The 51,854-nt window shown below is 38.6% G+C and overlaps 2 protein-coding genes and 1 non-coding gene across 11 annotated transcripts; 1 reads left to right on the top strand and 2 right to left on the bottom strand.

Annotated features, from left to right (window-relative positions):
* Positions 1 to 365: 365 nt before the first annotated feature.
* Positions 366 to 14,988, top strand: LOC102155332 (vascular non-inflammatory molecule 3-like). Its single transcript, XM_038525478.1, is given in 10 exon segments — positions 366 to 394; positions 8,033 to 8,222; positions 8,337 to 8,464; positions 11,185 to 11,311; positions 11,313 to 11,387; positions 13,913 to 14,026; positions 14,028 to 14,096; positions 14,099 to 14,123; positions 14,126 to 14,206; positions 14,945 to 14,988. Coding segments are annotated over 10 exon segments (882 nt in total).
* A 6,357-nt stretch (positions 14,989 to 21,345) lies between these two features.
* On the bottom strand, positions 21,346 to 51,244 carry LOC119875957 (pantetheinase). Of its 9 annotated transcripts, XM_038526034.1 has the most exons (11): positions 51,075 to 51,235; positions 50,604 to 50,658; positions 46,964 to 47,146; positions 46,641 to 46,778; positions 43,068 to 43,316; positions 41,409 to 41,539; positions 31,916 to 32,108; positions 30,942 to 31,233; positions 30,140 to 30,501; positions 24,099 to 24,269; positions 21,346 to 23,147 (listed from the first exon to the last, which is right to left on the bottom strand). In XM_038526034.1, exons 2-11 carry the CDS (start codon positions 50,637 to 50,639, stop codon positions 22,965 to 22,967), a joined length of 1,938 nt encoding a protein of 645 aa, XP_038381962.1. In that variant the 5' UTR covers positions 50,640 to 50,658; positions 51,075 to 51,235; the 3' UTR covers positions 21,346 to 22,964. The 9 variants fall into 9 exon arrangements, with proteins under 9 accessions (XP_038381962.1, XP_038381963.1, XP_038381964.1 ...); XM_038526035.1 differs by lacking the exon at positions 46,641 to 46,778 and having other exon boundaries at positions 51,075 to 51,236; XM_038526036.1 differs by lacking the exon at positions 46,964 to 47,146.
* Positions 38,977 to 39,080, bottom strand: LOC119876023. Its single transcript, XR_005354846.1, has one exon. It is a non-coding gene; the product is annotated as a U6 spliceosomal RNA (small nuclear RNA).
* Positions 51,245 to 51,854: the final 610 nt, after the last annotated feature.

Raw genomic sequence — 51,854 nt, 5'->3', positions numbered from 1 at the left:
CATAAAAATACACTGTGTTTCTTATTTCTATATAAGAAATTGTGAGCTTAATCCAGGTAAATAAGCACTGCTCTAATTTCACACATTTTTCACTGCTGGATGGTGTGCAGTTATATGCATGTACTAGTTATTAAGCTATTGTCGCTCAGCTCCAAACCCACCTTTCTACATTATTCGTGATGGTGTGCTAGGTAGGACTAGGCAAACCTATTTCTTTTTTGCCACCTGGCTCCCTCTTAGACTCTGATGATAGGGGGCCTAGAGTTATACAGAAGGTTGGAAGGGGGGAGGGCAAGACTTTCTGTTCATTTACCTAATCGGAATTATCCCATCCACCTGGCAGCTGTAGTTTGCTCAGGTAGGAGATGCTTCTAATTTTCAGTTCTTTCCCATTCTTAAAGACCCAGGGTCATTGCCTTTCTTCAAAAACTCCCATCACCAGCCATTGCCTCCTCCAGAGATTTGAGTCCTACAGCTCCCTGGAGGCCCTCCTCTCAGGACCTAGCTCCTCAGCTCCAGCTAGAGGGCACACCCTCCTTCAGGGTCGGAGCCTCATCTCCACAGGCTCCTCTGGGAAGCTTCTAGCACCTAGCACCCCCTCTTCCCTCTGTTTACCAACACCAGGAGTGATAGCTGCTTTCTGCAGTTGCCCTCTTTGTTAGCCAACAGTTCCTTCCATGTCCTTCATTCATCAAATATCTCTTTAACCAAATCCCTCTTTTAAATTATCTTGAAATAATTGATGTGGATTCTGTTTTCCTGGTTGCATCTCATCTGGTATATTGGTGAAGACAATATTTGTGTGTCCTCTCTCCTCTTGATGAATATGGTGAGCATGGCCAGGCTGGCTGCCCTGAAATCCTGGGTAAACTCCATGATGTAGTCCTAAACAAAATGTGGAGAGGTGGGAGGCATGGTGGTCCCAGGCATGCTGTCAGGGCCTCTCCTAACCACTAACAGCAGAAAAGCAAAAGGTCCATTGTCTGACTTCCTCTGACCTGCCATATTCTTTACTTCACAAGGATTGTGGGAACCATGAACTTTGGATGCACATCTGTCACAATACAGGCTTTGTGCCCACACGTAAGCAGGTGTCTATATGATTTCTCACTACAGGGCTGAACAAAGAAGCAACATTAGCTGACTTGGAGTCATCATTTTCAACTGTCTTTGTCCCTGGACCTGTTTCTGTGGTTTAGCCTGTTCAACAGATGATTAGGATTTCTAATTTTTGATTATTTATTTATTACAATTATTATTACTATTAATTCCTATTATAAATAAAGGGTGTTTCTCTGAACATCCTTGAAGATGTCTTTCTGATCTTAAGTCAAAGAATTTCTTGGATGTCTACTAGATGTCAGGCAGGCCTTGTGCAGGATGGTGATAAGGAAGAACATGAAAGTTCTGCTTCTTAAGGATCACAGTCTAGAAGAGGAGACAGAGCATCACTATCATCACCATTATTCATAACCATAGTAATCAAATTTGAACACTTAGAAAATGTCTCACACTGTGCTAAGCATTTTCAAGCATCTCATTTAACAGTATAATAAAAGTCATAGAATGATAATGCTGTGATAAGTATAAGGGCCAGGAGTGGGTCCATTTTACCTTGGAAGACAACAAAGATCTCAAAGGTCAGCTGGGGCAAACCAGTCAGGGCATTCTAGGTAGACTTTGTCATGTGTGCAAAGACACGGAAGAATGGCATGCTATAAAGAGTCCAGTAGATAAGGGCAGGGGAGAAGGAAAGCAGGAAGAGGAAGGAGAAACAATAAAAATAGGAGGTGAGGGCCAGATCATTGAAGCACAAAGGATGTCTAGACTTTATCCTGAAACTAACAGAAGGATGCATTGAAGGAGTTTAGAGTAGAATATTACCATGAATTAAATAGTTTTTTAAAATAACTTTAAAAAATAACTTTAGTGTTTTGGAGGATGGAGCAGATGGGAGTGGAAAGGGAAATTCCAAATGCAGAGTGGCCATATAGGAGACAGTACTCTTGAGGATAGTGGTGGCAGAAATGCCCCCGAGGACATGCTTGAGCAACCCTAAGGAGACCAGTACAACTGGAGCCACATGAACATGGGGGAAATTACTAGGAATTGATGTTAGAAGTAACGGGAGGCTGGATCATAGTGAGACTTGCAGGCATTTCAACAACATGGCTTTTTACTCATTGAAAGGTATGCCATTGAAGGATTTTGAGCAAAGGAGTGACACAGTTAGTTTTATATTTTAATAGGATCCTTCTGATTGCTGTTGGGCAAAAGTAGAAATAGTGGTACCAAAGCCAAGTAGGAGGGAATTGGGGTAATTCAGGCCAGAGATGATGGTGGCTTGGCCTGGGATTGCAGTAGCAAAAGATCTTCTGATTGAAAGTATGTAGAGGGAGAGACAAAGGAAGAAGTAGGATAACTCCAAGGGCTTTGGCCTGAAAAACTAGAGGACTAAAAGCCATTAATTGAGATCTGAAAGACTGCAGAAGTGTTGGGAGGGGAAGGTTAAAAGCTCAGTTTTGTTTATGTTGATCTGATATGTCTTTATTGAGCCGAATGCAGGTTTTGAGGAGACCTTGTTGGACACAGGCATCTGGAGTTCAGGGAAGAGGTCTGAGCTACAAACATAAAGCTGTGAGTCACTACCATAGAGATGGTACTTACGGCCACGAAATGGATGAGATCACCCAGGCAGTGAGTGCAGCTTGGAACAAAAGATTTCCAAAAATTGAGATCCGGGATACAGTAATGTTAAGAGGTCAGAGATGATAAGAAGGAGCCCATAAAAAAAGAAAGAAAGAAAGAAAGAAAGAAAGAAAGAAAGAAAGAAAGAAAGAAAGAAAGAAAGAAAGAAAGAAAGAAAGAAAGAAAGAAAGAAAGAAAGAAAGAAAGAAAGAAAGAAAGAAAGAAAGAAATCCAAAATAAACAAGTACAGAAACCAGGAAGGAGGAAGGAGAAAAACAAGGAGATTGCAGGGGAAGAAAACAATTGAGAATGAGGTACAGCTGTGCCAACATGTCAAGGAAGACAAGATTGAAAATTAACCAGTGGATTTAGTCAGGTGGATATCAACAGTGCTCTTGATAAGAGTGAAATCGTGGGGGCAAAATCTTGATGGGAAGGAAGGAATTAAAACAGAGAATGTACATAACCCTATAAAAGGAGTTTTGTAAAATGGAGCAGAGAAATGGAGCAGGAACTGCAAGGGGGTGTCAGATCAAGACAATTTCTTTTTAAGATAGGAGATATAATACGATATTTGTGTGCTGATGATAATAATCCAAAAGACAAAAATTTATGGAGTAAGGGAGCAGAATCCTTACAGCAATGTCTTTGGGATCCAGGGTACAAGGGTAGAGAGGGACATGGCAGTCATTTAAAGAGAGAGGAGGGGAAGCAGAATTGATAGGCACGGATGCTGGCAAGTGGGTTGATGCTGCTGGAAGCTCGCAAAAGTCTCTTTCTAGTTGAATAAACAGCCCTGGAGTTCAGGAGAGAAGTTTGAGCTAAAGATAGAGACATGTAGTTATCAGTTCATAGCAGGTAGCTGAAAGGTTTGAAGCAGAGAATACATCTGTGAGGGGGGAGAAACAGTACAATAAGGAATGAAAATACCATATCTTATCAACAATACGGCTACTGACATAAGTACATTTAAAAGTTCAGAGAAGAGAAGAGCAAGAAAGACTGGAAAGATTTGAGGTAAAGGGACAGGATTTATTGAGAAATCATTCCAGGATCAGAGCAGTAGTGAGTATATTAAAGTATAGTAATCTGAGTAGTCTAAGCTAAGAACAGGAGAACGAAAATGGGAGAAAGTGGAAGAAAGCTCTGATTGCCTTGATTTGATATATATATGGGAAGCATTTTAGTCAATGAGAGCAATGGTTAAGGGAACTTTAATGGTTTACAGTATTGACTGAAGGTTAAGGTGTTAGGAGTGGAATCAGGAGACTGATGGAGAGCCTATAAAAGGAGTTCTTGGCCAGAGTCAGGACCTTGATAACACAAATGGAGAGGAGGATTAACAATGGATATTGGAAATAAAGACTTGGGGAGGGCCAACAAATTCTTAGAGATTTTATTCTAGAGTGCTTTCCTCTTTAAAAAATGGGAATATGTCTTGCATATTTTAAAGCAGAATTATATTTAATACAAAACTCTCCTTAACCTCACAGTAATTTCAAACTGTCATTCAGATCATGTACAAATACCTTGCTTAAATAACTTACACCCACAATCCTTATTCCTTAGACACATATGAGGCAAAGGCATTACTAATCACATTTGGTAACACTTAATCCAGGTCTCTGTGGATTTCAACATAATAAAAACTTGGTACATTTCCTGGAATTGGTAACTGGGAGAGTAGAGGAGAATTTCCATATTTTCTTTTGATTCTATTCACACAGTCAGGTGAACCAAGACAAGATTGAGAATTTCAACCTGAAATACGAAAATAGTTTCCTTCTTCTCATTACTAAACGATCTAGCAGTTTTACAATTTCTATGTCACCCTCAGATAATTTTTTCTGAAATTAATTTGTATCTGAAGGACATTATTTCAGGACATAAGGCCACATGGCCAGCAACGGTGGGGGGTAGAGGGGTGGCTGGGAGAAGGAAGGAATATTCAGATATAGAAAACGTTTATTGGAATAGAAGGGTTTGGGATCCCTGGGTGGCACAGCGGTTTGGCGCCTGCCTTTGGCCCAGGGCGCAATCCTGGAGATCCGGGATCGAATCCCACATCAGGCTCCCGGTGCATGGAGCCTGCTTCTCTCTCTGCCTCTCTCTCTCTCTCTCTTGCTCTCTCTCTGTGACTATCATAAATGAATAAAAAATTAAAAAAAAAAAGAAGGGTTTTAAATTCTAGAACCAAACCAACCAAACCGAAGATATAAATCTCCGATTTCCAAACCTTCTGGTTTCCCTATGTCAGGTGAGGATCAGAAAGGATCCCAAATAAGAGGGCACTAGTATTAATGACTCTAGAATGAGAGAGGTAAACCTTAAAAGAAACTCTATGTTTTAAATGAACTCACATTCAAACAAGGGGGTCTATTCCAAATCTAGGCCAGGAAATTGAATTTAACAAATCAGAAAACATTTACAGAGCTTAGCATGGTACAAAACTCTACAAAAGCAGCAGAGAGAATCATAACATGACCCCTATTCTTAAGGAATTTATGAGGATGATGCATCAGAATAATATAAGAATTAAGAGAGAATTTAGAACTCTCCTTGAATTAACCAATAGTCTGGAGGCAAGAAGCAAGAATCAGAGTTGGATTTACCCTTCTGAACTGTAGAAGATAAATGAAGTAAACCTCATCTCAACACAAGAGTTTTCCAAAAATCTGCAATGTGCAAACATGGATTTTTGGGTAGAAGACCTCATTCAAGATTCATCCATGTATTTGAGCTCCCTCACCAGTCACTTATGTGCTGGCATGATGAGGTTTAGCAGTCAGCAAGACACTTTCTTACCCTTCAGGGGTCACAACCTTGGGATGCATTATATCTAGATAATTATTTGACATGGATGCTCTGAAAAGATACATCAAAATTAGTTTTTAGCATATTTAAGAAGACAAGACATACATATACAAAACAAAATATCAATATTAAATTTATTTATTTATTTTTAAAGATTTTATTTATGTATTCATGAGAGACACAGAGAGAGGCAGAGACACAGGCAGAGGGAGAAGCAGGCTCCCTTTGGGGAGCCGATGTGGGACTTGATCCTGTGACCCCAGGATCACGACTTGAGCCAAAGGCAGAAACTCAACCACTGGGCCACCCAGGCATCACTCAGTATTACATTTAAATTAAAGGTCAGAACAATAGTAAACAGTGACAGACATTCACCAGGACAAGAAAAATATGCTCTGAGACTTTAGAAATATTAGGACTGGGGATGGTTTGAGAGACTTCTGCATGGGTTTGGAACTTAGATGGTGGGCAAGGACATTTCAGGGAGAAATAGACATAGAATCATCTAAGTAGAATAGTGCATAGTTCAGGGAATGATTTGACATCACTGAATGAAGAGTTCATATAATCAAGTTGTAGAAATATATCCAGGTTATAGAACTTGAACAATGCCAGCTTTTCCCAAATTTCAGCTAATCCTGTCATTATGCCATTATTTTCATGATTTTTGCATTAACTATACACCATCTATTACTTAGTATTCTTTTGAGATTGATGGACATTTTTCATGTTGCCTCATCCTAACCTCTACTTGTCTATGGGTTTATGAGTCATAAATTTTCTTTTAAAAAATATTTTATTTATTTGAGAGAGAGGGAGAGAGCATGAGGAGGGGGGAGCAGAAGGAGAAGCAGACTCCCAGTGAGCAGGAACCAGAAGCAGGAGTGGTTCCCAGGATCCTGAGATTATGACCTGAGCTGAAGGCAGAGACTTAACTAACTGAGCCACTGAGGTGCCCTCTTTTTATTGTTTTTTAAAGATTTGATTTATGAATCATAAATTTTCTAATAAACATGGTAGTCTGTAGCTATTTTTAAAATATATTTTATTTTATTTATTATTTTAGAGAGAGAGATTGAGAGAGAAACAGAGAATGAGCAGGGGGAGGAGCAGAGCAGACCCTGTGCTGAGCATGAGCCCAACAAGGCTGGATCTCATGAGGCTGGGATCCTGACCTAAACCGAAATCAAGAGTTGGAAGCCTAACTGCCTGAGCCACCCAGGTGCCCCAATCTGTAACTATCAAAAGTATTTATCAGTATATCTTGCAAAATCAACTTGCTTATCCCTCATGAAGCAAAGACCATATCTGTAGAATTACTGTTTTAAAGAATAGAAAAACACTGACTCCTTTGGAGTCTAAGTGACATAACAAAAGCTAAGACTTCAGAGAAAATTTCTCTGATGGCTATGGATGGAATGAACAACTTTGGGCATTGTGGCAGGTAGGGAGATGAATTAAAAGGCAGAATCTGGCTTAGCATAATAAATGAGAACAGGAAGAGATGTTTAAAAGAAACTTTATAATACATTAGATGTGGGAGAAAAGCAGAGGACCATGTCAGAGACTCGAGTTAAATAAATGACAACTCTATCTATATCTTTAAAATGTTTAGTTTTTTAGAGGCACAAGGAAACCATCTCCTAAAAATGAGATTTTGGATGATGTATTAATACAAGAATTTAGGGAAGAGGACTTCACTTAAAAAATGGGCAGATTTTATAAAGATGAAGAAACTGTATGACCCAAAGCCTAGCTTCTTGGTTTTTAGCACATGAACCCTACAGCATCAGTCAAGTGCTGGACAGGCCCAGAGACTCAACTCAGTGGACACTCATTATTACTGACCATGTTAAAATCTGTGTTTTACAAAATGTTCAGAAAAGGTTCCCACATTTCAGACTATTTGACAGTCTTTGCAAGAGAGACCAGCAACTGTGGTTCCTGCTGAAATCCTTTATAATACAAAAGTTGAGGGCCACTGGTCATCAACAAGTGAACTCAATAATAAGCATGTATATTTATTCTCCCTCAGCATTTTGTGAACTCTGTTAAAGCTGGAGCTCACCTGACACTCTGTTCTGTTTCTGTTGCAGCCACATAAATAAGTTCACAACAAATCAATGTTATGATGGCTGCCTTCTAGAAGAGTTGAGTATTGGCTCTATTAATGGAAACATCGAATTACCAGGAAAATAGATTTTATTTAGAAAAAGAGCCCAAGAGATTTTTGGATTGGGGTGGACTCATATGATCAGTTCATTAATTTCACTTTTAGTGTTGAATAAACCTCTGAACCAGCGTCAACAACAGCATTGCATACCTGAGTCAATCTAATTATGTACTTTTGGCTGTTCATTTTCTTGCACAACATCCTTTCTAAATGTGTTGTGTAATGTATTTGTGAGAAAATATAAATAGGTGGTAGCAAGCAGGGCCTTATCATAACAGTTTTTCCAGGGATACCAGATACAAGACTGAATTTATCGAAGATCACTAAATTTTAGTGGTGATTATGTTGTATTTTCCAAAATGTGACAATATTTGCCCTCTTTGTTCTGAGTGTCAGTGCCCTGGACACTTTTATTGCTGCAGTATATGAACATGCTATTATATTATCAAAGAGAACAGAAACACCAGTCCCAAAAGAAGAAGCTTTGCTCCTGGTGAATAAGAGCATAGGTGTTTTGGAGAAAGCAGTTAAACTGGCTGCCGGGCAGGTATTGAGCTTCCTTATGCTGGCTGGGATACTGTAAAGGAAATTTGAAACTTGGAAAGAATGTGGGTATTTAGAATTTATGAAAAACTTTTTTGCACCCATTTATTTTGAACAGGGCACACATATCATTGTTACCCCAGAAGATGGAATTTATGGCTGGGTCTTCACAACGGAGACCATTTGCCCCTATCTGGAAGATATCCCAGACCCTGACGCAAACTGGATTTCATGTAGAGATCCACAGAGTTAATGTTATTACCCTTTGATTTCTCTTTTTTCTTTTTTTTAGATTTATTTATTTGTTTGTTTGTTTGTTTGTTTGCTTATTTATTTATTCATGAGAGACACAGAGAGAGAGAGAGAGATGCAGAGACACAGAGGGAGAATAGGCTCCATGCAGGGAGCCTGACGTGGACTTGATCCCAGGTCTCCAGGACCTGGCCCTGGGCTGAAGGCAACGCTAAACTGCTGAGCCACCCAGGCTGCCCTACCCTTTGATTTCTGAACAAAAAACTGTGATACTGTAAAATACAAATAGCAAATCCATTAAACTTGCCTAGTATTCTTGCTGGCAACCAATCTACTGTTCTGGACTCACAAGCCTCTAATGCCTCATAACATGTACCATCTGGCATGACTTGAGCTGATGATGCTTGGTTGGTTATTTATCGTAGTTTTCATTAATGAATGGTATGTGTATATATAGTTTTTATAATAAATATGCTTAATTGGGTTTTAACGAAGCGAAAAAGTTGTAATATCTGGTACCTCTGTTCCCACATAAAGGAAGCCCACTCGTGAATACCTACCTCCTTTGTAGGAATAGTAAAAAGATAAATGAACTTCTGTTTCCAAAGAGCTTTGACTATCATTTGCATTGTGATCATTATGGTGAATGGAAATTGTGTGGGATTTGAAAGTGTTATTTCTGAGAGCACAGCCTACTACCTCCTAGCTGAGTATCATGTGGCAGATAACCTATACACTTGACATCTCTGTTTCTTAATCCATAATACAGAGATAATAAAATTTACTGTCCTACTTTCTTTACACAGTAGGTAAGAATTTCAAGTGAAGTAATACACGTAGAATCTAAACACTGTTGTGCTATCACTATTACTTTTTAAAACTGAATCTGAACTTCTTTGTTTTCTTGTCTGAGAAATTTAAGTAATAATTAGCTGTAGTTCAATCATAGCTTTCTTAGGGGAAAGTCTGGATAAAACTTAGGAAAGGTTTATGAAGTTATTTTAGGTGTATTTACTTTTTAAAATAGTTTATATGTAGTTCCTTTAAAAGGCAAAATCTATGCATTAAAAAGTAATTTAAATTTTGCTAATTTAAAACTTACATGCATCTGTTCAGAACTATATTGCACAAAAAAAGGGAATACCTTTAATCATTTTGACATTTGAAATTGATTGGTTAGTCGAATCCAACGCTGCAACCTAGGATGTGAGTCAGTCCCACCTCAGGATTTTCACCTTAAAAACAATATTGTCTGAGTTTTGCATGGTCCATGTTTACAGTAACCACATAACTATAATTCAATGTTTACTTGATTAAGAGTTTTTTTCCAGGGCAGGAAGGACTCAAATTTGCAATAATTCAAGAGGCTGATACTAAAATTTACTCTATTTGTCTGGGCTGATAAAACTGATTTTCTTAAGGGAAATGTATCCTGAAGCCTGATAATCATCAATCTCAGATGAATTATTTTAAACCGGGAAGGTAGGTGACCAATTAAATTTTAGCTTATTGGAGTCTTGAATTTTTTCAAATGGTAAGCTTTCAGCTCTGAGTTATAAAAGGAGAAATCCAATATTTAATATAATGGCAATATTGGTTTAAAAGAAAACCAGCATTTCTTCCCTAGTAATATTTATCCCTAAAGGGGATAATAGAGGGCTACATGGTCATCCCTATGTATTTAAATACTATCATTTAGAATATAACACATCCCATATTTCCTTGGGTTTTACCCATGAAGAACTAACAAAAGACATTATAATACATTAATTATTTAGAAAAAGATAAGAGAGAGAGAGAAAGAAAAGAAAATATGTGATAGTTTTATTGAAGGTCTTAGTGAATTGAATATCAGTGTTAACAATATTGCCCTGTTTTTCCTGAGGGCAAAATATTATCACAAAGGTTTTGAAGCAATAGTCATAAATCTGTTCTTTCTAATCAAAGATTAGCTCATCAGCGGTAAAGGAGAGATGATGGAGAGAATCCAATGGCCTCTAAAAGCAGTAAATCCATCAATTTCTTGGGTTGTCTTCTTGTAGCTACAAAATCCGTATTGGCCATTATTTCTTTATTGAGCATCTATTTGGTTCGAGGAACTGTGCCTGGTACAGTATACATATTATCTCATTCAATTTATGTAGCAGGTATAACTATTTACATTTTAAATATCAGGGAAAAAAGGAGGCTTAAGGTTTCATATTGGATGTTAGCATGGCGGGAATTCAAACACAGACATTAATTTCCATTTGAGCCTTGCTAACTGAATAGAGTCTCAATACCTGGATGCACCATATTATATTTGAAATTACCAGTGATGGTGAATCTACTCCTTTGAAAATATTCTGGTTGCTAAGATTTTTATCTTTTCTGCTGTCTCTCTATAACTTTAGTCTTTGTACTGCCTTTATTATATATTCATATGTATGACTCACCACCTTCACATTAGAGCCTTTCAGATATTTGAAACCAACTATCATTCCACCTATCTCATCACCTCAATCCCTTCTTATTTCTGGGATAATGCTTGCAATGTGGATGGATTTGGCACTACTTTGAGAAAGATGAAGATTATATTGCGTGTGAAATTTAAATCTTTTCTGATTTGATTCTTAACCTAGATCTTGTGTTCTAAGTAATTGACAAATAAAGTATCATTTTGGAAGATTAGAAATCACTGAAATATAGTAAGTTTGAGGCAATGTCTATTAAACTACGTTTGGCTAGACTGTGGTGCAAAAAAGACTCCGCGGCCTGGCCAAGGACAACTCTATCTACATTGTGGTGAATATTGGGGACAAGAAGCCATGCAATGCCAGTGACCCTCAGAGTCCCCCCCCATCCCAGTAGTCATTACCAAGACAACTCTGGTGTGGTATCTGATTCTAAGGGTAGGCTGATGGCATGCTACCATAAGGTGAGAGTTTCTTCATTTGTTTGTGATAAGTATGTACACTCATTTGTTGTTATGAGTGTATTTCTTAGTTATTTCATTTTTTAAAAAAATTTGTATTTATTTGAGACAGAGAGAGACAAAATGAGCTGGGGGGAAGGATAGAGGGAGAGGGAGAAGCAGGCTCCCCACTGAGCAGGACTCGATCCCAAGACCCTGGGATCATGACATGAGCCAAAGGCAGACACGTACCTGACTGAGCCACCAGGTGCTCTTGCATTTCTTAATTATTATGTTTTAGTTGAAAAGGGGGTTTCATTTACTTTGGTCATATATAAGGATTCTGAGTTTGAATTAATCGTAACATAGAATATGGCAGAATATTGAAACAATGTGATAACAGCCTCACAAAGATTTTAAAAGTCTCTGAGAAAGAAGGTGAAATGCTATTTTATCCATGATTTAATAGCAGGGTTAATTTTTTGGCTCAATTCACTGACATTTTATTTATTTATTTATTTATTTATTTATTTATTTATTTATTTATTTAACGATTTTATTTATTTATCCATGAGAGACAGAGAGAGAGAGAGAGAGAGAGAGGCGCAGAGACACAGGCAGAGGGAGAAGCAGGGTCCTTGTGGGGAGCCAGATGTGGGACTCGATCCTAGGACCCCAGGGTCACGCCCTGAGCTGAAGGCAGGCGCTCAACCACTGAGCCACCCCGGCTGCCCCATTAACATTTTATACTAAGTTTAGTCATTCATTCTATCAAGACTTATCTTTTTTTTTTTTAAGTAAGCTCTATGCCCAACATGGGACTTGAACTCATGACCCTGAGATCAAGAATTGCATGTTTTACTAACTGAGCCAGCCACGCACTCTCCATTAGAATTGTTTTGATTGCAATGGTGGAAAACCCCAAATGAAATCTACTTAACACCTCCCCCATGGAATTTCCTTATGTATCTGAAAAACTATAAATCACAGGAAGAGTAGTTCTAGTTTCAGATGTAGTTCTATCCCTCAGAGGCTTTAAAGATGTCAGCCATTCCTCTACTTCTCTTAGATCTTGTTCCTGCTTTTACTCAGATTGTCCTTTTAGGGGTCATGTAATGCCCAACATAAAGCTCTCATTCTATAGCAGCAAGATCCAAAGGAAGAGTTCAGTTTTTACTCCTAGAAAAGCCTCATCATGCCTTGAGGCCACTTAGGCTACATGCATTCCTTGAGTTGATCACTGCAGGAGAAAGGATAAGCTACCATTCTGAGAGTAGGGTGTGGAGGAGCAAGTGATCTTCACTGAAGGGGAGGGGGGTCTTGCTAGAATACACATAGGTACACATCAAGCCTAATAAAAACCTGAGCAAGTACTCCTGAGCCCAGGCGAAGTGGAGTTTGGAAGCAATAATCCAACTGGAAAAATCATTAATGCTTACAGATTAACAAGGTTTAGTTATTACATTGTCTAAATTCACTTTAAATATACTTAATTTATATAGACCTAGCAGTATCATAGGGAGATATGGCAAAGTTAGTTTTCTTAATGTGTTATTGTTCATACCGGCAGTGCTGTTGATAAAGAATTCAGTGTGGGCAGCCTGGATGGCTCAGCGGTTTATTTTATTTTATTTTATTTTATTTTATTTATTTTATTTTATTTTATTTTATTTATTTATTTATGATAGTCACACAGAGAGAGAGAGAGAGAGAGAGAGGCAGAGACACAGGCAGAGGGAGAAGCAGGCTCCATGCACCCGGAGCCCGACATAGGATTCTATCTCGGGTCTCCAGGATCGCGCCCTGGGTCAAAGGCAGGCGCCAAACCGCTGCGCCACCCAGGGATCCCCTGGCTCAGAGGTTTAGTGCCACCTTCCACCCAGGGCATGATCCTGGAGACCCAGGATCAAGTTCTACATTGGGCTCCCTGCATGGAGCCTGCTTGTCCCTCTGCCTGTGTCTCTACTCTCTCTCTCTCTCTCTGTTTCTCATGAATAAATAAATAAAATCTTTTATTTATTTATTTATTTATTTATTTATTTATTTATTTATTTATTTATGAATGATAGTCACAGAGAGAGAGAGAGGCGCAGAGACACAGGCAGAGGGAGAAGCAGGCTCCATGCACCGGGAGCCCGACGTGGGATTCAATCCCGGGTTTCCAGGATCGCGCCCTGGGCCAAAGGCAGGCACCAAACCGCTGCACCACCCAGGGATCCCATAAAATCTTTAAAAATAAAGAATTCAGTGATAATCTGAAATTTATAAGGTTCAAAATTTCAACCTGTAATGTTAAGACAGAAATATTCACCTTTTGAATATCATTTGTAGATATTCTTTCATTTATTAGTTGTGGAAAAATGAAGTTTTTTGATAATGTTGTAGTAGTAAAACTCACAGTGGCATAGTGGAAGGGATTTATACAAATTTGTATGTAATAGTTTTAAATATGCACATCAACATGAAGGGGAAAAGATTTTATGGATATAGAGCACCTCTATTTGGCAGTTTTCTTACTAATATTCCCCTGCTTTGCTTTTTGTTAACAGTACAATCTTTTTGCACCTGAAATTCAATTTGATTTTCACAAGGAGTCAGAATTTGTGACTTTTGACACTCCCTTTGGAAAGTTTGGCATTTTCACTTGCTTTGACATTTTTTTCTCATGACCCAGCTGTGGTGGGGGTGGATGATCTTCACGTTGACAGTGTTCTCTATCCTATGGCATGGTACACAACAAGCTGCCCCTTCTCTTGGCTGTCCTTTCCACTCCGTGTGGGCCAGAGCCATGAGAGTGAATCTTCTTGCTGCAAATACCCACAACATCAGCACGCACATGACAGGTATTTCACATCTGTCCTCTACCAACTGGCCACGACAGTCTCAAAAGTGTTCATTGATTTTTAAGACTCACTGTTCTCCAATAATTCTTTCATTAACTCACGAAATTAATAATAGCATGGGTTTCTATACATTACTTTAGGAACATTATTCCTATGAGTACAGAAGGAGGTAAACTGTTGTGCCCAAGATTGTGAATCCAAGAAAACCACCAAGGAGCTGACACCGATGAGGGTTTATTAATAAGCTCGAGCTTGGGTCCATGTATACCCGACACAGCAGAGCAGGGATTTGGACCCTGAGGGGGGTTACAGCTGGGTTTTTATGGGCTGGTCTAGGGGTAAGGTGGGGTTTTTCAGTAAGGGTTGGGGTGTGAGAATCTCCAAGAAAGAGGTCTCACAAGATCTTGCTTCTTTATTCCGATAAGGGCACGCTTTGTGTTTTTTTCTGTAGCCGGGGTAAGGTAGAGTTCAGTACCTCGTCACAGTGGCCTGGTCAGATGGCCTGAGATGGCTGCCGAAGCTAAAATGGCTGTCTTGCGCCAATGTTAAACTTGAATGGCCCTCATTTTCTCGGCCTCCACATTTCCCCCCTCAGTGGAACCTAAAGAAGGAGCCAATTATGGGTCCAGGTTGGTCTCAGTAACAAGGTCTAGTGGTTGGTATTATTGTCTAAGTACCATAAGTTGGACTGTACTGATTCTGTCTTTGACAAAAGTAACTAATCTGTTGATAATGCAGGTTCCAAAGGTAAGGAGGAAGACGATAATGAGGGGTCCGGGTAGGGTGGATAACAAGGTAGTGAGCCAGGGGGAACGATTGAACCAGGATTCAGCTGGCCGGACATGGGTGTAGTGGACCCAGGGAGTAATCCTATCGACCTTGAGAGTGGTGGGAGTGGTCAGGTTCATGATGTAAGGTCCCTTCCAGCATGGTTGAAGTGTCTGGTGTTGGTATCTCCAGACGTACACCCAGTCACCCGGTCGACATTGATGGGGGTTCGAAGGTGGCCCAGTCTCATAGAGTCCCTCAGCTTAGGCCATTCCTGCTCATGGGCTCATTGTAGCATTTTTTTTAAAGATTTTATTTATTTAGTCATGAGAGACAGAGATTGAGAGAGAAGCAGAGACACAGGCAGAAGGAGAAGCAGGCTCTATGCAGGGAGCCCAACGTGGGACTTGATCCTGGGTCTCCAGGATCACGCCCTGGGCTGAAGGCGGACGCTAAACAGCTGAGCCACCTGGGCTGCCCTCATTGTAACATTTGGAGGGAGAAAAGGAGTTGGTGATCATCAAACTCAGCAAGCACCTCAGGTTTTAAATTGGGGATAATAAGTGGAGGAAGACCGAACATGATCTCGTAGGGGGTCAGTCCCATCTTATGTGGGGAGTTTCTTTTTTTTAAATAAATTTATTTTTTATTAGTGTTCAATTTACCAACATACAGAATAACACCCAGTGCTCATCCCGTCAAGTGCCCCCCTCAGTGCCCGTCACCCATTCACCCCCACCCCCCACTCTCCTCCCCATGACCACCCCTAGTTCGTTTCCCAGAGTTAGGAGTCTTTATGTTCTGTCTCCCTTTCTGATATTTCCCACACATTTCTTCTCCCTTCCCTTATATTGCCTTTCACTATTATTTATATTCCCCAAATGAATGAGACCATATAATGCTTGTCCTTCTCCGATTGACTTACTTCAATCAGCATAATACCTTCCAGTTCCATACATGTTGAAGCAAATGGTGGGTATTTGTCGTTTCTAATGGCTGAGGAATATTCCATTGTATACACAGACCACATCTTCTCCACCATTCATCTTTCAATGGACACCGAGGCTCCTTCCACAGTTTGGCTATCGTGGACATTGCTGCTATAAACATTGGGGTGCAAGTGTCCTGGCATTTCACTGCATCTGTATCTTTGGGGTAAATCCCCAACAGTGCAATTGCTTGGTTGTAGGGCAGGTCTCTTTTTAACTCTTTGAGGAACCTCCACACAGTTTTCCAGAGCGGCTGTACCAGTTCACATTCCCACCAACAGTGTAAGAGGGTTCCCTTTTCTCCGCATCCTCTCCAACATTTGTGGTTCCCTGCCCTGTTAATTTTCCCCATTCTCACTGGTGTGAGGTGGTATCTCATTGTGGTTTTGATTTGTATTTCCCTGATGGCAAGTGATGCAGAGCATTTTCTCATGTGCATGTTGGCCATGTCTATGTCTTCCTCTGTGAGATTTCTCTTCATGTCTTTTGCCCATTTCATGATTGGATTGTTTGTTTCTGTGCTGTTGAGTTTAAGAAGTTCTTTATAGATCTTGGAAATTATCCCTTTATCTGATACGTCATTTGCAAATATCTTCTCCCATTCTGTAGGATGTCTTTTAGTTTTGTTGACTGTATCCTTTGCTGTGCAAAAGCTTCTTATCTTGATGAAGTCCCAATAGTTCATTTTTGCTTTTGTTTCTTTTGCCTTCGTGGATGTATCTTGCAAGAAGTTACTGTGGCCGAGTTCAAAAAGGGTGTTGCCTGTGTTCTCCTCTAGGATTTTGAAGGAATCTTGTCTCACATTTAGATCTTTCATCCATTTTGAGTTTATCTTTGTATATGGTGAAAGAGAGTGGTCTAGTTTCATTCTTCTGCATGTGGATGTCCAATTTTCCCAGCACCATTTATTGAAGAGACTGTCTTTCTTCTAATGGATACTCTTTCCTCCTTTATCGAATATTAATTGACAATAAAGTTAAGGGTCCACTTCTGGATTCTCTATTCTGTTCCATTGATCTATGTGTTTCTTTCTGTGCCAGTACCACACTGTCTTGATGACCACAGCTTTGTAGTACAACCTGAAATCTGGCATTGTGATGCCCCCAGATATGGTTTTCTTTTTTAAAATTCCCCTGGCTATTCGGGGTCTTTTCTGATTCCACACAAATCTTAAAATAATTTGTTCTAACTCTCTGAAGAAAGTCCATGGTATTTTGATAGGGATTGCATTAAACGTGTAAATTGCCCTGGGTAACATTGACATTTTCACAATATTAATTCTGCCAATCCACGAGCATGGAATATTTTTCCATCTCTTTGTGTCTTCCTCAATTTCTCTCAGAAGTGTTCTATAGTTTTTAGGGTATAGATCCTTTACCTCTTTGGTTAGGTTTATTCCTAGGTATCTTATGCTTTTGGGTGCAATTATAAATGGGATTGACTCCTTAATTTCTCATTCTTCAGTCTTATTGTTAGTGTATAGAAATGCCATTGATTTCTGGGCATTGATTTTGTATTCTGCCACACTACCAAATTGCTGTATGAGTTCTAGCAATCTTGGGGTGGAGGCTTTTGGGTTTTCTATGTAGAGTATCATGTCATTGGTGAAGAGGGAGAGTTTGACTTCTTCTTTGCCAATTTGAATGCCTTTAATGTCTTTTTGTTGTCTGATTGCTGAGGCTAGGACTTCCAGTACTATGTTGAATAGCAATGGTGAGAGTGGACATCCCTGTCTTGTTCCTGATCTTAGGGGAAAGGCTCCCAGTGCTTCCCCATTGAGAATGATATTTGCTGTGGGATTTTCATAGATGGCTTTTAAGATGTCGAGGAATGTTCCCTCTATCCCTACACTCTGAAGAGTTTTGATCAGGAATGGATGCTGTATTTTGTCAAATGCTTTCTCTGAATCTATTGAGAGGATCATATGGTTCTTGTTTTTTCTCTTGCTGATATGATGAATCTCACTGATGGTTTTACGAGTGTTGAACCAGCCTTGTGTCCCGGGGATAAATCCTACTTGGTCATGGTGAATAATTTTCTTAATGTACTCTTGGATCCTATTGGCTAGTATCTTGTTGAGAATTTTTTGCATCCATGTTCATCAGGGATATTGCTCTCTAATTCTCCTTTTTGGTGGGGTCTTTGTCTGGTTTTGGAATTAAGATGATGCTGGCCTCATAGAATGAATTTGGAAGTACTCCATCTCTTTCTATCTTTCCGAACAGCTTTAGTAGAATAGGTATGGTTTCTTCTTTAAACGTTTGATAGAATTCCCATGGGAAGCCATCTGGCCCTGGACTCTTGTGTCTTGGGAGGTTTTTGATGACTGCTTCAATTTCCTCCCTGGTTATTGGCCTGTTCAGCTTTTCTATTTCTTCCTGTTCCAGTTTTGGTAGTTTGTGGCTTTCCAGGAATGCGTCCATTTCTTCTAGATTGCCTAATTTATTGGCCTCTAGCTGTTCATAATATGTTTTTAAAATCGTTTGTATTTCCTTGGTGTTGGTAGTGATCTCTCCTTTCTCATTCATGATTTTATTAATTTGAGTCTTCTCTCTCTTCTTTTTAATAAGGCTGGCTAATGGTTTATCTATCTTATTAATTCTTTCAAAGAACCAACTCCTGGTTCTGTTGATCCCTTCCACAGTTCTTCTGGTCTCGATTTCGTTGAGTTCTGCTCAAATATTTATTAACTCTCTTCTTCTGCTGGGTGTAGGATCTATTTCCTGTTTTTTCTCTGCTTTATGTGTAAGGTTAGCTTTTGTATTTGAGTTCTTTCCAGTTTTTTATGGATGCTTGTATTGCGATGTATTCCCCCTTAGGACTGCTTTTGCTGCATCCCAAAGATTTTGAATGGTTGTATCTTCATTCTCATTAGTTTCCATGAATCTTTTTAATTCTTCCTTAATTTCCTGGTTGACCCTTTCATCTTTTAGCAGGATGGTCCTTAACCTCCACGTGTTTGAGGTCCTTCCAAACTTCTTGTTGTGATGTAGTTCTCATTTCAAGGCATTATGGTCTGAGAATATGCAGGGGACGATCCCAATCTTTTGGTATCAGTTCAGACCCGATTTGTGACCAGTATGTGGTCTATTCTGGAGAAAGTTCCATGTGCACTTGAGAAGAATGTGTATTCAGTTGAGTTTGGATGTAAAGTTCTGTAGAGATCTGTGAAATCCATCTGGACCAGTGTATCATTTAAAGCTCTCGGTTCTTTGGAGATGTTGTGCTTAGAAGACCTATCAAGGGTAGAAAGAGCTAGATTGAAGTCACCAAGTATAAGTGTATTATCATCTAAGTATTTCTTCACTTTGCTTATTAATTGGTTTAAATATTTGGCACCTCCCACATTCGGGGCATATATATTGAGGATTGCTACGTCCTCTTGTTGGATAGATCCTTTAAGTATGATATAGTGTCCCTCTTCATCTCTCACTACAGTCTTCGGGGTAAATTTTAGTTTATCTGATATAAGGATGGCTACCCCTGCTTTCTTTTGAGGACCATTTGAATGGTAAATGGTTCTCCAACCTTTAATTTTCAGGCTGTAGGTGTCCTTCTGTCTAAAATGAGTCCCTTCTAGACAGCAAACAGATGGGTCCTGCTTTTTTATCCAGTCTGAAACCCTGCGCCTTTTGATGGGGTCATTAAGCCCGTTCACATTCAGAGTTACTATTGAGAGATAAGAGTTTAGTGTCATCATGATATCTATTCACCCTTGTTTTTGTGGATTGTTCCACTGAACTTCTTAAAGGGGAATTTTAAGAGTCCCCCTTAAAATTTCTTGCAGAGCTGGTTTGGAGGTCACATATTCTTTCAGTTCCTGCCTGTCTTGGAAGCTCTTTATCTCTCCTTCCATTCTGAATGAGAGCCTTGCTGTATAAAGTATTCTCGGCTACATGTTCTTCTCATTTAGGACTTCCTTTTTGGAAGTCAGTTAATGTCACCCAAAAATCACCAGATGAATTTTACTCAAATATTTATTATAGTATTTTTTAAGAAAAACACCTGCCACAAAAATGTTTATTTCAAAATGCTGTATTGCTGGTATGGATCCCCGCTCTCTTTTCCAGAAGGGCATGTTTTGTACAGCATTGGGCAATTTCAGGGCTATGTGGATTGTCTACCAGTTGAGAGATGCTTTGAATTAAAAAGTGTTCTTCATTTCACTAAATTGTATAATGTCAACAGATTCTTCTCTTACTGAAAAAGAACACTTAAGGTCAGATTAATTACATGATTTCATCAATGTGATTTTCTGATTTCCAAACTCCAGAAGATTTTCAATGTCTGATGGTTTCACTATCAGTTCATCACCAGTGCTTCTCTAAGAGGATCTAGTTGAGTCTTGGGGAACCTGGCTAGCTAGATATCCTTAACCAGGTAACCATTTTGTATAAGATTCAATTTGTGGTGGAAATACAAAAGAAGGGGATTGGAATTTGTATTCGTTTGCTAGGGCTGCCATAATAAAGTACCATGGATTAGCTTAAACAACAAAAATTTATTGTTTCAAGATTCTGGAGGCTAGAAATATAAATCAAATTGGTATCAGCAGGGTTGATTCTTCTGAGGGCCTCTATCCTTGCCTTGTAGATGTCTGTCTTCCTTTGTGTCTTCATATAGTTTCCACTCTGTGCATGTCTATGTCCTAGTCCTCTCTTCTTACAAGAACACCAGTGATATTGGTTTAGGGTCCACCCTAATGCTGTCATTTTACCTCTTTAAAGACCCTATCTTCAAATATAGTCACAGTCTGAGGTGTGAAGTTCAACTTCAATATATGAATTTGAGAGGGCACAAAATTCAGTCTATGAGACTTGAAATATATTGTTTGGATAAACTAAAAGAGCAAATAAGTAAAATCATTGGAAGACTTAAAGCAGAGCTGAATAAGAGATATGTTACAGTACAAGTGGGAATGGATTCAAATTTATAAGTGACAAGGCTCAGAAATTGTATAAGAAATAATACAAGAATCAGGGGCACCCAGGTGGCTCAGTCAGTTAACCGTCCAATTCTTGATTTCGGCTCAGATCATGATCTCAGGGTCATGAAATTAAGCCCCACATCGGATTCTGCACCAGGTGAGGAGAATGCTTAAGATTCTCTCCCTCTGCTCCTCCCTCCCACTCATGTGCTCTCTCTCAGAAAGACAGAGAGAGAGAGAGAGAAGGAGAGAGGGGAAGGGAAGGGAGAAGGGAAGGAGGGAGGGAGGGAGGGAGGGAGGGAGGAAGGAAGGAAGGAAGGAAGGAAGGAAGGAAGGAAGGAAGGAAGGAAGGAAGAAGAAGAAGAAAGAAAGAAAGAAAGAAAGAAAGAAAGAAAGAAAGAAAGAAAGAAAGAAAGAAAGAAAGAAGGATTCAAGAATCAATAGCAACAAAACAGTTAATCATGGAGAATTTCCATGATTCCATGTGTGTATTAAAAGAGCATCATGAATTATGCAGAGGAAATAAAAATTACAGTTAAAAAGCATATCAAAACTATCATAAAATACATACATATGGCTTAAAGAAATCCAGAATGAACAAGTAATCAGAGCTGGGTACAGATGTAGTAAATACCATTTTGAAAAAAATAGATTCACTACTTGTAACATTTAACTTTAAGAAAAATCACTTTGAAACAGGCTAGTAAGTTTGCCACAGGGGAAATTATCAGATAGTATGTTCATATCAGTAGTTCTCAGTTGATTTCCAGGAAAATTTTGAAAATAAAAACTAATATGCATTCTCTCAGAATTTTAGAACATATTAAATGCAAAAAAAAACAAAGACTTTTGTGTATCTTATAGTAAATAAATATCAATCATGTTCAAAAATTATCTTCACTTATTTGGGGCATTAATCTACTTAGCACATTTGGTTGTAAGTTAATCAGGGTAATCTTTTGTGTGTATGTGTATCTGTGATGGCATATCATACAAAGCAAATAAAACGATCTTATTCCTCCTTTTATGAAAGAATTACAAGACAGACACTTAAGGCAATTTGCCCACTGAGATGTTTTAAAGGTTTTCAATACTAAACTCCATTGTTACTTAACACTTCAGAGCAGGAGTCAACAAACTGTTTCTATTAAAGGCCAGGCAGTAAATATTTGCAGCTTTTCTGGCCATAGGGTCTGTGTCATAACAACCCAACTTCAGCACCATAGCATAGGAACAGCCATCAACAATACTTAAAGAATGCGGTGTGTTCAATCAAGCTTTAGGTATGGAGACTGAAACTTGAGTTTCAGATCATTTTCATGTGTCACGAAATATTATTCTTCATTTTACTCTTCTTTGGTTTTCAACCACTTAGAAACTTTCTTAGCTCACAGGCTTCACAAAATCAAATTCAGTAAGTGCTTGGTTTAGAACCACCCTATTAATATGCTCGTAGGCTGATAAAATAGGCAAAACACTACAGACATACTGAAAAATGTGCAAAAATGTGAAGAAGTGCTAATAGATTCCTAGGTGCAAGCCTAGTTGCCTTCTAGAGTACATTATTGCTAGGTATGGAGCCAAAACCAATTTGCTAAGGTTGAGTTCACTGATTTTCTAACTGAAATATGCATGGTGGCTAAGCCATGAGAAAATGTTTACACTTTAGACAATCAGAAGTAATATAACTTTAGCAATAAATATATCACACGTGCTTTTATTGTGATAGTCACACAGTTATAATAGCTAGCACACATACCAGACCCAGAAACTTGCCTAAGGACTTTAAATGTATTCAATTATTTAATTCTCACCCCAAGAAATCCTGTAAAATATGGGTAAAACTGTTACTCTCATTTTATACATTTTACTTTCAAAATTATGTCACAGTTTATCCGGCATCTATTATCTGGGGGGGGTGTGTGTGTGTGTGTCTAAAAAACAGTGAACTATATATGAAAATATACTTGTATTTGCTTGTACAAGAGACCATGACCACTGTTATGGTCTTCATTCTTTTCTCATCCATCATTTTTTAAATTACACAAAATAAAAGAGAACAAATGAAAATATTCTACCAACTTAATGAGCACACAATTGGTATTATGACTAAGAGCATTACTCCTGGTACTTGTGACCTGGGATCTGATGAAGCCTTTAATGTCTGGTCCTTCTCATATATTCTCCCAAACAGAGTCACAGTCAAGAGGGGTCCAGATAGCGGCTTCATGCTAAACAACCGTCCATCACTTGACACCTAATTAAAACACAGAGGAGTTGACTGAGTCTCCCTGTAAGTTATACCACCCCAAAACAGCTTCTAAAATTCAGTACAACTAGGTGAAGAAACAATAAAAATAATGTTGTTGAAATGGTATAGAGTATAAGAAGAATCAGAGCCATGGAATCAGCACTGATTCATTTATTATTGAAATGGCTATAATCAATATCTTATCATTTACTTATTTGAAGAAGTATTCCATGAGTCGACAAGCCTAAAGCAATGGGTTTGTGAGTATCTAAGAGAAATCTGGTCTAGTCCTCTCAGACATAATAGGCTCCTCCAAGTAGACAGAGGGGATTGATTGAGGGGATTTGAGCTGAGCCTCTGCCATCTCTGCCACTCACTCACCACAGTCTCCCAACCTGTTCATTGTCCCTAGTGCCCCACAGTAGCTGTTCCTACAAGGAAGGGGGAATAAAAGCAGAACCCACAGGAATGTCAAGGGAAGAATATGGCTGGGCAGAGCTTGTATGTTAAGGAAATATTTCTGGACTTTCAAAAAAGTGATAGCTTTCTTGCCTATTTCAGCCATTGTCAGATTCTCTCTCCTCAGCTGTTCCTTCTTTCTTTTTCACTCATGAATCACAGAAGGCCTTCCCCGCACAATGAGAGGAATTCTCTTTAACTTTGCTAAGCTATCACTGCCCAAAAGCTGAAGAGTTTCCCTCTGGTGGGGCCAATCCTGAAACCCTGCTTGAATCTTCTTCCTATTCAACAGATCCCAAACAGCTCAGCCTCTTTCCAATAGTCTCCACAATAATATATAAATATATTATTTAATTTATATATATATATATATATATATATATATATATATATATATATATATAGTGTGATATTTGTAAACACTTAAGAAGGTTTTGTACTCAAAAAGTGTTTCCTCTTACATAAAATGAATTGTCAATATTAAGCAAAAGTTCTTACCTGAAATTCTCCGGGTGCAAGCTGAGTTTCACTTAGCAACACCTCAGGGAAAACATACTGGGTTCCAAAAGTACCACTGAGGGAAAACATGTCAAACCTGGTAGAAGCAGTTTCAACTGCACCACCACAAGTATGTACATGTGCTGTTTTACACTTCAGCAGAGTACAAATCTAGGAAAGTAAATGCAAACCAGTAAGCCTTAAGCATATACCCTCCAGAACTAGAAATCATATCTATGCCCCTTTGTTTGATAAAATACTTTTTTTTCCATTACATTAATCCAGTTCATTGATACATAGCTACTTCAGCTAGTAATAAAAATAAAGGACTTCAGACCCTACCTAGTGCTTTCTGCAACTCACAGTCAAACAGATTAAATTTCTTAAAGAGGGATCCCTGGGTGGCGCAGCGGTTTGGCGCCTGCCTTTGGCCCAGGGCGCGATCCTGGAGACCTGGGATCGAATCCCACGTCGGGCTCCCGGTGCATGGAGCCTGCTTCTCCCTCTGCCTATGTCTCTGCCTCTCTCTCTCTCTCTGTGTGACTATCATAAATAAATAAAAATTTAAAAAAAAAAAAAATTTCTTAAAGAAATGATCAGACACCTCATCTTTAGCTGTGAACAGCTGTACCCTCATCATTCTCAAGCTAGCAATGCTTTTATAATCAAATATTCTATTTTTTAAAAGGATATATCTAGACACTATAATCTCTACATTTTTGCCTATTTGACACAATAAAAGAACTTTAAAGTTGTAATGAACCCTAGAGTTGATCTAGAGGCAATCCCTGTGAATTGGAAAAGTCATATACGTTATATCTAAGTAAGAACTGACACAGTTCTCACTGTACTACATAGTTATACTAACTACACTGGCCTGCTACATACTTATTGAATGTAAACTTTAAGTATTGAGTCATCTCTCTGTGCAGATGCAAAGTCCTCAAAAGGAAGATCTTATTTATTTAACTCTATCTTGCTGCATCTTCCAAGTCTTATTTCAAACCACCTTCACCTCCTGCCTGACTAAAGCGGTCCCCCTGCTTCTACTTTTGAAGTTGGAGAATAAATGCTTTAGAGCAAATGTGTTAGATGGGATACAATTAGATTTCAGGTTAAGGTAAAATGAATATATGCTCCTATTTTATTTTCTTGACATCTTACTGAAACCAACATTAGGTTTTTGTTTGCTTGTTTTTTTAAGACATAAACTCACAAGGACAGAATGGGAGGATAGATCATGGTACAACGTTGGAAGCTGGGGTGGTTGATGCAGAAGAGGCAAATGATTTAGCAGACCTAAATAGAAAACCGAGTCCTAAACTGGCAATGGGAGAGCCAAGAATCAACCCTATCTACACTGCAGAATACTCAGAAGATTCCATTACTGGAAGCACTAAGTGCCCCAGGAGCCAGTAAAGTACTGGCTAAAGTAAGGAAAATTTGTGGGAAGTTAAGGATGCCTCAGATACTGAGTCCCCCATCATGGATGTGCAACTGTCCTTACCTTCCTCCCATAAAAGGTGGAGCATTTATTTCCAGAAAGGGTAAAGCAGATTATGTTTAGTGGAGGTTTTAAATAACCTAGTTGAAGGGGATTCATGAATGAAACCTAGTAAATGTTGTGACCATCTCCTTCCCCCAGGGCCACATCCGGCAAGGTCATTGCTCCCACCTGGCTCTCTAAATGCTGCCAACAAATAATTAATCCTTTAGAAATAAAATTGCCAGATAAATACAGGAAAGGAGTCTTGTTAAATTTGAAGTTTAGATAAACTAAACTACCAAAAATAGTTTTCAGTTTAAGTATGTCCCAAATATTGCATGGAACATACTTGTATCTTTTAAAATATTTGTTGTTTACCCGAACTTTGAATTTACCAAGCCATCTTGTATTTTAGTTTGCAAAATTAAGCAACACTATTAAGGAAGGGAATTAGAAGAATTTTAAAACCTGAGTAACCTGACCCATCTCAAGAGGAAGTCTCCAAATATACTTAACTCAGGGATTTCTTTAACAAAGGGCCTGGCTAGTTATTCTCCAGTGAAGCTTAAAATTGGCAAGTATCACTCCTATGCTCAACTTTTCAGTCAGTTTTTGGTAATGTTAAAGGGTAACCCTATCTATGAGGAAAGCTTCTAACATGAAAGGGAGAGCAAAACAAGTAGATAAAGGAAATTTGAGGGGAAAAGAAAGTATTTAAGGGGAAGAAACTCCAAGGAAAAAAAGATTTCCTTAATAGCCTCAGAGAGTTAAATACTGTATCCAGAAAACATCAGCAAAAAAAATACAAACAAAAACTCATAAAGGAAAAAGTAATTCTTCAAAAATAAAAACATGTCAGCAAAAATAAAAGACTCAATGCAAGCCTTGGAAGATCAAGAGGAGAAAAACTCTCAGAAAGCAAATGGAGAAAATGAAAAGAAATAGCAAAGAAAAGTTTAAAAAATTAGAAGACCAATCCAAAAGACACATGTCCCCGATAACAGGAGTCCCAAAAGAAGAAATGGAGGGGAGGAAATTCTAAAAGATTTCTGAGAAACCAGGAGGAAGAGGGATACATATACAAAGGATCAGGAATCAAAATAACTCAAGAATTCTCATTGTAGGAATACAATGACCTTGATTTCCATACCTAGGGATATACTCCATTAAATATGAAAAGAAAGGCATTTTCAGTCTTTTAAGTTGAAAACATTTCATCGCCCACTCACTCTCTTCCCAGAACTTAGAACAAAGGAAGTGTGTGGTATTGTGATTTATAGTAAGAAATATATATTCGGTCTTTTTCTAGTTCCTGACATAGAAGGCCCTAAAATCCTTGGAATTTCCTTAGTGATAAGAGGGGAAATGTGAAAGGAGGCACTTTTTTTATTCATAATGAGCCTCTTTCCACCACACCTGAGTGCATGTTAATGATGAGATTTTTGGAAAGCCTTTAATAACCACAGAATGGAAATGGTTACCATCTGGTAAGAGAGTTGGAAATGTAAGCCTCATCATTTACACCCCCATCTCTGGGGAGGAGAGAGGAGCTGGAGGTTAAATTAATCACCAATGATCAATGATTGAATCAATTGTGTCCATGAAATTAAGCCTCCATAGTTACTACTAAAGTATGGGGTTTAGAGAGATTTCAGGCTGGCAAACAAGAATGCCATATTTACATGCCAGGAAGGTGGCACAAGCCAAAATCTCCATGGGGACAGAAACTCTTATGCTTGGGACACTTCCAGATCTTGCCCTATGTATCATGTCCTCGATTGTTCGTATGTATTCTTTAAAATGTCCTCTGTAATAAATGGTTAGTAGTACATAAAGCACTTTCCTGGGTTCGATGAGCCATTCCAGAACATTAGCAAATCCAAGGCAGGGATATGGAAACCCCTGATTTACAGTCAGGTCAGAAAGCACCTAGACTTGCCACAAGTCTCAAGCGGAGAGGGGACTAGACTTGTGAGACCAAGTCCTTACTCTGTGGACTCTGCACTGGCTCCAGGTAGATGGTGTCAGATGTAGGCTGCTCCTTCTCCCACTCTTCCTTAACAACTGCTGTAAATCTTTATCCAATATTTTACCATCTTCTACTCTAAAAAATGATACAAGCACCTTCTTTACCCACGTCCTTAAAATTCACTCTAGAATACTTGGAAAATCTTTGTGGCAAGATGTGGAGTTATTGTATCCTTATTTCCTTTAATTTCTCTTCTCTCAGTTAAGAAATAGATTTCGGTGTTAGAGATTTTTCTAGCATTAATTATCATCACAGTTAGACTATAAAAGATTATGAACATAATACCAAAATCCCTCATCCTCAATCCCAAGATCAGACTTCTCTAAAAATAAAGGCTTTGTAGCATTTGACATTGTGACCTAATTTGAACTAATATAAGGCTATTCTGTTTTTAGTTAAGCTATTTAGGGTAAATAGTCCCATGTTTTCCATCAGTCATATTAACATGTTTGATTTGGGGTGCTGCCCCAGATTCTGCTGGTGATATTGGGTACCATGGCTCCAGGTGAATGTTCCATGAATACTTCAAACCAACATCCAAAATGATCTGAGCATCTCCCCACTGCCACTCAATCTGCTCCCACTCTAGCATTCTGATCTGTCAGAGCATTATATTCACCCAGCTACTCTTGCCAGAAACCTGGCACACTCCGGTTGCCTCATTCTGCTGTCCTATTCTGTATCAAATTAACTACTAAGTTAAGTTTTCTAAATATTGCTTGACTCCAAACCCTGCTCTTATTCCAACATAATCTTGGTACAGGTCCTGATAGGACTATGCTAGTAATCTAAGTAGCCTTTTTGCCCTAGTTTCATCATGCCACAGTGATCTACTCAACAGCAGATCTGATAACATCATTCCCTTGCTGAACACCTTCCAACAGAAGACTGTCACCCAGAAAATAAAGTCCAAACTTTAGGAATGACTGGTAAGATTCTGTCAAATGTGATCCTGCCTCTAGGTTCATCTTCCACCAACCCTTGTTTCTTACATTATGCCTTAATAACAATGACCTGCATACCCTACTTCTTGACACATCCACACACTTGCTCAAATTCCATTCTGTCTAGAATTTCCTTCCACTCTTTTCATTTGGATAAAAGCATAAGTCTATATATCATGTCTCTGGAAACTTCCCTGAATCTCCAGATTAGGCCAGGTAGAGCTTGTTCGTATTCCTACAACAAAATGTGGATTCTAAGTTCTATTACATGCCACCTGTATTGACCTTATTTATTCATATGTCTATCCCTGCTACTAAATTCTTCAAGAGAAGGGCCTTTACTTATTCATCTTCATATCCAGTAGCACTGAATATATACCTACTATGCAGTAGGCACTAAAATAAATGTCCAAATGAGCAAGCATTGGTAAAGTGTTTGTCATATAGCAAACAGAATATTGTACAATGGGTTTAGGTCCAGCACTCAATAGTTTTCAGTCTTAAATGAGTATGTGGATAATTTCACATAATATGTCCTTGATAAAGCTGAGCATGGATGTCTGAAGTACCTAGACCAGGTAGGGAGGTGGGAGTGGTGCTACAGAAAGTGCCAGGGCAGCCTTCTTGGTGAAGACAACACTTGAAAAGCACTGTGAATGGTGAATAGGTGGGGCCATCATAGATAAAGGAAACCACCTGTGCACACATGCATAGGGTCTGCAGATGCCCACACAATGGGGAAGAGGAAAGGTCTCAATATGAGAGAAACCGAGGGCACATGTGAGAGAAGTGAGAGAAGACAATGGAGACTAGGAAATGGCACATGTCAAGAATTTGAGTATGTTTTGTTAAGGAATTTGATTTGCCCACTAGAAGACAGTGAGGAATTTTAAGCAAGAGAATAAAATAATCAGAAATGGCTTTTAGTAATTTTTGTAACTAGAGTACAGGAAATGGATTGGATGGGGCTGAAATGTCAACAGGAAGCCTTGAAATAGGATGGGAGCCAGTTTAGGGAAGAGGAGAACAGAATGAGAGGAATATGAAAGTTGTTTGCTCATAGGGGTCACACCTCACCAGGCTATAATAGTTCCCCCTTTAATGTTGAGGGAAGTGAACTATCTACTACATATCTCAGAGGTCAACTGTCAATGTCTCCAGGACATACTTAGTGTCAAGCTCTTAATGAAACATGCAATGATAAGCTTTAGTGGACATATCAAAAAAAAAAAAAAAAAGGATAAATTTATTCAGGAAGGAAATAGGAGAGGTTAACAACCATTAAAGTCATCTGTAACTTAATTATTATATCATTTTAAATACAGGTACTGTAAATAAATCTTCTGCCTTTTCTCTAGCCAGTTTCAAATCAGACTGACAACTAGGATTTCAAGTTTTAGCACATAAAAATTCAAGATGCCCAACTAAACTCAAATTCAAATAAAATTTTTAGTGCACATGTATCCAAAAAATTGAGGCATGCTTATAATAAAAATAATTCATTGTTTATCTGTAATTCAAATTCAACTGGGGGTCCTGTATTATATCTGGTTAACTTCCCTGTGACCAAAACAATAATTACCTGTAAATAATACCTCCCTTCGACAACATGTAGTCCATCAAACGCCCCTAGGGCATAAACTTCATCTGTTCTCTTTTCAGACATCTTGTAGCTTAGATGACAGCAGAGTTTTTTCTGACAAACTGTGTAATTTCCTGTGACTCTTGTGAGCTCCAAGAAGGTGAATTCATCAAAAAAAGCAGTACCTGTAAATTCCTGATTTTCTGTTGGGAATGCTTTTATACTACTGGCATAAGAAGTCCAATTCACCACGATAGGGTGATGTGTATAAGAATCCAGTTGTGAGAGGAGAAGTTTTCCCTCTTTTGTCTTCATATCATAATGAAATGCTCTTGGAGAATCGGGTGCATAGATGCCACTTCCTGAAAGTGATGTTGGAAATAGCATTTAAAATAGAGAAGTGAAATGGAATTGCGTAGTTGTTAGTGTTATTTTAAACTCACATTATCATTTACTCTAAGTTATATGCATCATTAATTATAGTAAAATATATTGAAAAGGACAACAAGTGAGAAGAAATCAAAGTATGATACTAAGAGGCCAATAAGAGAAACTTTCATGTAAGAAGTGGTGAATTTTTGAAGGGGAAAAAAAAAGTATACATATAAATGGAAAAAAAAAAAACCTAAATAAATCTACAAAACAATTTGGATTGAGACTGATTCTACAGTATGTCACCAGCTAGATATGCAAAAATTAAGAAAATATTATATTAAGGAGTATACACGTTAGCTAGAAAAAATATTTTTTCTTGTACTTTTTTGATTACAAAAGTTTGTAAATTTTAGAGCTTACACATTACCTGTCATTCTTTTTGAGGGGTGATGTATATTGGATGCAAGGAAGTTGACTCCCATGCCCATTGCCCAAGCTGAGTGGAATTGAATAGCTGATAAATGTGGCAAAACATTCATCCATGCTGTTGGGAAGACTATGGTATCCACATGGAAATCTTTCACCAGAGTAACAGCAGGATCATAGAAGAGTATATCAAAGCATGTGAAAACGCCAAATCTTCCAAAGATGGTGTCAAAAGTCACAACCTCAGGTTTCTTGGGTACATTGAATTGATTTTCACCCATGAAAAGGTTGTGCTGTAAGAAACGGAAGATGAAGTGGGTAAAAGTCTCTTTTCAGAAGTTGGCCTGGGTGTTACTGTGCCTGAAAATGTGCAAGCCAACATCTCTTAGTGCCAATTTAATCCATGACCACTGTCTTCACAGGGAAAAAGTGTAAGAGAATCAGAGATTACTACAACTGATAGGAGCCTTTGGTTCAATATCCACATTTTATAGATATGTAGAAGGAAATCCTTAATTATTAAGGCCCTCTTGAATCTTAGAAAGACATAGGAGTGAAATAGATAACTTCTATTTGCCAAGAACACTTAACTCTTTTCTGTGGAGAAAGAACTTTCTTTGCTTCTTTCTCTTCAAAACCAAGTCTATCTGGTAGGTAGTTTTTCCTTCTAGTCTTGACCCAATGCCAAGGCATGTCTTTAAAAGGACAAAGTCTAAAAGGCAACATTATACGTCAATGCAGGTACCTCCTGCTGATTTTCATACACTTCCACAGATATATTCCTGTGTTCCTAAATGCATAGGAAGCCTCCTGAGCCTCTTCATAGGAGCTTACCACACCTAATCATTACTTACTATGCTTTGTCTCTAGTCTGCTTCTGAAGTATACTTTTTACCAACACTAATTATTTTTCTTTCTTGTCCACTTTATTTTGTTAAATACTTAGTAACTGAACTGTTTGCAAATTAATTTTACCTTATGGTAGCGTGCCACCAGTTTTCCCTGAGAATCAAACACCACATCAGTGTTGTATTGATAACGACCATCGAGGGGACACTGAGAGTCACTGGCATTGCATGGCTTCTTATCTCCAATATTAGCTACAACGTAGATAGAGTTGTCCTTGGCCAGGCAGCTGAGTCTTTCTTGCACTGGGGTGTAGCCAAACCTGATATGTGTTTATTGGAAAAAGAAAACAAAAATGAAACTTATCTTTTAATAAAATTCAGAATTATGTTGTCTAAACCTATTATGTTATATACGTGAAAATAAATTCTAAATAAAATCATAGAAGGGAAGGATTAAAACAAGAATAGATTTCAGAGGAAGTACATGCTTGTGAGAATTTGGTTGTAGGAAACTCTTCTAGGACAAGATTATAGGCCATGAATTTTTTTCATCAGAGCATTTGTCATCATATATAATAATCATGTATTCATTATGTGTTTGTCTTAAGATGTGTGTCACATCTCATGGATATTTGGGAGCAATGATACACATCTTCTGTTCACTAACCCTGGCAGAAAAGAGGAATAAAAAAATATTTCAAGTGAAAGAATGAAAACTTGGAATTTACAATTCCAGATGGCAGAGTAGGAAGGACCAGGAATACATCCCTCCACCTAGATAATATTTGTATCAGCAGAATCTAACCTATGCAACTATTTTGAAATTCTGAAGTCTACCCCAAGGCTTGTAAATTCCAAGGGAAGGCTTGGAAGGCAAATTGCAACTGCAGTCAATTTCAGCTCTTAGCTCAGCAATGGCTACCCATGCTTTACCCCACATCCATGCAGGTGCCTGGAGCACCATGCAGGCAGCTTATTGGGACCAGGTTGGACAATAAAAACCCTGTCCTCCAAATATCAGGGATCTGTGTTCTGATCACTGATAAGAGCTTCTGATCATGGAGGTACAGACACAAGGGTAGGTAGCCATTTTTGTACCCCATTACCACCACAACTACCATATTATTGCAAGTCCTTCCCCTACTAGCTCAAGTAATTTCTAGAGGATTTAAAGAGCCATGGTTGTCTTCTCTCTCCCTTCCGTAATTTTGTCCTTTTTCTCTTTTGGGAGTCAGACATTTAAAGACTAGGACATAAAAAAGCAATAATATACATAGGAGAATTTAGAAAGTCAACACATGTGGTCAGGGAAAGACACAGGCTAAGAAAAGCCCTCAAAAGATCTTAATTTTACACCTCAAGCTTATGCCTAGAACAGAAACAGCCTACAAGAATCAAAACAAGCAAACTAACAAAAGGCACTAAACCCTGAGGAAGGGGAAGAATTTGATGTCCAGAATGATCATATTTAAGTTTCAAATATCAATTTATCAACAAAAAAATCACAGGCATGCAAATAAACAAGAAAGTATGGCCCATTCAAAGGAAAAAAAAAAAAAAAGAATAAACTAATAAACCTACAGAAATCATCCTACGGAAAGACCACAGGGCAAACCTACTGGACAAAGACTAAAACAACTGTCTTAAAGATGCTCAAGAATTAAAAGCAAGTGTAGAAAAAGTCAAGAAGATAACATATTAACAAATGGAAATATCAGTAGGGAGATGGAAAACCTAAGAGGAACCAAAAAGAAATTCTAGAGCTGAAAATTACAATGACTAAAATAAAAAATTTACAAATGGTATTCAAAGATGAATTTTAGCTGAAAGAATCAATAAATTTAAAGGTAAGCCAACTGAAATAATCAAGTCAAAATAATGGAAAGACAAAAAGATTGAAGTGAACAAGGCCTAAGGGAGCTGTGGGACACCACAAAGTGGACTAATACACAGATTATATGAGTCCAAGAAGAGTGAGATAAAGAGACAGAGAGATTATTTGAAGAAATCATATCTAAGAACTTCCCAAATTTAATTAAAGACATGAATATAAATAACCAAGAAGTTCAATGATCTCCAGGAAGGATGAACTCAAAGACACCCATACCAAGACATGTTGTAATCAAATTGTCAGAAGCCAAACACAAAATAAGGATTTTGAAAGCCACAAGAGATAAGTGATTCATAACATACAAGGAATCCCCAGTGAAATTATTAGCAGTTTTTGATCAGACACTTTAGAGACCAGAAAGCAGTGGGCCAATATATTTAGAGTGCTGGAAGAAAAAAAATGTCAACTAAGAATCTGGTATCCAGCAATACTGTTCAAATGTGAGGGAGAAATTAAGACACTCTATGCTAATATCAGGTAAAATAGATTTTAAATTAAAAAAAGATTACAAGAGACAAAGAAGGACAATTTATATTCATATTCACAATACAAGAGAACTCTTAAAATTCAACAACAATCTGATCTTAAAATGGGCAAAAGACTTGAATAGTCTTTTCTTAAAAAAACAAAAACAAAAACAAACAAACAAAAAAGAACCAGCCATGCAAATGGCCTATAAGCATGTGAAAAGATGCTCAACCTCACTAATCACTAGGAAAATGCAAATCAAAACCACAATGAAATGTCACCTCACACCCTTTAGAATGTCTACTACTTAAAAAAAAAAAAAAAAAAAAAAAGGAAAATAACAAGGGTTTCTGAGGATGTGGAGAAATTGGAACACAAAGGCGCTGTTGGTGAAAATGTAAAAATGACATGATTAGGAAAAGAACTACCAGGAAACCAGTTTGGTAGTCCCTCAAAAAATTAAAAATAGAACCAGCATATGATTTGGCAGTTACACTTCAGGATAGATTTCCAAAAAATTGAGAGCAGGGTCTTGAAGATACATCTGTATACTTATGTTCATGGCAACGTTATTCACAATACCTAAAGGTGGAAGTAACTCAAGTGTCCATCAATGGATGAAAGGTAGTAAAATGTGGTTATACATACACAGTAGAATATTATTCAGCCTAAAAAGGAAGGAAATTCTGACACGTGCTATAACACGAATGAACTTTGAAAACATTGTGCTAAGTGAAATAAGTCAATCACAAAAAGGTAATATATAGGTAGCTAGCATAGTCAAGAGTAGCCAAATTCATCAATATAGAAAGTAAAGTGATGACTGCCAGGGGCTACAGAGATGGGGAAATAGGGAGTTATTGTGTTCTTTCTCCAGCTTTACTGAAATATAGTTGATATTTAACATTGTGTGAGATCAAAATATAAAATGTGATTTGATACATGTATATATTAATGTTTACCACAATTAGGTTAACACATTCTTTAGTATAATTACTGTTTGATTGTTAATACGGTGAGAGCATTTAATATTCACTCCCATTGCAACTTTCAAGCAAACAATAGAGTATTGTTAACTATAGTCACCATGATATACATTAGATCTCTGGAACTTATTCCCTCTTATAACTAGAAGTTTGTATCCTTTGCCTAACTTTTGTCTCATTTCTCCCACCATCAGCCCCTAGCAACTATTATTCTCTCTGCTTCTATAAGTTTGGCATTTTTAGACTCTACTTATAAGTGAGATCATGCAGTTTTTGTCCTCTGCCTGGCTTAGTTCACTTAGCAGAATGTTCTCGGGGTTCATCCATGTTGTTGCAAATGGCAATATTTCTTTTTCATGGCTGAATAATATTCCATTGAATATATGTATATAACACATTTCTTTATCCATTCATCTGTTAAAGGTCACTTCATTGTTTCTATGTCTTGGCTATTGTAGAAAATGCTGCAATAAACATAGAGGTGCAGATATCTTTTGGAAATAACGATTTCACTTCCTTGTGGATCATACGGTAGTTATATCTTGAGGAAACTCCATACTGTTTTCGACAGTGACTGCACCCCTTTATATTCCCACCAACAGTAGAAAAGGTTTTCTTTGTATTCTCTTCAGCAATTGTTATCCCTTATCTTTTTGATAATTCCAGGAGATTTCCAGTGAGCGTGAGATATCATACAGTGGGTTTGATTTGCTTTTTCTTGCATTTACTTGATTAGTCATGTTTGGGGGAAATGTCTATTTAGATCCATTGTCCCTTTCTCTCCCTTTTTAACTATTGAGTTGTGTGAATTCCTTACGTATCTTTGGATATTAAGCCCTTATCAGATATAAGATTTGCAAATATTTTCTCTCATTCTATAGGTTGCCCTTTCATTTTGTTCCTTGGCTATGCTGAGCTTTTTACCTTGAGGTAGTTCTATTTGTTGATCTTTGCTTTTTTTGTTTATGCTTCTGGTGTCATATCTAAAAAGTCCTTACCAACTCCAATGTCAAGATGTTTCCCTGTTTTCTTCAACTGTTTTACGGTTTCAGGTCTTATGTTTAAATCTTTAATACATTTGAGTTAATTTTTGTGAATGGTGTAAGATAAAGGTTCAATTTTGCTCTTTTGCATATGAATATACAGTTTTCCCAATACCAGTTATTGAGGAGACTATCCTCTTTCCATTGTATATTCAAGGCTGCTTTGTCAAATATTAGTTGACTATATACACATGATTTACTTCTGGGCTTTGGAGTCTGTTCTACTGGTCTATGTGTTTGTTTTTATGCCAATAAAATAGCACAGTAAGTTTTGATTACTATAGCTTTCTAATATAGTGTGAAATCCGGAAGTGTGATGCTTCTGGCTTTGTTCTTTCTCAAGATTGCTTTGGCTATTTGGAATCTTCAGTAGCTCCATACAAATTTGAGGATCTATTTTTTTTCTATTTCTATGAAGATACAATTTTAATTTTGATAAGCGTAGCACTGAATCTGTAGATGGTTTGGGTAGTATGAATATTTTAACACTATTAACTCTTCCAATCCAAGAACACAGGATCTTTTCATTTATTTATGTTTTCTTCAATTTCTTCCCTTAATGTCTTATTATTTTTGGTGTACAGATCTTTCCCTTCCCTTCTTTTGTTAAATTTATTCCTAAGTATTTTATTATTTTTGGTACTTTGTAAATGAGATTATTTTTTAATGGTTCATCATTAGTATACAGAAATAGAACTGACTTTAATATATTGATTTTGTATCCTGCAACTTTCCTGAATTCACTTTTTTTTTCCAATTTTTATTTGAATTCTAATTAATTGGCTCCAGGTATAGAATTTAGTGATTTATCATTTACAATAACATCTACTGCCCATCACAGTAAGTGCTCTCATTAATATTCATTATTCATCTAGCCCATTTCCCCACCCATCTCCCTCCATCAATCTTTGTTCTATAGAGAACTCTAGCTATAGAATTAAGAGTCTCTTATGGTTTGCCTCCCTCTTTTTTTTTCCTTCCCATATATTCATCTGTTTTGTTTCTTAAATTCCACATATGAGTGAAATCATATGGGATTTGTCTTCCTCTGACTTATGTCACTTAGCATAATATACTCTAGCTCCATCCATGTTGTTGCACATGGCAAGAGCTCATCCTTTTTGATAGCTGAGTAACATTCTGTGTGTGTGTGTGTGTGTGTGTGTGTGTGTACACTACATCTTCTTTAAAAATTTATTTGTGAGAAGAGAGAGAGCATGAGTAGGGAGGGGGGAAGGACAGAGAAAGAAGGAGAGGAAGAAGCAGACTTCCCACTGAGCAGAGAGCCCAATGTGGAGCTCAATCTCAGGACCTCAAAATCATGACCTGAGCTGAAGGCAGATGCTTAACCAACTGAGCCCCCCAAGTATCCCTATACTACACCTTTATCAATTAGTGAATGGACATTTAAGCTCTTTGCATAGCTTAGCTATTGTTGATAATGCTGCTATAAATATCGGGATGGATGTGCCCCTTCAAATCTGTATTTTTGTATCCTGTGGGTAAGTACCTAGTAGTATACATCCTGAGTTAGAAGGTAGTTCTATTTTTAGCTTTTTGAGGAATTTCCATACCGTTTTCTAGAGTGGCTACACCAGTTTGCATTCTTACCAACTGTGTAAGAGGATTCCCCTGTCTCCACATCCTCACCAACATCTGTTGCTTCCTGTGTTATTATTTTTAGCCATTCTGACAGGTGTGAGGTGGTCTCACCATGATTTTGATTTGTATTTCCCTGATGATGAGTGATGTTGAGCATTTTTTCATGTGTCTGTTAGCCATCTGAATGTCTTCTGTGGAGTAATGTCTATTCATATCTTCTGCCCATTTCTTAACTGGGTTATTTAGCTTTGGGTTTCATAGTTTTTTGGTGAAGTCCTTAGGATTTTCTTTATACAAGACACAGCAGCAGCAAATGGAAACAATTTTAGTTCTTCCTTTCCAATTTGGATGCCATTTATTTCTTCGCTTGACTAATTGCTCTGGCTAAGACTTCTAGTAGTACATTGAATAGGAGTATGGAGAGTGGACACCCTTGTCTTTTCCCTGATCTTAGAGGGATTCTTCAAATTTCTATCAGTATGCTTTTAGCTGCAGGCTTGCCATATATGGCCTTCATTATGTTGAGATGTGTCCCTTTTATATTGACTTTCTTGATCGTTTCTATAATGAAAGTATGTGGAATTTTGTCAAATGCTTTTTCTGCATCTATTGAAGTGATTTTATGATTTTCATATTTCATTCTATTAATATGGTGTATCACATTTTTGTATTACTTATGTTGAAAAATTCTTGCATGCCAGGACAAATTCCATTTAATCATGGTCTCTTATCCTTTTAATATGCTATTGAATTTGGTTTCCTAGTATTTTGTTAAGAACTTCTATGTCTGTATTCATCAGGGATATTGGCCTGTAGTGGTTTTTTTTTTTTTTTACCTTGTGGTATCCTTATCTAACTGGCATCAAGGTAACCCTGGCTCCATTAAGTGAATTTGGGAATGTTCCCTCCTCTTAAATATTTTAGATGAGTTTAAGAGGGACTGGCATTAACTCTTCCTTAAATATTTGTAGAATTTATCTGTAATTCATTTGGTTCAAGCTTTCCTTTGCTGGGAATTTTTTGATTACTGATCCAATCTCCTTAATCATTATTGGTCTTGTTAGGTTCCCTATTTCTAGAAATCCATGGATTTATCTTACGTTGTCCAATTTGTTGTCATATACTTATTCATAGTAGCCTCTTCTCATAATCTTTTGTATTTCTGTGGTATCACTATAATGTCTCCTCTTTCTTTTCTAAAAATATGGAGTGCTTCAGGAATTTGCATGTCATCCTTGTGCAAGAGCCATGCTAATATTCTCTGTATTGCTCCAATTTTAGTATAGGTGCTGCCAAAATGACCGCAAGCAAAATTATTGTTTAATGGGTATAGAGTTTGAGTTTTGCTAGATAAAAAGGGTTCTGGAGGTGGGTGATAGTGATGGTGGAATAACAATACAAATATACTTAATACTACTGACTGTACATTTTAAATGGTTAAGATAGTAAACCTTATGTTCTATATATTTTACCACAATAAAAAAAAAAATTAGGAAAAAAGAGACCCTTGGAGGTTAAGAAAAGGGAAATCTTGTTCAGGGAACTAGTCAATCTGGTTGGAGCAGAGGCATCATTAGGGATAGAAAAGGGAAAGGGGAATTTAAAAGATGCATTTGGGATCATAAAAGAGCTCAGCACAAAAAGCTAAAAACTTACTTCAAATTTAATAGACAAAAGGTTTTGAGGACAGAAGTCACATGATCTGAATTTTCCTTAAGATAATAGGCCATTAGGGTATAGAATGTATTAGAATGATAAGAGACTAAATACAGGGAATCATTAGAAAGCTGTTGCAATAGCTCAGATTAAAGGAAACAAGGAAAAAAAAAAAAAGAAAAAAAAAATAAAGGAAACAAGGATTGACCTAGGGCACTACCAGACAGTATGGAAAAATGGAAATACTGGAATGCTTGTTAATGTTTTCTTTATTCTTTTTTTTTTTTTTTTTTAAAGATTTCATTTACTCATTTGAGAGAGAAACAGAGAGAGAGAGAACACACACGAGCAGGGTGGAGAGGAATAGGGAAAAGCAGACACCCCTATGAGCAGGGAGCTTGGGGCTCAATTCCAGGACTCTGGGATCATGACCTGAGCAGAAGGCAGACAGATGCTTAACCATCTGAGCCACCCAGGTGCCCCTGATTTCTTTATTCTTTATCAGGTTACCAGTAGTTGTCCCAGTAAGTAATTTAAAAAGCAATCTTCAAAAGTGAGACCCTACTACATGTAACATGTAGCCATATTTATTCTCTCTTGGCACAATCTTTAAATAATAGATGGTTAATAGGAGGTAGGTTATTGAAGAAGAGCTGAGAAGTGTAAAATAACAGTTAAATGAATGGAAATTTAGCGCTATCTCCTGGCAATAGTAGTAAAAGCTTTCTTTGAGTATCAAACCGAGACCATTAGATAGATCTACAAATTGGTACAATTAATATAAGCAAAACCATACCAATTATCAACAAAAACATATCCTTGAAAAAGACCAAGAAGGATGAGAAACCACATCTAAAAAATTATCTTAATGCATTATATATAAAGAATGAGTATTTGACAATTCTTCTCTCTCGTTTGCTTCAATTAATGTCTGAAATACCTAGGTATTAAACACAATACATCACATCACTTGAAACATTTAGCCGAAGTCTTTTCAGATCACCACAACTGGTAGAATAAGTACATTAAATAGAATTCTGGTGTTTGGGATTTTTTTAAACAGTCCTGATAACATATTTCCCTTCTGTCTCTATTAATCTTGAAAGTCCATCATATATCCAAATATATGCACATTTAAACTGTATCTTTCAGACTGTTTGCTATATCCAATAAAGACTACAAAATGCTCTTAGAACACACACCCTAAAATCTTAAAAAAAAAAAAAAAAAAAGGAACACCTGGGTGGCTCAGGTTTAGCGCCTGCCTTCAGCCCAGGGTGTGATCCCAGGATCCTGGGATCAAGTCCCACATCGGACTCCCTGCGTGGAACCTGCTTCTCCCTCTGCCTGTGTCTCTGCCTCTCTCCCTGTGTCTCTCATTAATAAATAAATACGATCTTAAAAATAAAGTCTAGACCTGGCTTAAACCACTTCCGCAGTTCTGCTACATCATCACTTTAAGCTCTTAGGACTTCATACACATTAACCTCATTCAGCTATCTTATTGACGTAAAAAGGAAAATTTTAAATCCTGAACTAACACGTGGCTCTATTTTGCCATTTTCTCACACAGTTTCCAAATTATGGAAACACGGGACAACAATTTTCTGTTCACTGGTAAGAAGTCAGAAAACTAAAGTTTGATTGTTTAGTCACCTTTAGTCATCTTTGACTCACCACTACCCCTGTATCCCTAAGCAAGTTATGCTATTCTCTCTCCAGGTTCCTTTTCTCAATGGAAATATATTCACATTGAATTTGATGATTTCTGTGTTACCTTCCTGGACTGATTTTCTGTGATTTCACAACTCATATTCACTTTCCTAATAAATGTATCCACAGGAGATGAAAAATAATAAAATGGTCTTGAACTTAGAGTTGACAGTGGATCTTACACAGTGATCTTCTACAAAGTCCTTCCAGATAAAGGAAGTTCATGTTCATGATTGAATTGTCCACCACCTATTTCCTTACCTTTTAGGATTATTACAAGGGATCCAGTTCACTCCAGGGTCTGGGATATCCTCCAAGTATGGGTAGATAGTTTCCCTGCTAAAGTTCCAGCCATAAATACCATCTTCTGGAGTCACAATAATATGTGCACCCTGTTAAAAATGTAGCTCAATTAAAATATTTCTCAGGTAAGAAAACAATCCAAGAGAGGGTCTGTAAAGGAACCTGAGAAACTGAATGGATTAGCAACAGCCATCCAGGCCTTTTCTTTCTTTCAATCTTAATTTTTTGTGTTCTGTATTTTTATAATTTTTTTTCACAATTGCATAGTCTAATCCCACCACCTTTTCTCTATAACATTTTCATTCTTTCTTAAACATCAATAGCTTATTGAAAGGTTTGCTATCCACTGCGGTTGTTAAGCATAAAACCAATTCTTCTCAAAATCGCTCCCCCCATTCCCCCCAACCCCCCCCCCCCCCCCCCCCCCCCCCCCCCCGCCCACTTCAGTCGGGTGTTGTATTACAGGATTGATTTATACTCAAATTCTCCATTTTACTTCCTCCTCTGCTCCAACCTTCCCTGCTCTCCAAATCACTCTGTAAAAGTGATTCTGGCTTCTCAGAAGGAGAGCACTCAGACACGGATTCCCCAAAGGGTGCCAAGCCCAGAGGTACACCATGAGCTCACTGGGGCCCCTTCAGATGGGAGAGTCACCCTGAAAGCTGCTGCAGCTTTTAAGAAAATAGTTGGACTAAGGATGAAAAAGGACCTCAGAATTCTTCATAGTATTTAAAATGTTTGTATTGTATAAGAATGTATATTGGTAGATAGGAGTTACATGTATGTATTCATGACTCATCACACTTCACATAATCTCCCTCTATACCTGACCTACAAATATCTTGTTTAAATCATATCCATTCAGGGACGCCTGGGTGGCTCAGTGGTTGAGCATCTGCCTTCAGCTCAGGGCGTGATCCTGGGATCTGGGATTGAGTACCCCATCGGGGTCCCTGCATGGAGCCTGCTTCTCCCTCTACCTGTGTCTCTGCCCCTCTCTCTCTCTTCTCTCTCTCTCTCTCGCTGTCTCTCATGAATAAATCTTTAAAAAAAATCATATCCATTCAAACCAGACCTTTATACTTAACCCTTCATTCAACCCAAGAACTCACTACACATTAACATATATAGTTTATCTTGTAATTAGAATGAAATATGAAGTACATAATACATATTGTTAAGTAATTTGCAACTTAACTTTATTTTGGTGTTATAAACTAATCCAAAAACCCACACAAGGCTAAGAGCACAAAAGTATACCAAGGCTACTAATACTCACTGCACAGTACCTGGTCCTGATCCACTTATCCTCCACTCTCTACGTATAGTGAAAGAGAGCAGCAGAGCTGCTGAGCATATAGCAAGTTCCTCAAAGATCTACTGCCCCTTAATGATGATGAAGCTATTATTTTCTTAATTTTATCTCACAATTAGGGAAGTAGAACAGTATCCTTGCTGTAACAATTTTGAGAAGGAGGTAAGAGGTAGGAGTACAACAAAGTTGTTGGCTACCTAACATACATGTTTTCCAAAAGTATAATTGAACTTGACAGGGACCCTGTCTCCTAAGACCCCATCTTTCTCTTGGTGGAATCCAGAGTGCTTGAGAGAAGGTACCTGGTTTGCTGCTGAAGTGATTGCTGCCTCCAACAGGTCCAGATTTTGGTTCATTACTGCCAATGCCTCTTCATGGGACACTGGTACTAGGGTGGCATTAGGCAATTTCACTGCATGTTCATAAACAGCTGCAATAAATGTATCCCGGGAGCTGACTTTTATGACACAGAGAACCAAAACTGCCACATAAACCAGTAACCGAGAGGTAATCATGCTGAAGTCAGATGACTGCTGATAAAGAGAGCAAGTCTTGATATGTAGAGAGAGAAAACACAATTAATCATGTGATTCCCAAGAGTTAGCACCTTAAAATAAATTATCAAATCTACTCAAAGCAAGCCTTATGGTTTTGCACGATAGACATAGATGTAAACAAATCTTATATAACAAAGGACCCTTATTGCAGGGATTTATGAGGATCTAAAAAGGAAATGTATGTTTTAGTTTGCTAGGGTTGTCATCCCAAAGTACCCCCAAACTGGGCAGTTTAAACAACAGAAATTTATTATCTCACGGTTCTTGAGGCAAGAAGTTTCAGAGGAAAGTGTCGGCGAAGTCGTTCCTCCTGAGGGACTGCAAGGGAAGGATCTTTTCAAGCCCCCTCTCTCTGCATAGATCTCTGTCTTCTCCCTGTGTCTGCACATGGTGTTCTCACTGTGTGCATATCTGAGTCCAAATTCCCCCTTCTTACAAGGACACCAGTCATTGGATTTACTGCCTATCTTCCTCCAGAATGACCTCATTTTAACTTCTATCTGAAACAATCTTATTTCCAAGTGAGGTCACATTCTAAGGGTACAGGTGGTTGGAACCAGAATAGGTATGATCATATTAACTGTCATTAACTAATTGCCAAGACACTCTGTGTGGACAAGCTTAAGAGTTAAAATCTTAGGGAGGTCCTAGTGTCAGAGAGGCCCTCAGACTTTTGTGAGATTTCCCTCTAGGAACCCCACCAGATCCTCTGGGAGAACAATGGAGACAAAAATCCCTCTGCCTCATACTTCCTACAGTGGGAAGAAAAATATTCCCAACTTTGAAATAAGCCCAAAACATTTTGTTCTCCTCAACCAAAGGCTGTCCTCAAGGGAAACCATTTACCAAAGCATAATTAGCCTGGGCAAAGGGAAAACTGCAACTGTAGCCCTCCAAGCCTTCCTGTTTCAACTTAGGGGAAAAGAAAAAAGTTGAGAAACCCTAGCAAAGGTTACAGCACAGGGGCCCAGGCTCAAGACAAGATAGAAACTTAATCACTGACTTTATAACCCTTCTCCTGTCCTCACATGTCATACCATCTCATCAGTCTGTAATTGTGGCCTACTTAGCATGTACTAGTCAAGAGAAGGTCTTCAGATGAACACCTGCAAGATTTGAGGTAGAATGCCATTGGCTGAAACTGCGACTGGATGGGGACCAACAACTTCCACTCTGGTGCCTGAGCTGCGTCCTCTGATCACTACTGTCACTACATTAGCTTTGCTAAGCCACCAACTGAGTGCCAAGCTACCCAAATGTGGCCTTTCTGCTCATACAAAGGAGAAAACATGGGGAAATTGTCTCTGGGGGGAAGAAACAATTTACTTCTACCCTTTCAACATCTTCCGGCTGGTATGGAGATTAAATTGACATGAGACATACTAACAGGAGAAAAAAATAAAGTTTTATTGAGTGTGCATGGAAGCCCCAAAATGAAATTGAGACCTAAAGAAACAACCAAGGCAGGCATTTTCAGACAACAACAAGGTTCAGACTACTTTTTAGGTAAAGAGCCAATAAATCTGGGACGAATTGACAAGACAAATGGACAGGGCCATCCAGGTGCCCCAGCTTATGTATTTTCAAAGTTAAGCCTGTGGTTCAATTAATCATGCAATAAAGAAGAGGTATTTTTATGAAAACAAAAGAAAAGCAATGGTTAAGATTAGATAAATTATAAAACTGGTTTCTGAGTTCTGAGAGTAGCTAGTTTAGAAGATTTCTAGTTATCAGGCTAAGCATCTTCAAATAGGGTGAGGGCAGGCAGTGGCAATCCGGCAGACTCTTTTGGTTTGTAGGTCAAGTGTGTCTGGTGACCTGAGTGACAACAGGCATGAAGATGATCTATATATGAGTTGTTATGGTGATTTCTCTCAAGTTTACATAAAGCTGTGTATATTTAGTTTGCAGAGCTCCAAGAAAAGAGGAATTTTTACTTATGAAGTGATTCCATGTCAAAATTACAGGAAAAAATTGGAAATGTTAATTAGGAGTTGTGACCAGACATTGAAGGAAACTAGAAAAAAACAGGATCTAGTCTCATCAGATCTAGAATCTGATATCCATAAAGGTATGTTACTTAAATATAATTTTTCTCTTTATAAACACTCTCATTTATGACCAAAGGTAGCCAAATTAAGACTGATTAATTTATAAAATAAATATGGCGGGGGTGGGGGGAGCAACCTTGGCCTGATTCTATATAGGAGTTCAGCAAGAATAGCAATTGATCATTTTAGACTCTTAAATCGGCCTTGTTGGAACTTTTTTTACTTAAGGAATCTCTACATTGAACTTTTAACAGCCTCTTGAGGCCAGAAGCCAAGCCAAATATTTGCCACCAGACTGCATGTAATACTTATATATTTGGGTGAGTTCCTCTCTTGTTGAGGTCTGCAAAACATTCTGAGGTTCCTGTACCTGCCAAGAAGTGGCATTCTTTACCTGGAATGTTTAGTATTACTTGACAATACTTCCCATGTAATAAGTGCAATTAGTTTAATGCCTCTGTTTCATGATGAGAAACAAAATCATTGAAATGTTAGACTGTAGTCAAAAGATGTTATTTTAGAACTTGATTTTGGGGGGCACTTGGCTGGCTCTGTCAGACTGACTCTTGATCTTGAGGTGATGAATTCAAGCCCCGTCGGATGTAGAGATTACTTAAACATAAAATCTTAAAATAATAATAATAACTTGATTTTGGGAAATTTGTCAAAAAATATCAAAAGCTTCAAGCATTTAATTAAAGAAGGATCACAGATCATTATAAAACTATGGATTTATTTAGACAAAGTGACAATAAAAGATTTTAAAGGTAAATAGAGAAGGTTACATAATTGTAAAAAATCTTAGCTCTTTTAATATTAAGGACTATCTTCTTGAATGAGCAAAGATTTGATGAAAACAGAGCATAAAATCTTTTTCTAGGCAGATTACATAAGAAAATTTTGTTTATAATTTCTAATAAAAAGCAAACCAATCATCTAAGAAAGCTTTTTTAACAGAGAAAAATCAAATTCTAATTTTCCAGCAATATTCTTTTGATATTCAAACTAACTCTTGGCCTCCCGCCGCCGCTGCGCTCTCCGGGGCTCTCCCGGGCTCTCCGGGGCTCCGGGCGGAGGGGGGGGGGGCCCTGCGGCCGGGCCCGGCCCTCGGGGGCGGAGCCGAGCTGGGCCCGGAGGAGGCGGGGCCTCAAAGCCTGTGAGTCCGCCGAGGAGGGGTGCGCGCCCCCGCCCCCGCCCCCGCCCCGCCCCGGCCGGCGCCCGCACCTCCTCCCGCCGGCTGGCACCGCCGCGAAGCCTCCGGCCTCACCAAGGCTCCTCTGGTGCCCCGGGTCTCGGCCGACGGGCCAACACCCACCCCGGGCGTCCGCGGATCGCGGGGGCGAACACTCTGGTTTCTTGTCGCAGTTTTAAGATGCTGCCTCGGAGGAGCTGTTGCGGGTTTCGACTGTAAGAGAAAACAGAAGACACACACACACACACACACACACACACACACACACACACACACACGGAAAAGAGAAAAAGGAAAGGCAGATGAGGGCCAGAATCTGCCTGTCGGGCCAGGACCAAATAACCTGAAATGACCTAAACGATGGAGTTCCACTTGAGGAAGCTTGATGAGCAGGTTACCTTTGTAAACCCTGAGTGTCCTCCTTGGGTGAGTGCTTGGAGCAGAGTAGAAACTTGGGAAGTGACTTGTGGGTGAAGGAAAAGCTGGCCTGGGGCACTGAGGTTTGGGGCCGCAGGCGTCTGCGTCTGCGCTGGAGGCCGGGGCACTGCAACTTGGTAAACTCTGAAATTTATGCTGAGTTCCTGAGTCAGGGAGAACAGAAGAATTAGGCCCTTTGCTTCAAGAACTTGCCTGATGTTGGACCGGCTTAGAGGCGTCTGAAGACCCATCCTCCAGGCCACACACTTGCAGCTCTGGGATCTGCCACTCGGAACTCCCTGCCTCGGCAGACAGCTGTGTCCTGTGAGCAGCCCACCCTTCCTCTTCTGCCGGCCAGCACCATCCCCAGCACCATCCGCTGTTAGGAAACAGCTCTGCGGACCCCGCGCTGAGTTTAGAGGCTGGGCCCTGGTTCCTTAAGCCTCTGGCGACTCTTAACAGTGTATTGTGGGATTTGTTTACCTGTCTGCCTCACCCAGTTGGTTTTAGGGCACGTACCTTAAATTTTTTGTTTTATTTCCTGCTTGGCATATTGCCTGGCACATTTTTCTTGAAAGCTTTATATAAGCTTTTAAATATTCAATCTTTACAAAATCAGTAGAATGCAGCAGGTACTATAAAGCAGATACTGTTACATATCATGTCTCAGGACTAAGCTTTCTAATAACCCCACGAAGAAATGGTATGTGCAGTAGGACTTTAAAGGACTAAGAAGTAGTGTTTCTGTATTTCATTTTTAAAATAATAATGCAGAGGCTCTTGGCTGGCTCAATCAGTAGATCATACAACTCCTGATCTCGGCCTCATGAATGTGAGCCTCACATTGGGTGTGGAGTTTATTAAGAAAAAAAAATGTGTGAGTCTGAAAGTTTAAAATAAATAAATAATAAATAAAATAAATAAATAAATTATGCCTGCTGATGGCAGAAAACCAAAACGATTTCCAGATGGGTTGAAACAGCTTGTTAAAGTCTCAGTGGGTAGGAGCACCCGGCTGGCTAGTCAGTAGAGCATGTGACTCCTGTCCTCCCAGTTTGAGCCCCACTGTTGGGTGTGGAGATTACTTAAAAATAAATCTTGGGGGGATCCCTGGGTGGCTCAGCGGTTTAGCACCTGCCTTCGGCCCAGGGCGTGTTCCTGGAGACCCGGATCGAGTCCTCAAGTCGAGTCCCATGTCGGGCTCCCTGCGTGGAGCCTGCTTCTCCCTCTGCCTGTGTCTCTGGCCTCTCTCTCTCTCTCTGTGTCTCTCGTGAATAAATAAATAAAATCTTAAAAAAAAAAACAAAAAAACTAACTCTTAAATATACTTATCCTAACCTTAGCTATATATAAAATTTTTTTCAAAGGAGGTTTTTTTCATAAATCATGTTGTAATATTTATTTTTTATTTTTTATACTTGGTTTTTAAGTTTTCCCTTTCTAAATAACTAGATTCACTTCAGGAAGAATTATTTTTGCCCTCAACAAAAATGTATTGCCATTCGTCATACTGTTTCTTCTTACCAAAAACATCTATCTCACAGGGTTGTTTCCCTTATAATTTTTAGCAGCTTTAGTCAAATATGTTAATTACAACTTTAATCCTTAGAAATTTTAATTTCTAGTGAAAACTAAGTAGTAAGCAACAGTGAATTGTCTGTTTTCCCAGCATTTTTTAGATTGGCAAATTTATGACTATATTTCATAATTTTCTAGAAACATGTGTTTCTTCATAGTACAAATCTTTTATTAAAACAGAACAGAACATCTTTACTAGCAGACCCAAATTTTTAGTTTCTCTAGAGTAATAAGGAAACCACCAGTAGATAAATGTATGTTCAGCATTTAATGTTTATTATTTCATGTTATTTGAAAATGACCTAGATATTCAGTGAACTTAACCTTATCACTTATCACTTAGCAAACCTTCAAGGTTTCAAGTTGCCAAAAGATTTGGGGAAACTATTTTAGGTACAGAACAATTTTGTTCCAACATCCTGATCTTTTATGTCTATAAAGCATTGAGAGGAATAGGCAAGATTTTGAGATCAGTAAAAATAGGTGGGTTTTGACTTGTTTTTAGAGTTGCATTTCTAGTTGTATAGAGATTTGTAACACAAAGACAATTGTCTTTAATTCCCCCTAAAGATTTGGATTGTAGCCTGAATATCAAGGGATTGACCTGCCTTTTTTACTAATATGAGATGTTTAACTAAAATGGAGATCAAAAGTTTTATGCCTTCATAAATTCTGTATAAAGCATTTTAGTAAAAGTTTTTTTCTAAGTATGTAATTTAACCTTGGGCTTTTTATTATTATTAGGCCTGAGAATCATCCTTCCACTGATTAATTGCAGGAGGGCTTAGGAGAAATTTTGGTGATCTGTTTCCTCTGTGAAGGGGGGGCTGGGCTCCAGGGGCCTTCTGGTTTGCCTAATAATCATAATATAATCAGGAGCTGAAAGAAACTTTCCTTAGCAGCCAAGTTCTCTGTGATTGGGGTTTCGAACAGCCATTAACATTTCTAAATCCTCTAAAATTTGGTAGGATCTTTTGAAAGTGGAGGAAAAGGGGGCTTTATAATTAAAAGATCTGTTGCTGTTCAAGGAGACATGATGATTCTGTGGGGGGGGGGGGGGGGGGGGGGGGGGGTGGCGGGCGGGGAGGGGGGGGGGGGAGATGCATAGTTCTAAGATCCATCTGCCAAGGTCATTGCATAGAAATGCCTAAAGCTGGCAGACCCGGATTACAGCAAACGCAAGCCCTACTCCCTGTCCCAGGTACTTCTGCCAAATTTACTTCTTGGCTTCCAGCATTAGAATAGCCTGTATACTTTGAGCTTGAGATTAAGCTGGACTGCTGTCTAAAATAAATCTTATAAGGAAAGGGAAGTTAAAAACCTGACAGATCGGGTCAGATTTTAAGAAGGGAAAATTTGCAATGGATATAGACATTAATTTTTGCCTTAAGTCTAATTTCTGTTCTTTATCTTGTCAAAGGAATCCTTTTTAAAGCTAGCTTATACTAATAAAACAATTAAAAGCTCACCATAAAGACTTTTTTTTAATTTAGCCAATTTAAAAGGATTCATCTTTCGGCCATTGATCTTACCATGGTTCTTACTATTTAATTATCAATTAATAGTGACTCAAACCAATAAACCTTTTTATGCTTTGACCAAAGATACAGAGGGCATCCCTAGAGAGGGATCTAGTTTGATGAAAACCCCATGATCCAAAAGTCTACTCCCAAGAATAGTCCAAGAAGCAAAGACCTTCAGGGCCAGGTGGGAAGAATGATGTGGTGTATCAGGTGTCTCCAGTCTCCCATAAAAGGGTGAAGCCTTCCAGTCCCCAGACCCGCCAATCTGTGACAGTGGGCAGGTGCTACTGGAATGGGATTTTTCGAGCACTTTGTTAGTGCTCGATAAAGCAAGCAATGAAGCAATGAAGGTTGAGATGACCAAAGGCTCTTACAGTCTAGGAGCTCTTAGGACAAACTCCCCTGAGAGCTGGCACAACTGGACAAAGAAAATGCTGCCTATAAATGGATGTCTCCGATCCCCAGTCTATTCAACTGGCTACCTTAGTGTACCCCAGTAAATGCACCCCAGTAAACATACCCTCCAGATGGCAGAAACCAAAGAGAATATCCTCATTGGTCACAAAGCCAAGTTCCTAGGACATAGAACAAGACAAAAAGAAAAACTTCATCCAGTTTTTACAAGGGACCCACAGCAAAGTATGTCTAAACAGACACTGCCTGATGAGAAGCATGAACCCAGCACTGTGTGAGGCCCACTTGAACAGCTGAGAGGGCCTATGCCTGCCTTCTGATTTATGGTAATCCCCTTTAAGACAAACAACACAAAAGACACCACAAAGGAAAACAAAAGCCATCTGGGAGGAAATGGATCACTAACCAAACAGTACTCTACCAAATTTTTACCAAGAGTCGCTAAACTAAAGGAATTAGTTCTACAAATATTTTCTCCTGCTAATTTGAGAGAAAGAGAAAAAGAATGTCATCACTCTCCCTCCACCAGACCCCACAGACAGAGATTCCAGGAGACTGAAAGGGTAAGAAATCTTACCTTCCGCTGGCTGTACGTCAGATTTCCCGAGATCTCAAAACTGCAGACCCTTCAGAGCAAATATCCAGCGGAAGCTGACCCAGCTGGCTACGCCCAACTGCAGGGGAGGAACCACTTCCTCTGCTGTCAAGGATCTCCAGCTGATAGAAGAATGTAAGGGACATGAGCCAGATTAATGGGGGGGGGGGGGGGGTAGTTTTTTATGACACACACACAGAGGTCCAGTAATGACATGGAGACCTAAATGACCAAAGGCAGGCAGTTTTTATACTTCTTAGACAAAGAGGCAATAAATCTGTGAAGAATTGACAGGACAAAGAAAACGACTTGGAGAGCTTCAATTAGTAAGGAATTCTGGACAGAATTTCGGCCTGGTAGTAAATCAATAAAAGGTAACAAGGTTGTTTATACAGCCTTTTTGACGACAAATTCCCTGCCTGACAAGAAGAATCTCTTTACCTCCTGGTGCAGAGAGGCCACCTTTTACAGAAGATATTTATTTCTTGTCTTCTGAAGACAAGGAGAAGTCAGTGTTTTCTTGCACTGGCTGTTTCTTAAGGAACTTTTATTTAAATAATCAATATGCCAAAGTGGCACAGTTCTGAGTGGCCTGCCTTGGAGCCCAACAAAACTGTTCTTGGAAAGGAGCCTTGATTAATACCACCGGACTCTGCAAGGATGCAGAGGATTGCCTCTCTAGAGGGAGAAGGGGACATCCCACTGCCGGAGTAGGAAAGAAACCCACCGTGTTGGGACATTCACGGATAGCACCCCAGAGGC

Source organism: Canis lupus, chromosome 1 (genome assembly GCF_011100685.1).
Source record: "Canis lupus familiaris isolate Mischka breed German Shepherd chromosome 1, alternate assembly UU_Cfam_GSD_1.0, whole genome shotgun sequence".
Classification (NCBI taxonomy): domain Eukaryota; kingdom Metazoa; phylum Chordata; class Mammalia; order Carnivora; family Canidae; genus Canis; species Canis lupus.
The sequence above is the reverse complement of the archived record's forward strand: the minus strand, read 5'-3'. Positions and strand labels throughout refer to the sequence as shown.

Excerpts from the sequence above, each read along its gene's own strand:
- LOC119875957 (XM_038526034.1), bottom strand. The coding sequence starts at position 50,639 with ATGAGGATATTCTCTTTGGTTTCTGCCATCTGGAGG. Across the intron at positions 41,540-43,067 it reads TCACTTCAGCAGCAAACCAG|GGTGCACATATTATTGTGAC; the intron begins GTACCTTCTCTC and ends CATTTTTAACAG. Across the intron at positions 24,270-30,139 it reads AAGGGAGGTATTATTTACAG|ATTTGTACTCTGCTGAAGTG; the intron begins GTAATTATTGTT and ends TTACTTTCCTAG.